The sequence below is a fragment of the Alexandromys fortis genome, unplaced genomic scaffold (genome assembly GCF_014885135.2).
Source record: "Alexandromys fortis isolate MF-2015 unplaced genomic scaffold, M_Fortis_MF-2015_v1.1 scaffold_0, whole genome shotgun sequence".
Taxonomy (NCBI): domain Eukaryota; kingdom Metazoa; phylum Chordata; class Mammalia; order Rodentia; family Cricetidae; genus Alexandromys; species Alexandromys fortis.
This window is the reverse complement of record NW_026067949.1, coordinates 21,166,531-21,238,104: the sequence shown is the minus strand read 5'-3', so window position 1 is coordinate 21,238,104 and position 71,574 is coordinate 21,166,531. Positions and strand designations below refer to the sequence as shown.

General features: G+C 44.5%; 2 protein-coding genes and 1 long non-coding RNA gene across 4 annotated transcripts in view; 1 reads left to right on the top strand and 2 right to left on the bottom strand.

Annotated features, from left to right (window-relative positions):
• Positions 1–7,361, bottom strand: part of Tbc1d1 (TBC1 domain family member 1) — a 176,598-nt gene extending 169,237 nt beyond the window's left edge. The window contains exon 1 of one of the 2 annotated variants that reach the window (XM_050149798.1): positions 6,558–7,361. The gene's annotated coding sequence lies outside the window, so the exon portion shown is untranslated. The remainder of the gene's footprint in view (positions 1–6,557) is intronic. The other variant, XM_050149799.1, reaches the window with a different exon arrangement.
• Positions 7,362–31,404: 24,043 nt separating this feature from the next.
• Pgm2 (phosphoglucomutase 2) lies at positions 31,405–56,111 on the bottom strand. Its single transcript, XM_050149910.1, has 14 exons — positions 55,945–56,111; positions 52,108–52,275; positions 50,136–50,242; positions 48,201–48,285; positions 45,820–45,903; positions 45,498–45,691; positions 44,224–44,413; positions 42,946–43,043; positions 41,954–42,134; positions 41,561–41,654; positions 40,984–41,113; positions 39,332–39,521; positions 34,622–34,755; positions 31,405–31,956 (listed from the first exon to the last, which is right to left on the bottom strand). The coding sequence occupies exons 1-14, from the start codon at positions 56,050–56,052 to the stop codon at positions 31,854–31,856; spliced, it is 1,866 nt and encodes a 621-aa protein (XP_050005867.1). The 5' UTR covers positions 56,053–56,111; the 3' UTR covers positions 31,405–31,853.
• Positions 56,112–56,151: 40 nt separating this feature from the next.
• On the top strand, positions 56,152–60,097 carry LOC126506386 (uncharacterized). The gene is made up of 3 exons (XR_007593213.1): positions 56,152–56,275; positions 58,560–58,640; positions 58,766–60,097. It is a non-coding gene; the product is annotated as an uncharacterized lncRNA (long non-coding RNA).
• Positions 60,098–71,574: the final 11,477 nt, after the last annotated feature.

Below are 71,574 nucleotides of genomic sequence, written 5' to 3'. Positions count from 1 at the left end.
TCTTTTTCCTTTATCTACCTGTTGGTTTATTTATTAGTTTTTAATTAAGTTTATTCATTTATTTTACATCCTGACCAGTTACCCCTCTCTCCTGTCTTACCATTCCCTTCCCCCAATCCACTCTTCTGTTTCTGTTCAGAAAATGGCAGGTTCCTATGGGTGTCAACACAAAGCATGGCGTATCAAGCTGAGGTAGGACTGAGCTCCTTCCCTTGTGTTAAGGCTGGGCAAGGTAAGCCCTTCTGTGGAATAGGTTCCTGGAAGCCAGCCAAAGCATTAGGGACAGTCCCTACCTAGGAGTCCCACAAGCAGATCAAGCTACACATCTGTCACACTTACATAGAGGGCCTAGGTGGGTCCCCTGTAGAGTCCCTAGTTGTTGGTTCAGAGTCTGTGAGCTCCTATGAGTCCAGGCTAGCTGTTTCTGTGGTTCCCTTGCGATGACCCTGATCCCCTGCTCGTATAATCTTTCCTCCCTCTCTTCAACAAGGTCCCCAAAGCTCAGCTCAGTGCTTAGCTATGGGACTCTATTCCTGTTCCCATCACTCACTGGATGAAGCCTCTCTAATAACACCTGGCGTCGTTACAATCTGAGTACAAGAGATGGCCAATTCGGCTACCTAGCCAATATTGCATTTATTGGCTTTTGGACACAGGGTTTCTCTGTGCTGCCCTGGATCTCCTGTAACTCACTTTGTAGATCACGCTGGCCTTGAACTCATAGACCTCTGCCATATATCACCATGCCTGGTCTTTCTTTTCATTTTAAATATTGAAACCTACCAACAATAAAGCAGCACAGTATTTTTTTAAGATTTACTTATTTATTATGTATACAGTGTTCTACCTGCATGTGTGCATGCATGTACAGAAGAGAGCACCAGATCTCATTATAGATAGTTGTGAGCCACCATGTGGTTACTGGGAATTAAACTCAGGACCTTTGAAAGAGGAGTCACTGCTCTTAACCCCTGAGCCATTTCTCCAGCCCCGTAAGCAATACATTACTTTGTTCCTGAATAAATTTTATGAAAGTGGGGGTCTCCTTCTTCCTCCAGTGTACAGCCACGACCCCTAGTATACAGGCACTCATGGTAACAGAAGGCCTTAAAGTTCATATAATCCAATAAATAATATTCCCTCCCCCTTTAGAGGTGAAAGTGGCATTAAAAGCCGGGCTTGACATCCAGTCCTGTAACTGAACCTGCTTTAAGTTCTAGCCGTTGACAGCTGCTAATCCCAAGACATGTTTAACGAAACCCTAGAATGAGCACAAAGGACAAACCTGAGGTCTATCAATTATTTTAGGTAGCGCACTTATAAATCAGGTGGCAACGAGCGTGACAAAATGGTTCTCTGCTTCCTTGTCATTCCAATCATTAGGTGAACAGTCATGGAATTAGTCATATCCCTTTTTGATCAAAAATATCATGGAATAAACAAACCATTGCGTAATGTAAGCAAACCACCGCACTGTTTCAGAGCTATCCCAAATCACATCATCTTCAGCGGAGAACCCTCTGCATTTTAAACGCCAAGGAGAACCACCTATTTAGAGGTCCCTTCTGTCTTGTACCCAAGCAGTGAAAATCATGCCCTGCTATTCCAGTGGGGGTTCTGCTTAGGTTCTTTTTAGTAATGTCACACACATACAAGCCTGACCCTTTAGAATGGCCTTTAAACATAGCGGCTACCCAACCAAACACAAGAGCGTCCTTTTTCAGTAATCTTGTTAATGAGACCTGCTGACCCTGGAAGCATGAGCTTGGGATCATGAAACTTTAAAAGGAGCCAGGTCCTTTCAAGCCACTTACAAATTTCCCTCATGTATGAAATGAAGTGACTGGGTTCTGGAGAAGTGGCTTGTCTAAATTTAGTGACAGATTTAGGGACAGTCCAAGTCCCAGACTCCCATCCCCAAGCTGGAAAGAACCTCAATTTCCCCGTAAGAACACTTTCAAGTGTGAAATTGAAAAAGCAAGTGACTTAACTTCTCCAAAATCTGAAGTTTATTCTTATAGGAGAATAAAACAAAATCCTCTCCGAGGTTCTTCTGTTTCTGAAATCTGCTGAATGCAATTTCCATAATGCAGAATACCAAATGTCCCTCACATTGTGTGAGGACACAAAGCTGCTTCCGCCTTTGATTTAAGAACAAAATTGTGTGTGGAGTGGGAGGAGGAGTCTATGAGTCTAAGCACAGGAGAAGCCAGGGTAGAGTTCACAAGCTATGTAGGGGGAACCCTCTCCTTTCCTAGTTCCATATCACCCCATCCCAGGACACAGAGAGTGGAATAAAATTCTCCAATAGCTAGCCTAGGCAGTTTCAGCTCTCACCTGATCAGAAGGGCACTAGGGCTCCATATAGTTTTAGTGAGTGCCCTAGGGCTGTGTCCTGGAAGCCTGGCACACAATGTGACTGTATTAAAAAGTGGTGGACTTTAAGAAGTAAGGCCTAGCAGCAGGTGACTGAATCACTGCCACCTTCATGAAGAGAGCAATACTACTCTGCAGGAATATATTAGTTCTCGCAAAAGGGCGTTACTACAACGGAGCCGGCCCCTTCCTTCTTCCCCTCTTTATCTATGACCTCTGATTCTCACATCTGCCTGGTGATGCTAACCACCATGTTGTATTGTGTACAACTACCGCTTAAAAACATGGCCTGTCACTTCCTTCTACTCCAGCCAGGGCAGTGATCGGATAAGGGCGATCCTTTGCAGCTGTATATATGGTGTTCTGGAAGCCGGTGGTCTCACTTTCTCACCCTCTGGGGTGCTCAGTGCTGGGGTGTGCCTCTTGAACTTGACATGTAAAGTGACAACCTTTTGGAATGGCTTCTTATAGAAGTCTGAGCTAATTCAAGCCAGTGTGTGTGTGTGTGTGTGTGTGTGTGTGTGTGTGTGTGTGTGTGTAATCTTCCCTCCTGCATGGCTGCTTTGAGTAGTAACAACAGTCAACACAAACAGCGCTGTGTATCTGTTAACTAACTTAACTCACAGCAACCATAGACAACTGAGAGAAAGAAACCGTGGTCCTCTCCAGGGAGAAGACTTGCCTAAGGTCAAATGGCTAAGCACAGCTGAGGATCTGAACCTGTATCTTTTGGCTCTTGGGTTCTCCTCTTCTTGGACTTGCTGCAGATGCCCTTCTGGACTCCCACAGTTGAAAAGGGTCTACTTTATCCTCCCATTTCACAGACGGGTTCTCTCACTAATAAATGGTGAAGACAGATTTGAATCTGAACCTGTCTCATGCACAGACTCCGGTTCTTCTCACTCTGACGGTCTCATTACTCCTCAGACATCTTTCTCACTGGCATAGGTTGAGTGCTGTACCTAAATTTTCCATAGCTTTTGAAATTCAAACTTAATGTTGGAAATAAAATATAAAATAAATGAACATAAAAATAGTAGTAATTTTTTAATTAGAATACAGGTATGTTTTAAGCACTCTACCTGTATAAGTCCATAAATTCTGACAAGCCTATAAGTATTCTCTTAGTTTGGAAATATAAATTCATTTATTATATATGATATTTGTTTTATTATATCTGTTTTTGTACTAAGAATTGAACCCAGGGCCTCATCCAAACTAGGCAAACATTCCAATGCTGAATTATATCCCAAGCCCCCTCTTCTTTTCATTTTAAGACAGAATATTGTTTAATTAATTAGGCTGGCTTCCAACTCTCCATTCTCCTGCCTCAGCTTTTATAGTAGTAGGAATTGGGAATGTACCGCCCTGTTAAGCAATAAATAAAGATGTGCTAAATTTAAATGAGTTTGTTATCTTTTAGTGGGGGTTGTTTGTTTGGTGTTTGGGTTTGGAGACAGAGTAGCCTGTAACCCAGGAAGGTCACAAACTAATTATGTAGCCAAAGCTGACCTGGAACATCATGTCTTTTGTGAGGAATCTTCTTTTAAAATATTTTCATTAAACTATTTCAATGGGGTTGAAAAGGAAGCAAGGGTGGAGGGAGAGGGCAAAGACAGCAAAGCAGCTTGCATGGGAGCAGCTCTGACTGGAGACAGAGTCCATTTGCTTGCTCCCAGGATGCGAACCCTGCACACCCTCATTGCTGGGCCATTCAGTTATTTTAATGAACAGTTTCTGCTTCTCCAAGTTTAATGTCCAAGAACAGAACGGGACTGGGAGGTAGATCAAGCCCCGGGATTACCGGGGTCGTTAAACTTGAGAAGGGCAGGAAGGCAGACACAGAAAGGGCAAGGCAAAGTATCTGTGCCAGCCCAGCCACACACGCCGGTCCTCACAGGGGCATATGTTTTATGTTTCCTTGTGACTATAAAAACTTTGGGGCCTGGGACCTACAGAGAAAGCCTGGGGTGGGGTGCTTCAGGGAGATATCTTTGGTGAGAAAAAAAGAGAAGCATGTTTAAAACAGTAGCTTCTCAAGCAGCTGTGGTCCTTGTTGCCCCTTATCCTATCAAATAGCTGGCGGGGAAGGGGGCCCAGGCAGCCCTTCCCTAGGAGCACAGCCTAGAAAACAACGGGCCACAACATAGCTGCTACCAGCACCACGCTACAACATGGGCCACAACATAGCTCCTACCAGCACCACGCTACAACATAGCTCCTACCAACACCTCGGCTACAACATGGGCCACGACATAGCTCCTACGAGCACAACAGCTACAGCCTTCTTGGTCCAGGCTGTCTTCTGGAGCAGTTGGTCAGGTATTGACAAAGGATAGGTAGTCAGGGGAAAGGCAACACTCAGGGTTCTTCCAGCCACCCAGCTCCAAATGCCCTCAGATAACGTGACAAAGTAGGTGTTATAAGTTAGAAGGCAAACAGGCAAACACTGACATGATGTCACCCAATCAGGAATGTCCCCAAGGTGATCAGGGAGCCCTTGAGCTCTCCATGGGACAGACCAGGGTAGACTGTGGCAGGGAGTTCCATTGCAAAGCTCTCCTTTGGTATTAATAATTCATAACGACACCAATGCTCCCCCTTTATTCTACTGGTTTGTAAATGACTGAACAAATCCACAAAAAGCATCTTTTTTTAAGGACCCCTTACTGATTTTTAAGCCAACCATCCAAGCCACAATGGATCCCTTTATTGTCTCTTGGTCATCAGTTAATCCATTCAGCATGTTATGGGATACCCTCTAACTCACTGGCGCGTCTTACCATTCAGTAGCTCATGCTCCATCAATGGTGACTTACAGATAAATTTAGAGAGTTAGTGTCTTTAATTTGATAGGAACCAACCCCTAAAAACAGACATGCTGGAGGCCCAACAGCCCATTTCTAACAGTTGGAAAGCACCCCTTACATAGTCTTTCATGTACCTTCCTGATTCCCCAAGAGAGTCAGGAAGACGCTGATTCTGCGCGAGAGGAAGCAACCCTCTGAATGCTAAGGAAAGATAAAAGAACTTCTATCTTTCAGAGAGCTACAGAGCTCTCAGCAAGGCGCAGGACAGAACACCCGGTGGGGAGCCAGGTAAGTGGTTGCTAGGTGCATTCCTACCTCTTGGTACAGCTGCCCTTTCCTCCTCCCTCAGACCCCGCCCACTCTGAGCAGGCCCTACAAACAACAAAGGCCAAGCGTGGCCATCCTCCAACTCACAGCAATCCCACTTCACATCTGCGAGACTTAAAGCAGGCTCTTTTATCAGTGTAGGTGCAATGCAAAAAGTTTAGAAGTTTAGGCTTGTAGAGATAGCCGAGTTTCTTGGGTGTGACCCATTTAAATTAGGTCATCAAAAACTCCCTTCCAACGCCCGATTCTACTAATAAAAGAACTCTCCCAGTCACCTAAGAGGAGAGTGAGAGATGGATGAGGTGAACGCCTGACCATCCATCAATACCGGGGCGCGGAAGGCTCAACTGTCTACTGAGAGGAACAATAATCACTTTCAATTTCTTCTCCTTTTTAAGCAACTTCCGCAGAACCAGCCATTTAAATTAAAAAAAAAAATCACAACCGGGAACGCCACACCTAGGCGGATTTCAAACAAAACGACCCATCTTTCAGAAAAGAAGAAAACAGCAACTGTGAAATTTGAAAGTCTTACGCACGTAGCAATCCGGAAGCTGCTAGAAAACAATTAAGCCGGGTTTCAAAATGACCAGGACAGGATGTGCCCATAGAAAGAAATGTTGAGTGCGCCGAGAAGCTGCCAAAGTTGGCGCTGCAAAGTACCCTGAACTTTGAAAAGGTATCCTAGGGTCACTCTGACCCCTTCCTCCCAAGCTGGTAGTCTTACAAGCACTTTCGCCCTGGTGATAGTGTTGGTGATATTTGGCGGGAGGAAGGGGGAGGCGGGAGATGCGAGAAGAGCTCGGGTGAAGCCTGCCTGAGCGCTCTGGTCACAGAAAGCATCAAGGTTTCGGTTCCCTCCAAGCAGGGGACAAAAAAGGTGGCACTGAAATCCTTTCTCTTCCCCCTCCCCCAACGGCACTAGAGACCCGGCAGCAACGCCCTTGGGTGGCGGGACCGCCGCTTCTCCACAGCGAGGGAGCGCAGGGGCTTGCAGGAGGTGGAGGGCTGCGCGAAACCCTAGGGACCCAAGGTGGAACCTACCAGCGAGGTGGCGCGCTCAGAGCTCCGGGCTGGGCTGGGGCTCGTAGGTGCTCCCCAGCACCCTGAAGATGGCCTGGGCGGGCCAGGCGTCCATAGTCTTCAGCTGACTGCGCTCTTGCCGCCCTACGCAGCTGGAGTGGGGACCGTTCCACAGTCTGGCGCTGGTTCTCTTGCGGGCTGAAGATACGGCGGGTCCCGCGGCGGCTTGCAGCAACAGGCACCGCGGTGTGGCCGGCGGCGGCGGCGACAGCAGCCGAGGAGGAGGTGTCTGCGCGCTGCTCGCGTTTCCTCCTCCCCGGCTGGGCGAGCGCGGGGGAGGCGGGGGCGGGGGCGAGGGGGCAACAGCGGGGATCTCCTTAGTGGGTTCAGCGGGAGCCAAGAACAAGACGCAATGCCCTGCCTTCTCCTCCGCTCCGTGCGACTCTGGCGGGGCGACACGGCCCAGATTGGCGAGTCACAGGCGAGCAACAGCTGCTGCAGTGCGGGTCCTCCACGGCCTCCCTCCCCTCACTCCCCAGCGGTCCATCCTCAGCCCGCCCTGGGGCCACCAGGCTCCACCCCACGAGAGCTTGGATAAGGTGCACGGATCGCTGCCCCATCCAGCCTCAGCGTGAAGTCCTGGCCCGGGATATTCTCCGCGTGCTGGGGACGCGGGCCCACGAGTGATAATGGCCTTCGCGGCGGGATGTGCGTTTGCACATCGTGTTCTTGATGGCCTATTTATAGCAGGTGGCTCTGACCGTGGCTACTTTGGCCCCGGAGGCTCTCAGCAGGTGGTAACGTAGCCTGGGCTCTGGCCAGAACCCAGCTCCTCCACACGCACTCCTCCGAAACTGACCGGGATCACTGCGCAGCTTACCCGCAGGCCACCCAGCCACCAGCCCTCCCCCGCATCACCCTTCTTCCTGCACTGGGGTCGAATGGCAAGAGGGAGGAAACCGGGCACCAAAGGAGGCTGGGACGCTGGTACTCCGGGCAGGAAAATCAGGGACTCAGGAAAACACCCGGTTTGGAGTGCCCTCCGTGGATTAAACACCACTAAGCCCATCTCTGACCAGGTGCGGGAGTGACGCAGAGCCCAGACTGCGCGCTTTTTCCCTCCCTGCGCGCCGAGCACACACGCACGCAAGCGCGCTTGTGTACACGCCAGAGAGCCACGAAAAGCTCCCAAAGCATCCCAGAGCATCTTAAAGCGGGTTAAAGAGGCAGTTTCACTCAGAAGAGCAGAAGAGGTGGAAGAAAAGTGAGCACTGCAAGTGGGAGCTGCCAGCTTGGGTTGTATCTAGAACACTCTGTAGCTATAGTGTGGGGATAGCTTACTCTTTATTACGGCATAGTTTGTCTGCGTAGTTTCAGATCTTTAAAAAAAAAAAAGAATTAAATCATACATACAGCCACGAATAATCTAATGAGGAGAATACTGACGAGTTTATGGAAATTATTCTGCAAAACAGGTCAGATTTTCCAGTTAAACTAAAATTATCTTCGGGATCAGATCATTATTGTTTCGTTCAGAACCCCATTGTTCAGTTATCCTTCCCTCTTTGTGACCTTCAGACCACGGTTACCTCCAGAGGGTCACCTGTCGAGGCGGGTGACCTGTCAGCCATTTCAGGAGCACCAGGGCCACCTTTCAAAGAGTCTGAGAGATGGTGTTTGGACCTATTGCTTAATCACCTTGCCTGGCAGTCCCCCCTGTGGGAGAAGGGACAGAGGATTTGCTGGACTATACTTACAGAACAGGCCAGAGCCACCTCAGTATTACTGCTTCCTTCCCTTTTCTTGTCCTCACCCCTTCACCTCCCCCCTCCAAAAATTCTGGACCTAGAGTGCAGGAGGCTTAGCAGCCAGGTGGAGGCCAGGTGGTATAGGAAGGCGGGGCTTGGGTACAGAAGTGGAATAGTAGAGGAGCCTCGGCCCAGTCTTGATATTGTGAGGTGGGATAAATAGTTCATTCCCCATAAGCTCCAGAAATTTATTCCCCATAAATTCCAGCAAAGAGGTGTATAACGGAGAGGCAAGCAACCGCTATAACCCTGATCTGGGTTGGTGAAGGCGTGGTGGCCTTGAGGCAAGCAGTTATTTCTGCCTCACCTCTCTAGTTTCCAGGGGCATTTAGTGTCCCGAAATGATAGTGAGAAACTGTATAGGACTTTATAAAACAGAATCCATCTATAACACAACACATAATAGAGAACTGTGAACGTTTTGTCTTTTTAAGCCCTTAGCTGACTTATTCCAGATATCAGGAAACAGCCTGCCTACCCTAGCCCTTTGGTTGATAACAGCTCTGGAAGAAGTAGTGATGCCTCTAGAGCAAGGTGGAGATGTGGGGCTTGCAGGGGAGTGGGGATCTTCCCTACAGGGGCTCCTGGATGCTAGCATTGACCGTCTTGGTGACTTGACGGATAAAACTTCCACCTAGGAACCTATCAGCCATGGATGCTGCTTGCTTGTCTTTGGACAATCTATGCACTCGCCTCCCTGCCCCCAGAGCCTCCCACAATCCTGAGTACAGCATTCTTTCAGGGCTCCCTCTCGAAAGTCGTTCCTATCCTCCAAATTTAGTCACTTGCAGTATAATTAATTATTTATTGCCAAATACTAGCAGTATTAATACCAGCTCTAAGATAGCTGCAAGCTCCAAAAAAGACGGCCATTCTAGTAGGAAGCCCAGAGAGAAAGACAACAGAGGCCACTTTGCTTCTAAAATATTTTTTTTAAAAAGCCACATGTGAATCTAGTATTGAAGTCTTTGGCTAATGTAGAAAAGAGATCTTTAAATGACTAGGGGCATAGGATGTAACTCACTTAGAAGATTGCTTGCCTAGGCTGCACAAAGATCTCGGTTTGACACCCACATAAACCAAATGTGGCTGTGCATGCCTGTAATCTAGCACTTCAGAGGTAAAGGCAGGAAGACTATGAGTCTGAGGGAAGCCTCTGGGAGAGGCTGTCTCCAAAACAGTAATGTTTAAAACAAAATAACAGAAGATTTTTCTTTATGAGACAGGGTTTCACTGTGGAGTATAAACTGTCCTCAGACTTGAAATCCTCTTTCCTCCGCCTCTGGCATGCTGGGATTACAGGTGTACACCATACCTGGCTATTACAAAATCTATTATGTAGGTATTTGAATGTTCATTTTTCCAAGGAAATTGAACTCTAATTATTGCCATAATACATTTTTACTTAATTTCAGAATATGCTTATTGGGGAAGAGTTCTCAATCAGAGTTCCCTTTTCAAAACTGGTACCAATAAAGACAGAAGTTAAGATAACAATGGATAGAATCCTAGGGTGTGTCGAAGTGACTCACCAGGTCTCACTGCCTGCTGGTGGCTTTCTGGAAACATAGATGGACCGGCTTCCGACCAAGTCCATGGTCAGTGGGAAAACATCCATGACCAGGAGGAGGTGCCCTCCCAGCACCTGCTTCCTGACTTGCCACCCTGTCAATCCCAGCATAAGATTCACTTCTGAAGAGGAAGCCAGGTCACATCAAAGCATCTCATTATCTACAGAAGTAATGGTTCATGACAGGAAAACAGATTAAAGTTGAGAGAGAGCTAACTACACACACTGACTCGTCTCCGTACGAGGTCCTTGGAGTCACTTTCTGAAAGGCACAGAAATGACAAAATAAAATGTTGTAAAAAGTTAACATGAGCAGCTACCCAAGGCGGATCTTGAATTTCAGCAGCCCGAGTACCCAGAAGTTTGCGTGAAGAACTCGTGTTTGCTGTGGATGGGACAACATAAATCTTTGTGGAGTGAAAACAGAATGTACACTCTGGCCCCAGTGCAGGCCTTGGTGAAGTGTCTTATCTCCTTTTATGGACAAAGCCGATAAAACTCTGAGCGCTGGCCCCACTTCCCTTTTCAGCAGCCTCTCCTGTCTGTCATGGCTCTACCCAAGCTCCAGGCACTCTCTGTGAGATCCAGTTTTTTAGGTAGGGGTCCCACTTCCCATCTGAGCAGGCTGTGTGTGTGGGCAGGGAGCACACAGCCCTTCATCGTGAAGTCTGAGTGAGCGAAGCGCTAGCGGAATCTCTGTAGAGTCTCACAACTGATTGAGTGATTTCACCCAAAGTGGGTAAGCTGAGTGAGCTTCCCACACTGCAGGACCCCCCTTGTCTTACCCTGTGTGCCAGCCTGCTCCACGCTGAGAAATCTCAGCTGGAATGTAGTAGCTGGCTTGCAGCTCCCTGCTTCTGCCCCCACTGTCCGCAGTCTATTCTCAACGTAGCTGTTAAAGTATCTGTTAAAGTAGCAGTTGGTTCATTCAGACCTGCGCATGGCTCCTCAGGCTTCCCAGAGTAGAAGTCACATAATCATTTAATAATACCATTATAATTATTGACTATTTCTGATAAGATAATTATAATTATAATAATGTTATAAATATTATATAATGTTGTCTCTTCCTTTTCTATGCCCCACTACCTCTCCAGTATTTCATCACCTACTCCAGGCCTTACTGACTCTGCGCCTGCAACACTGACCTTGTCCCTCAAAGCTATAGTCACACCCCTGCGCCGACCAGGGCCTTTTCCCTCTGCCTCCCGTGCCCTGCCCTCAGATGCCTCGTGGTCTTTCGCTTATTCCAGTTCGTCAGGGTTTCACCACATTTCCCTCTCCAGAGTGTCAACTTTATGAAAGTAGAGCTATTGCTGCACACCCTCATGCACACACACACAAATGCACGCACGCACTCACATACACACACTTTCCACCCTCGTTGGTTCCCATTTCTCCACAGCACTTGCCCACTGCTGTGTTGTGCTGGTGAAACGTCTGTCTTATTTGTCACCTGTCCTTCCCCAGGAGCAGAGGGGTTTGATGCAGTTACCGCTCTGTTTGCAATGCATAGATGAGATGCCAGAGCGGACATTCGGTAGCTCTGCACCAGGTGAGAGAATGAGTAAGTCAGTCATGGAGGGGCTGGAGAGATGGCAGGGCAGTTAGCAGCTCACTGTGCTCTTCCGGACCTTAACTCTAACTCCAGCAGGTCCAGGCGCCTGCATGCACGTGGAGACATCCACAACTACACATAGGTCAAAATAATCAAAAAGTAATTATTTAGAGACTTCTCTGCCCCAGGTGAACTGAATGTTTAACTATCAACACATGACCTGATTTCCAGAGGTACTGAAAAATCACTGAGGCAAGGTTTGCCAAAGGTTTGTTTGACAAAAATATGATCTCACAGACCCACATAAATAAAACACACAGTCTACAGTCCTGTTGGCTTCCTAAGTTAGAAACAAACAACAAATAATCTTAGTATCACACAAAGGAAGACGCAGACAAAGCAAAAGTTGTTTGGCAAGGCAGCTCTGTTGTCAAAAGAAAGTGACAGACACAAACAGGGCTCCTGAACACAGAGGGGCCAAAAAGGCTCCCCATCTTTTACCTCTGACTTAGGTGGTATCTCGTCCCATTGGTGGGAGGCTGACATCACAATCTGACACAACTGGTCAGTCAGCGCAGGGGAGGGGGAGGTTCAGAAAGTGCGAGTCCTTACAGGGACTTTTTCTACTTTTTTTTTTTTTTGATAGAAAAAAAATTCTCACACCAAAAATATGAATCCCCTACAGTCCTTATTACATTAGTTCAAGTGAAGAATATTTACCCAACTCTGTCTTTTGCTGAAGACTGTTCTGTCGGGAGATTATGATTTGTACAAACTCCCCAGTCCATCTTGGGACATTATTGTTGTCTTTGAATACTTTGCACAATGCCCAGTGAGAAGAACCCAGGGAAAGTTTCTCAGAGCGTTCTTCCAAGAAAAGTCTAAGCAACTGGAGCATCTCCATGTTCTCATTGCCAGGTGAGCCCAAGGCAGATGGGCTCATTGGTTATTATGAGTCCAGGTTGTCTTAGTTAGAGTTTTTATTGCTATCATGAATATCATGAAACACCATAGCTTGGCTAGAGAGATGGCTCAGTGGTTGAGAACACTGGCTGCTCTTCCAGAGGACCCAGGTTCAATTCCTAGCACCCATACGGAGGTTCACAACTGAACCAACACCCTAACACAGATGCACGGACATACAGGCAAAACACCAAGGCACATAAAATAAATTCCAAATTTTTATTTAAAAAATAAAATAAAAACAAAACACCGTGGCCAAAACGTAAACTGGGGAGGAAAGGGTTTATTCGGCTTACTCAGCCACATGACTTTTTTCATCTTCAAAGGAAGTCAGGACAGGAACTCAAGCAGGGCAGGATCCTGGAGGCAAGAGTTGATGCAGAGCCCATGGGGGTGGATGGGCTTGTGTTTATCATGGCTTGTTCAGCTTGCTTTCTTATAGAACCCAGAACCATCTGCCACAATGGCCTGAGCCCTCAATCAATTACCCACCAATCATTGATCAAGAAAACGCTCTACAGACTTGCCTACAGTCTATCTTATGGAGGGAGGCATTTTCTCAATTGAGGTCCCCCCCCCTTCAGATGACTATAGCTTGTGTCAAGTTGACATAAAATTAGCCAGGACAGGAGTCATTTTGTAAACAGAGACAATGATCCAAAGTGGCTCTTTCTAAGCCATTGCCAGCTCATGTTTAGTTTCCACCCACCCAAGACAAATCACATAAGCAACCATGAATTTCACAAGGCAGAACTAGACTGCTAGACTGTACTCTGAGTTGATGGTCTTCCTACTTTATAGATATTAATGATGTACTTATTTTATAAAAGTTGTGGTGGCAATCAATAGTGCCGTCTTTGGTTTTCTTCTATTTTATTTGTCTTTGTCTTTACTTGATTTAAAAGAGGAAAATAACTTGGTAATTGTTAATTTTCTTAATTCCAGCCATTGGAGAAACTTTATTGGCTCAAAAAATTTAAAGAAGTCTGATTTCTACTGTACTGTCTCATTCTATAGCGACTAATAGGTTTCTCTGCAGTCTGATTTGTTATTTGTTTGTGTGTATACATATGTACACATATATTTCTGTTGTTGTCTTGAATGCATTAAGTACACATCTTTGGTCATTTTGAGAGGTGGCTGACATAGATGATGGAATGAATGAATGAATGGATGGATGAGCAGTAGATGCACACACAGGAGGCAAAGGACACCCCCCTTGTCATGTGACCTCTTACTCCACTCGGGCCAAATGCTCATCTTGCCAGAACCCTGCATGTTGTCTGCTCTGTGCCTCATTTGTAATGTATGTCTCATTTCCTTTAATCCCTTCAGTAGACTTCAGAGGTATGGATGCGGTGCCCCTCACCCTCATTCTAAGCTTAGAGAATTTAAATGATTTGTCTAAGGCAGAACACTTACAGGGGAGAAGCTTCAATTTGAACACAGCTACAAGACTACCTTTGCCTTTGAGTCTCGTTCTTTTCCTCTACCCCATCACTGACTTCTAAATTTCTGGGGTTTGTACACGTTATTTCACAGAGATGCTTTGTCTGTTTTGCTAATAAATATGGAGGGTCTGGCTATTACATTGGCTTTCATAAGTCTTCCATATCGCCAGTAGTTTTGGCTTGCTGTTAGCATCCATAGAAGCGGGGTTTCCGTGACCGGTACATGGTGAAGAGATGTGTCAAGGATAACCAGCCTCCTTTTGACCACTTTTTCTATTGCATGATAATTCTTATTGTGCAACAGCCTTATGGTGGGAGCTTGTTTCATGACTCAGTAATTTCCTCTAACTTTAAGCTGAGCTGCAGATCCTCAGCCCTCTTCTCATTTATCTGTTACTAAATATACCCTGTGGGATGAAGTTCTGTGTTCAGGGAATGTGGGTCGGCTTAGAGAAAAAGTAAAGAAGGAGTGAGCACTTACTGAGAGCCACAGATTCACAGACTGATTCCACCAAGGTGCCGGGGACCAGTCTCGACAAAAACACCTCTTGCCAGGGTAGGGGCATGGAGATTTAGAAATATTAGTAAATAATATGAAGATGCATGTGAAAACAATAAAACAGAAAACATAGAATAGTACCCGGAGGGAGTTCCAGTGAATACTGAAATCCCTGTGTTTAATTTCCCATACACTTTTATACCCCAATACCACAGGGGAAGAAGACAACAGACCACTTCAACACGAAACAAAGAGCAACGGGAACAGTTGTTTCCATGCTTTGAGACATTAAGTCACTAACATTCTGTTGTTTAGGCAGTGTGAACTACACTGTGGACTCTCCTTTAAACTTCTCAACAACTCCATGAAAATGATACTTAAAAATCATCCTAAATCCCATGTGTGGCTGTTGTGAAAAACAGTGAAACCTGAGGTTCCTTGAGAAGCTGACACCAGCCATACTTGGTTGGTCTTATTCTTTCCCGAGCCCCTATTGTTATACCCTTTAATATATTAAACTCCAATTCTGCATCATACTCTGTTATCCCAAAACTACTTTCTGCAGCAAAACCTAGATTTCAGCTTTAACTGGATGGAGGACTCTAACAAAGACTGTCTCATGTTGCTAGAGGCCCGTCTAATTTCCATGGTTATTGAAACTATAAATTCCCGCATGCAGAAGGCTTGGCTACTTCTATCCCCCCTTTTATTTATGGCAACATGGTTTTCATATTGCAGAGTGGGTACTAAATCAAATCATGTGTTTGCTGGCTTCTCCCAAAAGCTTTGTGCCTCTGTTACACTAGTGTATCTCGCAAGCAGTTAGTTTAGTAGACTAAAGGGTTGTGGCTGCTTTGATGTTTATGTTTCTCTCTTGGTAGCATGCAAAGTAACTTCCTGTACCAAAGACACTACCATGTAAGGTTAAAGACTCCATGTAGGCACCAGCCCAACTTCTCTAATTTCAATGAATTATAAAGGTGTTAGGGAGAGCAACCTACAGTCTTGGCAACAGCCTGGGTTGTTTAGGGGTTCAAATGGGACCCCTTTGGCCAACAACTCAATTAGGTGTAACCCAATGAGTGGGCTGGAAGCTTCATTTAGCAGCAAGAGATGTTCAGTTAGGGCTCTGTCTCCCCGATTATTTGACAATTTCATTTAGACTTCCTTCATATGTGTGTATATTTTATGAGACTTGTCCTGCATTAAGATTCCCTCCCTCATTCCCCTTCTCCCACTTATGCCCACTTGGCCCCCTGTTTCAGTTCCCTACTGCCCTCCATCCATCACCATCTATCCATTCTATTCCCCTTTCTTAGAGAGATCTAGCTGTCCCTCCCTAGTCCCTTACTCTCTATCTACCTCTGTGGTTCTATGGATTATAGCTTGGTTATCATTGACTTAACAGCTAATATCCACATATAAGCCAATACATGCCATATTTTTCTTTCTGAGTCTGAGTTACCTCACTCTGTGATTTTTCCTAGTTCCATCCATTTACCTGCAAATTTGATTTTTTTAATGACTAAGTAATAGTTCATTGGGTAAATGTACCACATTTTTTTTTTATCCATTCATCTTCTGAGGGCCATCTAGGTTGGCTTCCAATTTCTGGCTACTATGAATAGAGCAGCAATGAACATGGTTGCCATGGACTAATCCTTTTTGTACACCATGAATATGTATTATACTCATTAGTTTAATAAAGAGCTGACTGGCCAGTAGATAGTTAGGAAGAGGTTAGGTGGGAGAGCCAGAATGAGAGAATGCTGGGAAGAAGGAGGGCATAGATGCCAACCAGACATAGAGGGAGGCAGGAGATGAATATACCATGTTTTAAAAAGATACCACCAAATGGTATAGTGTAGATATGAAATATGATCCGCTTAAGTTGTAAGAGCTAGTTAGTAACAAGCCTGAGCTATTGCCCAAGCATTTATAATTAACAATAAGACTTTGTGTGGTTATTTGGGAGCTGGCTGACACAACAGAAAACCTCATTAACACATGGTTGAGCAAGTGTCTCTGTGGTAGGATGAAGTGTCCTTTGGGTATATGCCCAAGACTGGTATAGCTGGGTCTTGAGGTAGATGGGTTCCCATCTTCCTGAGGATCCACATCCCTGACAGCATGATCTGTCATTTATTTTATTGGTCTTAACCATTCTGATAGGTGTAAGATGAAATTTCACAGTAGTTTTGGTTTGCTGTGCAAACACTTTTCAGTTTCAAGAGGTCCCATTTGTCAATTGTTGATCCTAGTGCCTGTGCTATTGGTGTTCTGTTCAGAAAGTCTTTTCCTGTGCAAATGATCTCAGGTTTAGTGTATCTGGTTTTATGTTGAGAACTTTGGTCCATTTAGATTGGAGTTTTATGCAGGATAATAAGTACAGGCCTATTTAGAGTCTTCTACATGCAGCTTGACTACTTAAGTTTGAGGTTACCATGAACTACATGAAACTCTGTCTCAAAACCTTCCATTAAAACTATTATTTAAATTTAGACCTTTTGGGTCTAGGGGCCATAATTTGAGTCAGCAATTTAATTTCAGGTTTGTTTTTGTTTGTTTGTTTGTTTTTTGTGGATTTTTTGCATGGACTATGTTTGAAATTTTTAGATTCTTTACTTACAAATTTGCAATGGCCATGATTTTCATATAAAATTTCCTCTATTTATATATTTATAATTTCTACTTATAATTTTCTCTTTTGTTGCTCTATTTGTTTGTTTGTGCACCAATCTATCCCTTAAACTTTCTCTATATTTGTAATAAATATTGCTATTGAGTGGTACAATTCATTTAGTTAAGAGCTGTGAGAGTCAGATTTCTGTCTACTTATAAGCTAACAAGACAGCCTGTACTGTTTCATGGCAAAGACAAGAGGCCAAGGGGTCAGACACAAAGGACTTTATTGGTCACAGCACAACAGGTAGAATGCTTTACGTTCAGGTTGGCCACTCTTGTTCTCAAGTCTCCTGTGTGCCTTGGAATGGCTGAGGTTAAGGTGAACGCTGCACTTTTCTCAGGGAACTCAAGCTTAGGAGACCCCAAGAGACCCGGCAAGCCTGCTTATCCTTCACCACAGAGGGAGACAGTTTTTTATTACCTTAGACATGGAAGCAGTCTGTTCAGTTCCTGAGGGGTGGTGTTACCTCTTGTTTTCTGTGCAGATATCCTTGAGAAGATAATCTGCAGGAGAGAGCCCTCAGTGCCTCTGCTCGGCAGAAGGGCAGAAGGCTAAAGCCCAGGTTTTTCTCCAAGTACTTACCTGTTCTGCTCTTATCCATGTGCCTCTCATTGTTTTACCCACTCTGTCTCTTTTTCTTCCTTCTGAATTTTAAGATTACTTTGTATAATTAATGGGGGTACTGTTATGTTACTACTTATCAATTGTAATTTATGTTTCTGTGTGCTTGAACATACATTTTTATTTTGAAAATGTAAATAGTGTCATATATGATTGATAATTAGATGAAGGCTTGAGAGATGGCTCAGCAGTTAAGAGCACTTACCCAGATCTGTTTTCCAGCGCCCACATGATGGTTCACATCCATCCATAATTCCAGCTCCAAGGAATCTAACATCCTATTCTGACCTCGTTCTGACCTCACGTGGCCACTGCATACTTATGGAACACTTACATACATGCAGGCAAAGTATAAAAGTTTTAAGTTAATTAGTTACAAATTAATAACTAGAATTGTATTTGTGCAAAGCAATTATCTTGAAAACTAAACAAACCGATACGTTAGCAAGGAAATCCTCGGGACCTGACAGGAGCGCACACAGAGCCACTTGGCAGTGTGTTTGTTTCTGCAACGCAAGGCACAAGAGATGTCCACAGTGAGAGAAAACTTACACACACCAGAAAACAGCTCACACCACACAACTAAGTGGAGGAACAGTACATGAGAAGACACCAGTGTGTAAGAAGGACTCGAAAAAGAGCACAGGGGAGGGCACACAGCACCCACGGGAACCCTAAGGAAAGAAAGGGAAGATTTAGAAAAAGAGGAAACGGAACTTTCAGAAAAAGACTTTTAAAATTGTCCCAGAGAGCAGAGCACGTCTGTCAAGGATCGTCTTGATTGCCAATAAAAACAGAGTGGCCCCACCTACTGAATGTGGGCGGCAGCCTTCTCTGGAGATAGTCTGAGCTGCTTGAGGGAGCAAGTTAAGCCCACGCCTGAGAGTCAACCAGCAAGAGCCTTCCCTTGTGTTTTTTTGTTTTCCTTTGCTTTTTCTCTTTTTCTTTTTTTTTAAATTGGTATTTCGTTTTGAGACAGAGTCTCTCTCTCTCTCTCTCTCTCTCTCTCTCTCTCTCTCTCTCTCTCTCTCTCTTTGACTCTCTCTCCATCTCCATCTCTGTCTCTCTCCCCCATCTCTGTCTCTGTGTCACTCACATTCCATAGCTCTCTGTCTGGCCTGGAACTCACTAGGAACTCACCAGGCAGGCCTTGAACTCACAGAGATTCATCTGCCTCTGCCTCCTGAGTGCTGGGATTAAAGACATGTACTCCCATGTCCAGGCTCCTCCATGGTTTCTGCTCCATAGATCCTGTTGAACTCCTGCCCTGACTTTCCTCAGTGATGGACCATGAACTATAAGCTGAAATAAGCCCTTTGCTGCCCTAAGTGATATTTGGTTAGAGTGGTAATCATAACAGCAGAGATGAAACTAGGACATCATGGAACCTGAAACTCCAAAGAAAGGTTAAAACAAGAAAAAAAAAAATAGATATACATAGAGAGAGATATAGAGAGAGAGAGAGAGAGAGAGAGAGAGAGAGAGAGAGAGAGAACTGAGAATTAGGAAAATGAAGCTAATGCTGAGGAAATGTGAGAAAGCCGCCTGAGATGAAGAAATGGAGACCAGCATCAGACATGGCTGCAGGGAAACTGCACAGGACCAAAGGTAGAGCAGGCTAGAAACCGTCAGGCTTGAGCGCACGACCCATCCTCGCTTCTACGAATTCAGAAACAGACAAAACGACTTTGCCAGAACGGTTGCTGCCTCTAGCAAACAAGGGAGGTTCCAAGTGGGAGGAGGCAGAAGGTATGCCAGGAATGTTCCCTATCACAGAGGGGCATAAGAAAGCTGTCCTGAGAGTTTACGCTCCTTCAGTAACATATCCCAAGGTACTTTTAAGAAAGTAAGTGTGTGTGTGTGTATATATATATACTTGTATATATATATACACTTGTATATATATGTGTATGTGTATATATATATATATATGAAAGAAGTAGTCATTGGGAAGGATGGGATTAGCAACTTGTTTTTTGGTCAGAAACAAACAGCTCTGAGTAAAATCAAATAGCAACGTCACAGTACCAGGGAAAATAAGCATCAAGTCAGCAGGCTTTCCCATCAGTTTAGGATGAATGAACGCAGGTGGCTGAAGACATTTTCAGACCACGATGAAAACAACCTCCGAAGTAAGTGCTCCAGCAAGTGTGTGCTGGAGACTCCGGGGCAGCAGCTAGACTGACGGGCTGCACAGCATTCACTTCCGAAAACAGTGATTTTGGGGCACTTTAAAAATGAAATAGGTTATCATGCAGGCACACACAGAGACGTGCGAAGATACAGGGCAATGTTATTGTCTGTGCGGCTGCTACTTGAAATAGCACCAGTGAGAAAGAACCTCAGCACTCTCCGGTAAGGGAATTTATTTGAGCTATGACACAAAGTGGCCATGTTTCTGTAGGAGGCAGAGCTTTTCACCATTACTGACTGCAGAAGCTCAGTGCGTTGTAGCAATGAACATGGATTGCTCCATCAGTTCATCTCAGGGAAGGAGCCAGTGAATAAGCAGGGGCAAGAAACAGGATTTCACAACTGCATAGTAAAACAAGGCGCAGTGGAGAGCAATGGGGAATGACTTCTACCGTTTATGCAAAGCCAAATCTAGACCAAAGAATTCATCACCTAATTGCTGCATATCCTTGAAGCTGATGAAGATGGCCCCACTAATGAATGGGCTGTGGATAAGGGTAAAGACATTTTGCTGTATGCCTTCTGTATCCTTTGAGTTGTAGGCCATTTGAATATATTACAAAAGATAAACATTAAAACAACACAAGTGTTTAGGTGGAGGCTGGAGATACTAGCTTTGCAATGATTATGCAAGAATAGATATTAAGATTAAAAGAGGTTTTGGACTGATAACCCAATCTGTAGTGTTTGCCTTGCGAACATAAAGACCTGAGTTTGATGGTCCAAAACCCATGTAAAAAATGGTCTATGCCTGTGACTCCAGCAGAGAATGTGTGGGCAGAAACAGACAGACCCTTAAGGCTCAATAGCTAGTCAGCCTAGCCCACTTGACAAACTCTGTGGAGGCCCAAAGAGGCCAAAGGTCAGAGAGTGGGACCTTGTTTTTAGTTCAAGATTATTGTGTTTCTAACTCAAACAAAAGTCTCACCTAGTTGTAAATCAGAGCTCTGCTCTCAAGGTTGTCGTCAACAGGTGTGGCTAGTTGGGAAGTAGTAGGTTCCAACCTAAAACAAAAGTCTAAGGAGCCAACTAGGTTCTACTTCCTTTTATGGAAATAACTTGGGATTTCACCCAGGGAGTGGTTTGGTTTACAAAGTGTTTGGTCTAGGGCCTGAGTCAAGGGCTGGAGAGGACTTTCAATTTGTATGTTAATTCACGTCCTTTTGCTCTACTCCTATCTTTTGAAGTCAGAGGTATATTAAGCTATTGGAAAATTAAACACGGGTGAATTTTCAGTACCCACTGAAATTCCCTCCCGGTACTATCCTATGTGTTTCCGTGTTTTATTATTTTTGTTTACGTCTTTGTATTCTTTACTATATTTCTAAATTCCCACGCCTCCACTCTGGAAGAAAGGTAATCTTGTCAAGGCTGGCCTCCCAAAAAACTCCAAAAAACAAGCTAAATGACACCTGAAGATTGACAGCTGAGATTGTACTCTGGTCTCCACAAACATGCTCACACATGTGTGCAAAGGCATGTACACACATAATCCTGCACAAACACTCACAGAGACAAAAGACTTAACATGGAACTACTAAAAGAATTGAACTTCCGGGCTGGAGAGATGGCTCAGTGGTGAAGAGCATTGCGTGCTCTTCCGAAGGTCCTGAGTTCAATTCCTGGCAACCACATGGTGGCTCACAACCATCTGTAAAGAGGTCTGGCGCCCTCTTCTGGCCTTCAGGCACACACACAGACAGAATATTGTATACATAATAAATAAATATTAAAAAAAAAAGAATTGAACTTCCATGTGTGATTAAAATGGTGCAGGAAATTAAGATGGGTAAAAAATTTCTCTTGAGCATCTATCTGGATATCTATCTCTGTGTGTGTATACATATGTATGTATATGTACATATATGATTACGCTTTGAATGTGGTGTGTCCCCTGCAGGTTCAAGTGTTTGAATACCTGGGTCCAAGCTGGTAGCACTGTTTTTGGAAGTCTGTGGAACCTTTGGACACATGGCCTGAGGGGGTTTCTAGAAGCAGGCCTTGAAGGTGACAGGCCAGCCCTGAATCTGGCCCAGTTTTCTTTGTTTGCTGATCTGATGCCCTGTGAATAAGCTACAACCACAAGTTCCTGTCACCAAGCAAGTGTCCCTCCCGCTGCCAGGTCCTCCCCATCATGATGGACCATGGCCTCTTTGAGCCACAATAACCCTCTCTCTCTTAAGTGGCTTAACTAATTTATAGACATATTAAAAGCATGTCTATTTTGTGAACTATATTTCCATATAATTTGCTTCCTTTCCTACTACATTGTTAATTTAATTTTTATGTATTATTTATTTTTTGTATATGGATGCATTTCCTGCATGCATGTCTGAGCACCATGTGCATGCCTGGTGTCCATAGAGCCTAGAAGAGGGCATCATAGACCTGGAATTAGTTGTAAACTGTTTTGCGGTGCTAGGAGCAAATGCAGGACTCTGGGAAGGGTTACCACCGCTCTTAACTACCGAGTCATCTCTTTATCCTCATAGTGTTATTTTTTAATCATTATACATAGAGATCATTTTTATATTAGGGTGATTAGTCTTTGCCCATGACACGAGTTCCGAAAACTTTTCTCTAGTTTGCTGCAGAACATTTCATATAAAATAGGCAAAATTTCCAATTATTTTTAAAGTGAGACCTTTTCAACACCAAGACTACATGATAATTACAACATACTTTCTTCTAGTGCTTTCTGGAGGACCTATAAGAATATAATTTTCTCAGGCAAACTTTTATGTGTTCAGGAATAATAATAATGGGAATATCCATATGTCAGCCAGCAAGCCTAATGTGAGTTCTACAAGAGGTATTGTATTTCCACAGAAAATCCAATTTCTCTTAAATCATTGATTAGTATCCTGTCTAGTTAAAGCAATTTGAAAATGTACTTAAGGGCTGGAGAGATGGCTCAGTGGTTTAGAGCACCGTCTTCTCTTCCAGAGGTCCTGAGTTCAATTCCCAGCAACCACATGGTGGCTTACAACCATCTGTAATGAGATCTGGCGCCCTCCTCTGGCGTGTGGGCATACATGGAGTCAGAATGTTGTATACATAATAAATCTTTAAAAAAAAAAAAAAGAAAATGTACTTAATGATGATTTTGAAAACACAATTTTATCCCACATCCCATTACAGAGGAGGACACTGGTGTTTTGAGATGTCTGGAAATGTGTCTGGTATCACACATTTTAGTAGTGGAATCACAACCAAAATCCAGACAGTCTGGATGTAGCACCTGCAACTGTGGCTTCTACAGGTATGGTTAGTACAACCTACAGTTAGTGTCTATTTTTTTTCCAGCTTTATTAACTGTATTAGTCAGGGTTCTCTAAAGTAACAGAACTTATAGGATCTCTATATATGGAAAGGAGGTTTATTAGAAAGTCTTACAGACTGAGTCCAGCTAATCCAACAATGGCTGCCTGTGAATTGAAGATTCAAGAATCCAGTAGCTGTTCAGTCATGAGACTGGAAGTCTCAGCTGCTCTTAGTATATGCTGGAATCCCAAAGAAGTAAACTCTAAAGCCAATGAAGGAATACACTTGCTAGCAAGACAAGAGCAAGCAGGCAAAGAGCAACAGCTTCCTTCTCCCAAGTCCTTTTACTGGCTGCCAGCGAAAGGCGTGGCCCAGATTAGAGGCAGGTCTTCCCACCTCAAAAGACTGGGATTAAAGGTGTGTCTTCCTACCCCAAAGATCCCTTTTAGAAGTGGATCTTCCCACTTCAAATTAAGCAAAAGTTGCTCACAGGCGTGCCCCCATTTGGGGTTTAGTTAATTCCAGATGTAGTCAAGTTGACAACCAAGAATAGCCATCATATTTAAGATAATTGGCAAATATAATTTCATAAGTTTAAATGTTGTAAATTTAAAAGTTGTGCATGGCATACCTTTAATCCTATGCTAGGAAGGCAGAGACAGCTGGCTCTCTGAATTTGAGGCTGGCCTGGTCTACACAGTGAGTTCCAGGACAGCCAGAGCTACATAAAGAGACCGTGTCTTAAACTGTATCTGCACCACTCAAAGAAGTTGCATAATTTTCAGTGGAATGATTTGGTTTAAGTAAGTATCATGAAGTGATCACCACAACCAAGTTAGTTTGACATCGCTCAGGTTACATCATTACCGTTCTTGAAATGAGGTAATAAAAAAAAAAATACAAGGTCTATTTTTCTTAGTAATGTTCAATTTTATAAAAATCCAAGGTTGTTAACTGTAGCCTCCATGAAAGTTTATACCCTTAACCATCTTCATAATTTCCCCACAACTAACTTTTTATATAAGTTTGATATTTTTCCACACAGGTGCTGTCATGTAGTATATATTTTTTGTCAGCATCTGGTTGGTATCACTTAGGATAATGGCCTCTCTAGGCTCATCTGTGCTCTCACAAATGGTGTGATTTCCTTCATTTTAAAGCTGAATAGAGCTTCACAGTATTTACCAGTCTGTCTCAGTTTCTTTGTCCACTCACCCGTCTTTGGGTGCTTCGGCTGCCTCTGTATCTTGACTTTAATTTCTTTACTCTTAAGTCCTTAAGCACATGAGACAATGCTCTTTGACTGGGTTCCATCCTGCCTTGGCTGTCATGAACGTGTTGCAATAAACGTGGGTACAAGCATGGGCAGTGGTGGTGCACGCCTTTAATCTCAGCATTTGGGAGGCAGAGGCAAGTGGCAGAGTTTGAGGCTCGCCTGATCTACAGAGCGAGTTCCAGGACAGCAAGGACTACACAGAGAAACCCTGTTCTGAAAAACCTAAAGCAAACAAACATTGGGGTGCAGATACCTGTTCCAGATACTGATTTCCCTTCTTTCAGCTATGCACCTAGAAGCAGCATTGATGGGTCACAAGGTTATTCTCTGTTTGGAGAGACATTCATACAGTATAGTTTTCTCTCATGGCTTGCTAACATCCCCACTCACAAATGAGTCAGATTCCCTTCTGTCCTTGACCATCTTCATCCTTTCTGTGGTCCTTTTATCATCATCATCATCATCGTCATCATCATTGGATTTGTTTTAATTTTATCATGGGTTTGTGTTTGTCAGGTATGTGGGTAACCTCTGAGGCCTGAGGTGACAGAGCCCCTGCAGCTGTAGTTACAGGCAGTTGTGAGCCACCTGACATGTGTGCTGAGATTTGAACTTAGGCCTTCTGTGCTGTGGGACAATGGTCTGTACCCTGTCACTTATATTTTAAATAAATACTGGTCAGCCAGTAGCCAGGCAGGAAGTATAGGCGGGGCAACCAGGCAGGAAGTAGAGATGGGGCAATGAGAATTCTGGGAAGGCAGAAATTTCAGTCTGCAGTCGTCACCCAGACACAGAGCAAGGAAGATGTGACTGCCTCGCTGAAAAAGGTACCAAGCCATGTGGCTAACACAGGCAAGGATTATGGGCTAATATAAGTTTTAAGAGTTTATAAGAAGCTTGAGATACCTGGCCAATCAGTTTATAATTAATGTAGACTTCTGTGTGATTTCTTTGGGACTTAACGACTGTGGGAACTGGGCAGGACAAAAACCCCAGTCAACACTTCTAGAAGAGAAATACGCTTTTCTTAACTGCTGTGCTATTTTTTACAACCCCTTAATGTTGTTTTTATTTTAAATGTATGTATGTTTTGTCTGCATATGTGTCTGGGTACCACATTCATGCTTGATGCCTGAGCAGGCCAGAAGAGGGTTTGAGTAGTAACTGTCTGTAACTGGAAGTAGAGTTACAGACAGTTGTGAGATGCTGTATAGATGCTGACGATCAAACCTGGGTCCTCAGGAGGAGCAGTCAGTGCTCTTGACCACTGACCCATCTCTCTAGTTCCTCTCTTGTCTGATAATCACTATTCTAACAGGTGCCAGGGATATCTGTAGTTTTGTTTTGCATTTCCCTGATGATGTATGAGTCTGAACACAAACACACTCTCTCTCTCTCCATGTTTATGTCTTTGAAAATATATCTACTCACAGTCAGAATCAAAACCTGATTTCTTTGATTTTTCCCTCTTTATTGAGTTATATAAGACCCTTATATTTTGGGAATTAATCCCTTTATAAATACAAATTTACTAGAATTAGAAATGTTATTAACTTTTTTGAAGATTACAATACTGAGAACTGGAGCAGCAACCCCTCATCCCATCCCCTCCCCGAAATGCTGTACCCACCAAGTGAGTATGCTGTGAAACGGTTTATGGATGGGGTTTGTCCATTTGTCTAATTACAGTGATACTTAATGCTAGACAGCCTACCACGTGTTTCCACCAGATCTCTCTCGCCAGCTGTCTTTGTTTCTCTTCCTGTTTCTGTGATAAAATCCTCCAACAAAAGCAACTTCGAGAAGAAAGGACTCACTCTGACTCACAGCTAAGGGTACAGTCCATCATGGTGGGGAGGTCAAGGCAGCAGGAGCTGGAAGCAGCTGGTTATGTTTCACCCACAGTCTGGAGCAGAGGGAGAGGGATGCATGCTGTGGCTCAGCTCCCCCTCTCCATTTTACAGGGGTTCCAGGATCCCAGCCAGGGGGATGGTACCACCTACAGTGGACCTGTCTTCCTACCTCAGTGCAACAAAGACGATACTCCACAAGCATGCCTACAGGCCCACCTCCCAGGTAGCTTAAATTTAATTTATTTATTATTTTTATGTATATGGGTGTTTAACCAGTATTTATGTCTGTACACCATGTGGCTGAAGAGGCCAGAAGAGAGCATTGGATCCCTGAACTGGAGTTATAGACAGGTGTGAGCTGCCACATGGGTGCTGGGAATTGAACCCAGGTCCTCTGGAAGAGCAGCTAGTGCTCCAGCCTTTCCAGATGATTCTAGAGCTCACCAGGTTGACAATGGAGATGAATCATCATATCATCTTTATACCCATGAGATATAGACAAAAATAAAAAGGGAAAGTTTACTTACATACATTATTCACTGTGATATTATTATATTAGTAGAAGATGGGAAGCAACTGGAATGGGTCTTTTGACTATGGAAAGCTGCTGCAGAACAGGTTTACTGTAGTTTTACTGTGTGCTGCCCTTTGTGAGCCAATGCAGAATATTTCAGCGCCCTCATCCCTTTGCATATTTTACATTCAGGTAGTGTCATATTTTATAGTTTTCATTACTGGGACAACAAAGATTTGTCCCAAATAAAATGTAAATATTGTCCATGAGTTCAGCAAAGCCAATCAGATTCATCTACGAGATCAGTACACTCAATACATGTGCACACACACACACACACAAGTGCAAGAGTGAGACAAACCCATCTTTACTTAAATCTCTTGGTGCCCTAATAACAAAAACTGAGGTTACAGCTGTGGGTTTCACAACAAAGAGAAAACCCTCTGAAGGAAGAGTTCACCTTTCCTGACTCTGACTCCACCACTCAAGACAAGCCTTTGCCAAATCTTTCTGTTGGATTTTCGTATCTTGTTAATACGTTTCTTTTGCTGGTCCTTAAGACAGCAAACACATTTAATTTTGTTCTGGAACATTTATGTCATCAACCAGTTAAAAGAAATCACTAAGAACCTAAGAGGATGTCGGGCCTGGAGAGACAGCTTAGAGCAACTGGGTTGGATTTCCAGTTGACAACATCTGTGTCTCCAGTTCCAGGGAGAACCCATTGCCCCCTTCTGGCCTCCACAGGCAATGCACAGATAATATGTGCAGGTAAAAACCCCATACACAAAAAATAAAAGTGGATAAAGCTTAAAACAAACAAACAAACAAAACAAGAGAAAGAAACAGTATGGGGATGGCAAATCAACCCAGGGGAGATTTTGAATGCATGCCATCAAGGTAGATGTAGATTACTAAGCCTGTATGAGACAGTCCACTGGCTCCTTCGGCTCCTTCTGTAGCAAGTCTCCTTCCATCAACTTACATGCAATAGAAGTCTGTCTGCTATATCCATGTTGTGGCTAGAGCACTGGACATGTTGATTCATTCATGTGTGTGGTATTTGTATGCATGCATGCGTGTGTATAGGTACATATGTACATGTGTGTCCTTAGGAACCAGAGGTTGATTATCAGTCTTCTTCCTCAATCACTCTCTACCTTATTTTGGAGAGCAGGTCTCGCCAATTGGATGAACTAGCTGGCCCCTGAGCTCCCAGAGTCTCCTATTTCTACCCACCAACACTGGGATTACAGAAACAGGGCCGTGCCTGACTTTTATTTGGGTGCCGGGATTTGAACTTAGGTCCTCGCACTTAGACAGCAAATATTTTACCCAACTGAGCTGCCCTGCCTCTCATTCTTTCTTTCTTTTTTTTTTTTTTTTCTTTTTTTATTTGTTATGTATACAGAATTCTGTCTGGATGTTTTTGCCTACGGGCCAGAAGAGGGAGCCAGATCTCATTATAGATGGTTGTAAGCCATCATGTGGTTGCTGGGAATTGAACTGAGGACCTCTCGAAGAGCAGCCTGTACTCTTAACCGCTGAGCCATCTCTCCAGCCCTCATTCTTTCTTTTTAACAGAATTCTGTTGGCACTTACCTACTCACCTTTTAAAAATGTTTATCATTACCATTGCGTGTTTGCATGAGTTATATGGACACACAAGCCATGGCCTGTGTGTAAGAGGTCAGAGGACAACTTTGGACAGTCAGTTTTCTCCTTCCACCTTATATGGGTTTAGGCGGACCAAATTTAGGTTTCCAGGCTTGGGTGGTAAGTACTTTTACACACCGAGCTATTACACTGGCCCAAGCTTGTAAGTATAAAAAAAAAAACTATAAATGGTATGAGCCTCTCTTACCCTCTAGCCCTGCATCCCCATCGAGCATTTGTTGTGGAATAACCCTTCTGTACTCAGTGAATACATATTACTCTCATTGGTTAATAAAGAAGCTGATGGGCTGGTAGCCAGGCAGGAAGTATAGACAGGACAGTCAGAAACAGAGGACTCTGGGAAGAAGAAGGCAGAGGGAGAGCTGCCAGCCAGCCGCCATGGAAGCAGGGCTTATAGAAAATGAGGTAACAAGCCATGAGCCACATGGCAAAGCATAAAGAGAAATGTGGGTTAATTTAAATGTAAGAGTTAGTTAGTAACAAGCCTGAGCTATTGGACGAGCATTTATAATTTATATTCAGCCTCGAGTTGGTTATTTGGGACTGGATGGTCAGGATAGGAAACATCCATTTCCAAGCATTCTTGCCAGAATGTCAAATCGTCTGCCGGTGCTGGCTCCCAGGAAACACAGCACACGAGAAACAAGCTAAGCACACCATGAGCAAGCAGCGAATGAAATCCAAACAGTAGGTTCGAAACAACAAATTACAAGAAAACAATATAAGAAGGATGAAGAATTTCTTTGCTGAATGAGCTTCAGGAGGACGAGCAATCAGCTGCCATGAGTGGACAGTGCCCGCACCCTGACTCAGCAGGAAGACAAACAGGGAAGTCCCACACCGACTGGGTCATTTCGCTGATATTAAATGTCTTAGTTTGGGTTCCTATTGCTGTGAAGAGACACCGTGAGCACGGCAACTCTTATAAAGGAAAACATTTCACTGGGACTGGCTTACAGTTCAGAGGTTTAGTTCATTATTGTCTTGGCAAGAGACATGGTGTTGTGTGGGCAGACATGGTGCTGAAGAAGGAGCTGAGAGTTCTACATCTTGGTTCTCAGGCAAAAGAAGACTGTGGGGGGGGGGGGACATAGGTTGAACTTGTGAGACCTCAAAGCCCACCCCCACAGTAACACACTTCCTCCAACAAGGCCACACCTACTCCACAAGGTCATACCTCCTAATAGTGCCACTTCCTGTGGTCAAACATTCAAATGCATGAGTCTATAGGGGGCACACCTATTTGCCACAAGAAGACCACAAGGTGTGGCAATGGTTTTGTGAGCTCACGTGCACATATGTGTGTGTGTGTGTGTGTGTGTGTGTAGTGTGTGCGTGTACACACACACACAAGTCCTTGTCTCTCCAGGCCCACATTAAAGTATTTGGAGGAACAAAGACAGGTCTGGGATTTGCTTCTGAAATGGTCTGTGGTAAAATAGGGAACAAGGTAACAGCAGAGGTTACAAGACCATGGCCATGAACTGAGATATGCCTATTGCCAGGGGACGGATGCTTATTATTTTAGTTTTGAATTCTCCATAGTATAAATATATCACGCACATTCTTAGAGGAAGAAAAAGACAGGTGGGGCTGAGACACTCAAGTCACTGGTGGTTCTGGTCAGGGTCTGTGCATAGAGTAAGTGGGAGGGGAAGGGCAGTGGGGGGAGCTGCATGAAAAAAACGAATTCATGGCCAGGACACGCTCGGTTCAGTTTGACGTCTGGTGGAAAGTCCACGTAAGAAGGTGCTGACCAATATCAGGACTTGGTAGAGGAGTTTGGAACCTTTGAGCAACTATAGCCAGGAGCATCCAGAGGCTTTCAGAGGACAGAGAGCAGTGAAGAGTCAGAAAGGGAAACAGAGGAAGCCACTGGAGCCCTGAGCCCACAGACTAACCTCAACTTGTGGTCACGGTTGACTGTTGTTACATTAAAACCCAGGAATCCATATCAGAAGCGGCTCTATGCCTCCCTCGTGCCAACTAGGAATTTCTTTGGTGGTTGTTCTTTTTCTAGGGAAGGTGGCCACTGCACCGAACAGTGCACTAAAGGACAATCAGGCTTGTCCATCTCTGTAACTTTCAACCCTAACTTCCCTTTAGAAATTGCACAATGCTATGTTGAAATGGGCTCAACTGCTAGTTAGGACCTACACAAGCTGGCTCTTGGGTTGGGTGCCCAACTCCATTCTGCAGCGACATTTGGCCCGATGCTAAAAAGGCTTCACTGGTCCCACATGAGAGATTGCTGGCAGCTTTGCACCTCAGATTTTATCAAGGAACAAAGGAGCAGGTGGAAAGCCCCACATTCCCTGGTTCTATGCTTCCCCCCTCTTGACCATGCCTGGATCATGTTGGGATATCTCATGCCTCTAGTTTGTTTGTTTTTATCTATGGATTGATGTGGGCAGTCATCATGCCTTGTTTCCATAGAGACGTCTGCAGCCATGATGTTTTTTTTCCAACATTGATTCTCACCTGCTGTGGGTATGTGGTTGTCAGCTTGACTAATCTGGGAATTAACTAAAAAACCCATGCATCTAGGCGCACACTTGTGAGGAACGTTGAGTTAATTGGATCATTCACGGTGGGTAGACCCACCTTCAATCCAGACCACTTGAGGTCAGAAGACCCACCCTAAATCTGGGCCACGCCTTCTCATGGCAACCTGTATAAAGGATGAAGAAGAAAGTTGGGTTTGCTCTTTGCTTGCTTGCCTTCATTCTCACTGGCAAATACACACATCCTGCTGTGAGGCATTTTTTCACTGGAATTATAGTTTACTTCTATGAGATCCTGACGTATACTGAGTATCAGCAGAGCCTGGAATTTAGGATCTATATTGGTTTTCTGTCTATTTCAACAACACATACAAAGAATTACACAGAAGACATATGTGTATGCAAACTAAGGCATATTATTTACAATCTACTTTTTGAATTTTGAAAAAAAATCTTTATTTAAAAAATTCAGATAATGCCCAGACTTAACATTTTCATAAAGATATTAGTTTGATTGGTTTGGTCATGTTTTCTTTATTCAGTTTATGGAGCAAAAGTATAAAACCCCAGGAAGGCAGTGCTGTTGAAAGATGTAACTACTTGTAATTGTCCAGATGGCTTGGCCCTCATGAATATTGCTTTGAAAATCAAGTTCAGCCTGGCGAGGTGGTACACACCTTTAATTCCAGCTCTCTGGAGGCAGAGGCAGGAGGATCTCTGTTTTCAAGGCCGGCTTGACTCACTACACAAAGTGAGTTCCAGGACAGCCAGGGCTGTTAACACAGAGAAACCCTATCTCAAAAAAACAAAAACAAAAAGAAAAGTTCAGCTTAATCACTTAATTGGAGGTAAATGCGATCGTGTCCAATGCTGGGATAATTTATTCTGCCCTTGGCTGCAGGTTATACTTTTGTGGCTGGAAGAAATGCTCTTCGAGGGCACTGACTAGCTCATCTAGTTCCCTTTTCAGCTGCTCCAGGTCACTGAAAAATAAAAGGTGGGGGGAGAATTCAGATTAATGGATTATTCCAATGTCAAACAAGCACACAGATTTGCTCTTTTTTGAGACAGTCTCACTAAGTAACTATGCATACCAGGCTGGCCTCACACTCACAGAGACTCATCTGCTTCTGCCTTCCAAAGGCTTAGAGGCCTGTATTAGCATCTTGGTTTTGAGACGGGATCCTATTATGTATCCCAGGCTCTGTTTGAAATCCCAATAATCCTCCTACCCCAGCCTCCTGAGTGCTGGGATTAAAGATTATAAGTATGAGCCACAGCTTCCAAGTAAAATTAGACATTTAAAACATATAGAAGTGTATTTTACAGATTAATTTTTAATATGCACAAGTGTATATGTAAGCTGGAGTGACCTGGAGTGAGTCACCAAGGAAAGAATTAGGGCCCTCTGCAAGAGCGGCTCACATATCAGTCACTGAGCTGTCTCTCTAGGTCCCTGCAAACTGTATTTTAAAATGCTCCCTTCGTGGACCTAGTGAGACTGAAACTAAACTTCAAGACAGTGGAATTCAGAAAAGAACGGGACTCCACGAACTTTAGTGTGGGAACGCATTTGTTGACTTTGGGCGGAAAATCCCAGGAGGCCATATGATATGTATTCTTTTCCCTAAAGGTTTTTCAATTCAAGGTTTTCACAATAAATAAAATTACTCTTCGCTCTTCTTCTAGAAACGTTAAAGAACCACAATTTTAGCCCTAGCATCCCCAGGGATCTATACTGTCTGTATCTAACAACACAGAGGAAACATTCCTGATTTTCCTCGTGCTTTGTGGGCCCCTGGTCTCCCTTACTCCTGGGGTGCATGGGGTGCATTGGCGGGGACAGTTTGTTATTTGTTAACTAAGCTTCCTGTGTGTTTCCGTGCTATCCCTGCCCCACCTGGTGATTTAGCTGCAGGCAATCTTCTCCATTGTTAACTAAGCTTCCTGTGTGTTTATTTCCCACCTCCCTGTGTGGTGAGATCTTTGTGCTGCAGTTAGGTAGAAAAGGGCTTCCCCAAGTCTGAATAAATATCGAATGACCCTGGTCTCTGTGTCTTGTGTTCAATCTCCAGGCCCTTGCCCGGACTCGCATTCGGTACAGCTGCGCGCGAACTGTACCGAGGGTGTAACACCAAAACCAGGTGTTACAGTACTTCAATCCTGCTCAACTTGGACCACAGCTCTGTGAAGTCCTTAGTCTTCCTGGAAGACTGTTCATGATACTGTTTGTCCTCGGGTCACAGACATCAAGTTGCCTTCAGAGAAAGGGCGCAGACAGAAGCCTCTTCATGGTACAAGAAACAGTAACTACAAATCTTTCTATCAAATACTATAAAACTTGTGTTTAACAAGGAATTCAAATCTGTTCACTCCCCCTCCATCACTTTATAAAACCTTTCTGCAAATTTTTTGTTGTTGTTGTTTTTTTTTTTTTTTTTTTTGTTTTTCAAGACAGGGTTTCTCTGTGGCTTTGGAGCCTGTCCTGGAACTAGCTCTGTAGACCAGGCTGGTCTCGAACTCACAGAGATCCGCCTGCCTCTGCCTCCCGAGTGCTGGGATTAAAGGTGTGGGCCACCATCGCCCCGGCTTTTCTGCAAATATTTTAATGCCCCACCCCACGCAGTAGAACTCTTGTTTATACGAAGACCTACTGCATTCCCTACTTAGCGAATTAAGCAGCAGGCCCTTTCCTCTTTCCTTCATCTCCTTTGTGTCCATTCCTTTAAAACTAGCGGACTCCAGCCGAGGGGAAGAAGACAGTCACACTTCCCGTCTCCCTGTGCTTGCTCTTCTGAATGCGCCCTCATGATCAGGGTTAAATTTGCCCTGGCATTCTCTTTAGTTGGGGTAGTGGTCTTTTTCTTTGTTCAAATCTAACAGGGTTTCTCTGTGTAGCTCTGTGGCCTGTCCTGGAAGTCGCTCTGTAGACCAGGCTGGCCTCAAACTCACAGAGATCCGCCTGCCTCTGCCTCCCGAGTGCTGGACTTAAAAGTCTTGCGCCACCACTGCCCTGCACAAAATTATCTCTTAAGTAGCAGGACCTAGATTTGAAAATCTTTTTTGATTGTAACCAATTCATAGGTTAGATAATTCTATTAATAAATAAAATGCATGGCACAAAGTCTATTAATATTTAAGCTTATCTTAGTTATGTTTTTATTGCTGTTGCATGTCAGTAGGCTGATGTTTCCTTGAGCTGTGATATTATGCCCAACCTAGAGCCCAATGTCCCCATTTATAAAGGTCTGAAATGAAGTCAACTCTGAAAAGGGGCATGGAAGCCCAAATAGCACGGAGCTTTACATGTTAAACAGCATTATTACTATATTGCCTGCCTCTTTCTAAAATTTTTTAAATTGATTTTATTTTTTCAAGTTTTGATTTTTTTAAGACAGACTTTCTCTGTGTATCCCTGGCTATCCTGGAATTTCCTCTGTAGATCAGGATAGCCTTAAACTCAATCAGATCCACCTACCTACCTCTGCCTTCTGAGTGCTGGGATTATTAAGAGTGTGCGCCACCACGACAGCTAATTTTTATTTTTTAATTCTTAAAGTAGTCTTTAGTAACATAGTATCGCCACAGTTTCTGACTAAGCTGCACATCTCAGGACTCAGAGGCACGGCGCCACCACCCACATCATACCTGTTGCCAGGGGGAGCACACAGCTCTGCATAGTACTTGATTTTGGGCTCCGTCCCGCTGGTACGCATGGTCGCCACGCCTCCATTGGCGAAGGTAAAGGTGATCATTTGGCTGCTCTTACTGGTAGGAAGAACCTAGAGATTAATTCGTACACGTCACACAGTTAGACAGTAACCAGCTGCTCTGACCCGGTGAATCCGTCCCAAATAAGCAAGAAAATTAATACCAGATGCATACATTCGCTACAAGGACATTCCTTAGAAAGTCAGAGAATACAATCCTAGTGGTGTGTGAACATTCAGTAACTTCACAAACTGGCTTTCTACTTCCATAAATTTAGTAGCAGTTATGAAGGTTTTGTTCAAATTGAAACACATTATTTCAGCTTAATAATGTACTACACAAAATTGGATCATAACTCAATGCTGTAAATTGGAATTTTGTCAAAATAAAAGATTCATAAGGAGCTTTTTTTTGCTTTGTTTTTTATACAAAACTCTGACAGATGTATTTACAGTTGTTAACTTCAGAACATTACTAAAGTGAACAGTTTTTGTGTTTTCACAGGCATAAACACAAGGGCAAAGAGGAACAAAGACGGTGACACTTGATGCGGAGGTCACTCAACCATGGAAGACAGGAAGCAGACAATGACTTAGAAATGGTGTGATGAAACATGTGACTGTGGGGTCCCAGTACCTGAGGGTGGAGACAGAAGCAGGAAAGGAGACTGTGCTCTGCACAGTCCAGCTGGGCTGATATCTGAGAGGTACCAGATATGCCAAGGGTTGGTGTGAGGCAGGAATAAAACATAGAAACAGGGTTGAAGAGAAGCTACCAGATGCTTAAAGATATTCCCTGCTAGCTCTTCTCTGCCTGCAAGGAATGAGTTCTCTGGCATTTGAATCAAAAAGGTTCAGAAACTAGGACCACCAGGTACCATGGAGTGTACGGTCTGAAGGGACACACTGAGTGACACATCCCAGACCTGCCCCTAGCCACACCTCTAGGGCCTTGACAAGTCAATCCCTTAGGAAACCAGTTAGGGTTAGGCTCTGGACCAGCACAATAGCTCCATGTCTTGCTACTTAAGATCCCTAAAGCCCATTAGGTCATTTGTCATGCACACACAAAACTTACAACCAATTAATTATGTAAAGGATACTGAGAGACCCTTAGGGAAAGACAGTGGGTAAGTAAGTCCAAAACTAATAGGAAAAACAAAAACTAAACAAAAGCCATTTTAAAAAAATGTTTAAAAAAAAAAACAAAAAAATGGAAAAATTCAAGGCTATATTGATGAAAAATACTTAATTTTTTAAAAGAATCTTTAGAAAGGTACAGTAAACAAAAACAATAATAGGATACCATTATGGGAAAAACTTAGAATAAGAATTGAAATTAACAGTTAACAGGAACACTAAAAGTTAAAAGCTGAGAAAATCCCTCAAAAAAGGAGTAGAGTGGGACAAGAAGAAACAAAGAAGGAAAGGTAACAGTCCCGGAGAGCCAGCATCTACCTAGGAACTCTTTAAGAAACCAGTCAACCACCACCCTTCCTTGATATATCACCAAGAAAACTGAGACCTAAAAAAATGATGCCCATAGACCAAAGGACCCACTGTGACAGCTGACTTGATTAGATTGAGAGGAGACTAGGAAAGCTATAGAGCACACTCTGGGTGTGTCTGTGAGGGCATTTCCAGATAAGGTTGGATCAAAAGGACTCTGACCTAATCAATGGTTTAATGCACTGATAATGCAGCATTTTAGTAGTGTCCTGAGAAGGCCTGGAACTGCGGAAGATGGGGACTGTAATGGTCTGTCCTGTCCCTTTAAGAGACAAGTCCTGCCCACTCCCTCCCTGGTCTGCCTAAGCAAGTGGATCTTCCTTCCTGAGACCTCTCTCTTTTCTGCCTCTCTCACAAGATGTAGCTTTTCCTTTCCTCTCCCCAACCTGCTCTCTGTTTCTCTTCCACTCTCTCTCTGCCTCTCTCTCTCTCCTTGTCCCCTTTCTTCCTCCCTCTTCCCTTTCCCCTTCCCTTCCATAACTCACTAAATAAATATCCAACCTCACTCTGCATAGTGCACCTATCTGTCTCTGTTTCTCAGCTGCTGAAGTTCTGTGTGGCTCCCTGCCTGGGACCTGTTGCCCCTAGTGGCCCATAGGCCCCTTGGGGAATGGCACCATTTTATTTTTACCATTACAGGGACCAAGGAAGTGGGTCTTGGGAGCCCACCTTTGAAGGTTTAACTTGGCCCTGACTCCTTGCTTTAGCTTTCCTGCATCTTGTCTGTAACAAGCAAAGTGACCAGCTTCCTTCTACCGTGCCCCTCTCTGTCAGATTTCTACACTGCCACGAGCCTCAGAACAGTGGAGCCACACGACCACTGACAGAAACAGTGAGTCCCCAAACCTTTCAGCATTGAAATTGATTCTCCTGGGTATTTTGCTGCAGTACCAAAAAGTCTGACAGATCTAAAAGTGACCACAACTCTCCCTGAACAGAGAGAAATGCTAGCCAACACACAAAGTTTACAACATTGAGTTCAGAGGACATGTTCTCATTGAGGGAAGAAGTTGTAAAGAAATGATGAGTATGGCGCTAATGTCCTTTAGGGCATCACACATTGACTCCGTTCTTCACTAAATAGATGAGCAGATGCTGAACGCAGTGCCTGGACACCCAGCAATAATGGAGCAAGGCTTTCGAACTCTGAGTCTGCGGAAGTGTGAGAGCAAAAAGCAAAATATGTTCAGACCTAACAGTCTCTCTAAAATTACTACTGCCACCCCAGGAAGCAATTAGATGTGGTGTAGGACAATGAATACAGGAAGATGCCAGAAGGTCAGCAGTGAGGGTCTCAACCTTGGCAAACAGCACTCTGAGAATGACAGCTGTGCATACAATCCAGAGGACAGCGGGCATGGGCGACATGGAAGGCTGGGGGGCATGGCCAATGGACTCAGACTGAAGCCCACACAACAGCTGAGACCTAAGAGCCGTGGAAAATGCCATGGGGAGACTTTTGGGAGGACTAGTGACAGGGGCATAGAAATCTAGACAAAGAAAACAATTACCAGTTATAGGAAATGCAGCATTTTATGGACAGTAGGAAGCCCTGTGAAGAATATACTGAACAGGTTTGGTAATGACTAGCCACTGTAGTCGAGGCTCAGATGTAACTCATGAGGACAGGCAGGGGCTACCGAATGTCGGAAGTGTAGGCATGGATTCTTTATCTCCGTGAGAGAGAAAAAGTTCTGTGGCAAACGTCAGGAGAAACAACCGAGAGGAAGGTTGGTTAGTTGTCTCGGTGTGGCAATACACTGTCCTGCTTCACCATAATCCTTCTAACGTAATCTATCTCTTATAAATATACTGTGTTCCTAGGAAAATTTCAAAGCAAAACAGAAAAAGGTAAAAGTCAGGGAAGACGTCTAATAGCTCAGCAAGCTATTCCTGCTCTTCTCCTAACCTGGGTACAGCCAGCCCCTGCGCTTCTGCTACCTCTGGCTCTAGAGAGATCCCAAGGCAAGCATGGGCTTTACAGTGAGTAGGCCACCTGCAGTCAGAGAAGGCCAGATTCTCAGAAAACAAGTGGCTCTCCCAGAGTGGACCAGTATCTAGAATATTTTTCTTTTTTATTTTTATTGAGCTCTACATTTTTCTCTGCTCCCCTACCTGCCTCTCCTCTCCCCTTCATCCTTCTCCCAAGGTCCCCATGCTCCCAATTTACTCAGGAGATCTTGTCTTTTTCTACTTCCCATGTAGATTAGATCTATGTATGTTTCTCTTAGGATCCTCATTGTTGTCTAGGTTCTCTGGGATTGTGATTTGTAGGCTGGTTTTCTTTGTTTTATGTTTAAAAACTACCTATGAGTGAGTACATGTGTTAATTGTCTTTCTGTATCTGGGTTACCTTACTTAAAATTATTTTTTCTAGCTCCATCTATTTTCTTGCAAAATTCAAGCTGTTGTTATTTTTTTCTTCTGTGTAATACTGCATTGTGTAAATGTACCACATTTTCCTTATCCATTCTTTGGTCGAAGGGCATTGAACCTTATTAGGTGTGCAAATTCTTTGTCCTCATCTCAGGCCTACTCAATGAGAAACTCCAGAGTGGCCTTCAACACCGTTCATGACCTAGCCCAGGCTGGCCTCAGACTCAGACTTCTGATGTTCCTGTCTTGATCCGCCACGTGTAGGGGTTTAAAGATGTACCGGTATGTGCCATCATACCAGCTAGTAGTCACACACCCTCCACGTGACTCAGACACTCTCTGGAGTGGCGTGTGCTGAGTGAGTTAGAGGGAAAGCTAGCTGATCCAGAGTCCAAAGTCTCATGTCACCTGGACCTTCCCCAGTTATCTCTGCCCTTCTGGGTTACAATTTCCTTGAAAGAATGACTTTGGATGCCATTTATCACCAGATTACTTGTGAGGTTACTTGCAATTTTAGCCCATAATTCCTAGTTTTCCCACATAGCTTATTTTATTTTATTTATTCTTTTTTCTAGGCTAGGAGTCTAACCTGGGCCTTGTGCATGCTAAGCGAGCAGTCTACCCCTGAGCTGCACAGCACCGGCTCTAATTTCCTAGTGCCTCAAGTCAGCTTCAGCCTGCCACGTGAATAAATGAATCTGTTCCAACAGTAGAAATGGTAAACAAAACAAATTAGTTGATCAAAGTAAACAACATGACTTACAGCTTTTTTATCAGGCTGACTGTCATCATAGCCCGTTGTAAGGTCCCTGATAGCAGAGATTTCAAACCTGCCACATGTTTTGGGATAATTATTCTTCCCATCATAGTTTCTCAGGTTTCCGAATAATTTTTGAATGGTGCCTTGATCGTGGCAAATAAAATAGGAAGCTTTGGTAATGTGATAGCCATACCTGTAAGAGGAAAAAAAAAAATCTCACAAACTTAAGCAAAATGAGCCACAAAAATTTCTGTAGACTGTTTGCAAGATATGTACCAGCTAGCACATTCTAAAATAAGTGAAACAGGTAGCCCTAGATAACTTCAAAAGAATAATCTAACATTAAAAAAAAAAAGGCTCAAAATGGCAAAATGGTTCAGTGGGTAAAGGCACTTGCTGCCAAGCCTGATGACCTGAGCTGACCCTCAGACATACGTGGTAGCAGGAGAGAAACTGCTGCTCTCAGTTGTCCTCTGACCTCCATGTGTGTTTGGTAGCATGTGTGCACCCACCCACATACATATACACAAAAGAGATAATTGTTAAAAAAAAAAGTAAAAGGAAAGGAGCTGGAGACATCTCAGTGATTAAGAACATCAGCTGCTCCCCCAGAGGACTCGGGTTCAGTTCTCAGCACCCTCATGGTAGTTCCTACCCACCCACAACACCAATCTCAGGGGATCCGATGACCTTTTTCTGGCCTCTGTGGGCACCAGGCACTTACATGGTGCATAGACTCAGGCAGTCAAAACACCCACATACATAAAACAGAAGTGAATAAATTTAAAAGGAAAATGACAGAGGTCCAGGGTAGGAGAGATAGCTCAGTTCATGACGCTGACTCAGTCCCAAGCATGAGGACCTGAGTAATCCCCAGAATCCTAATAAAATAAAGGTGGGCATGGAGGTGCATGCTTGTGGTCCCGGCACTCGGGAGACAGAGACAGGCAGAGACAGATCCCGGGGACCTGATGGCCAGCCAGCCACGCCTTCTTGTCAAACTCCAGGCTAAGGCAGAACAGTTATCAATCAGATGGTCACGGCCGAGGAACGAAAGGCGAGATTGTTCCCTGAATGACAGGCACACACAGTGAGACTATGAATCAGTACTCTACTGTAGACCAGTCTGCTTAGGAAAGTTACGACTTTATTATGGAAGCATTGTGCTGCACGGGTTACTGTTTGTGCCACCCGAGCAGCTTCTGTGCCACACTGGCACATTCCATCCTGGCTACAATATCAATGCCTTTAATCTTTGTATGACGCTGACTACTTAAAGTCACACTTTTCAATCAAGCCATTCGTGCAATGTTCTCACGAGTTAGAACTCGCGCAACCACAAGCGGCCATTACTAGTTAGTGGTGACCCATTAAACGGAAGAGGTGACCTTGATTTTCGTAAGAGACAGAACACGTCACCAGAATTAGTGTACTTGAAATACAACCATCATTCCTTCAACAGTCCACAGACCGGTGGATCTCACCTGTGGGTCATGACTCCTTTGGGGGTTGCCTACGAGATATCCTGCATATCAGATATTTATATTATGATCCAAAACAGTAGCAAAATTATAGTTATGAAGTAGCAATGAAATGATTTTATGATGGGGGTGACAGCGTTGGGAAGGTTGGGAACCACCGCCATAGACACTTACTCTATATAGATGGCCTTGAGCTGCTGAGACAAAGACAAATTCTTGGTTGCTAGAAAGCTTGCCAGCTCTGCACTTAGGACAGCTGCACTGACACCATCCTTGTCCAGAACAAAGGGACAGCACATATATCCTGCAGACAAAGCGGTAGACACACAGCTCTGGAGTGGATTCTCTGACAGCACCTGAACAGGCTGCGTTGAGGGCAAGCCTGCTGGCTATTCCATGTTAGGGGCTAGTCTGGCACACACATGTGTTCTTCATTTAGGTGTTGGAGAATCTAGATACAAATGCTATCGTGTCTGCTTCATACACAGAAGGTCCTGGGTTTGAGCCCCCAGCGCACCAGAGCGTGATCAGCTTACACTGGACTAAGAGTGGTGATGTACGCTAGCTCTTCAGAGACAGAGGCAGTAGGTCAGGAGTTCAAGGGTATCCTCGGCTACAGAGTTTGAGGCCAGTCTGGGTTACATAAGATCCTGTCTCAAAAACCAAACAAACAGAAGCAAAACAATGTAGCTCAGTGTCTTGAACTCAGCGGTCTTGAGCAATCTGTGTGAACCTCATTATTACTTCTTACCGATAGCTTCTTCGAAGGCAAACAGGACCGTCTTCCCCTGGTCTATTAGCTGTTTGGCTCTGTTTCCCATCCACTTGAAGCCAGTCAATGTTTCCTAAAGGGATAACCCAAAAGAAAAGAAAAAAAAATGTTTGGTGCTGGGGATGCAGCTCAATTGGCAGAGTGCTTGCCCCAGTTCCACAGACACTGGGAGTCACGGTGCGGTGCGTGCCTATAATCCTAGCAATGGGCAGGTGGAGGCAGGGGGATCAGAGGTTCAAGGTCATCCTTGGTTATATATGAAGTTTAAGGCCAGTCTGGGCTATATGAAACCTTGTCTCAAAATATAAAAGAAAAAATGAAAAGAAAGGAAAAACATTGTTTTAGGAAACATGGAAGTCAAAGTCACCTTACCTCGAAATGAAAGCCCTCCTTCAAGGCAATGGCCCTCAAGATCTTGGAAGAGACAGTGCTGGACAACATGTATGTGTCTTTAAGGGTGCTTCGATCTGGGTTCTTTTCTCTCCAAGACGTGAAGAGCCACCATCCCAGCAGGGCCCCCAACTCATTGCCAGAGAACACTCTCCACTCACCACTGCAAGGAAACAGGGCCTATGTCTTAGCAACCTCCAGGGAGGCCCAGAAGTCCCTGGAGCTAGGCAAACGAAGCTCGGAATACTTTCTGTACACCTGTTCCGGTCTTTAAATTACTGGGCTGAAATGGACCTGCCACATCACAAACACCTAGCAGCTTCCATGGTATTAGCCAAGGATGGTTGGATTTCCATCTTTGACAAAGTCTATAGTTTGAACATCTGTCTGTTCCCCCTAAACTCAAAACTGCCTTGAAGGTCCCGTGCCTTATCAGATTCACTGGCAGAAAGTGAACTGCAAAACTAGCACCCTAAAAAGGACCTTGCCTTATCAGGCATGGAGACCTTCACATACTAAATTCAATTCCAACATGAGGGGGGCACAAAGAGTCATTTCAGTTCCCAGCGTGCACGGGACTGCTTTGCCCTATGTCGTGATCCCCTGCCCGCAGGCTCAGCAAACCGTCCTGCTAGAGGAATCCACCAGAGGTTCTGCAGTAGAAACAAATATAATCACCTGCAAAACTCAACCTTCCCAGAAACATATTATTATTGGCTCTCTGTGTATTTTTCTGGTTTATTTTTGTTGTTATTGTTGTTTTGTTTTGTTTTTTTTTCCGAGACAAGGTTTCACTGGAGCTTTGGAGCCTGTCCTGGAACTAGCTCTTGTAGACCAGGCTGGCCTGGAACTTACAGAGATTCACCTGCCTCCCCCCCCCCCCACACACACCAGTACTGGGATTAAAGTCGTGCGCCACCACCGCCAGGCCTCTATGCATTTTTCATGACACACATAAACAAAGGTAATTTCACCTGTCTTGCTTTTCTGCCACAGCAAGTCTGTCGGCATCTGGGTCATTGGCTAAGATAATTTTGGCCTTGATTTTGTCAGCCAAGGCTAAAGATAAAGTCTGAAAACAAGTGCAGAAAATAAAAATTACTTAAGGAACACAGAACACACCTTAGTCTTTATGTGCATGGTCTCATGAGCTATAAAGGGCTTGCCCCAAAATTAGGGCTGCAGGATTTTGTTGTTGTTGTTTTTTTTCTTTTCTGCCTTTTTGTTTTCTGCTTTTTTTTTTTCTTTCCTGGAGCTGGTTTTGCTTAGTCAGATTTTATTTTATCTTCCTAAGTTGGAGATCCGATGATGAGAGTTCCAATGTACAGCCCATCCCTGCCCTGTGACCGCACAGAACTGTGGCAGCCTTGTGATTGGACTGGAATTTGTAGGCACTGTGTGTGTCTGGTCACACAAGGCAGACCAAACCAACTCTCTCAGTATCATCTAACCTTTCAGAATGGTGTGTGAACCATACTGTAAATAATGTTCTCTAACAATAAATACTAAAATTAAAAATTAAAAACCCCATCTCTGTTCTATTAGTATGCATTCTTGGCAATAAAGAAACTATCAATTAAAATTTAATTTAATTTGAGCTGGAAAGATGGCTCTGCAATTAAGAGCACTGGCTGCTCTCCCAGAGGTCCCAGGTTCAATTCCCAGCATCCACACGGCAGCTGACAACTGTCTGTAACTCCAGCTCCTCAGGGATCCAACACCCTCATACAGACATACAAGTAGTAAAACACCAATTTACATAAAATACAAATAAATATTTCTTTAAAATTTAAAGAATACTTTAGATTTTAGCTCTGTGTCCTCTTGTAAGATGTCAAGTTTGAAAATTCCTTTAAGAAATTAATGTCGGGGAGGAGGTAGAAATTTTTAATTAAAAAAAAAAGAAATTAATGTCCATCTGATAAACATATTTCCAGAGATATAACTCATTTTTCAGCACATTAAAAACTCACAAAAACATAATGGATTTGATAACTGTTTTAGAACGATGGTTCTCAACCTTCCTTACCCGTGGCGCTTGAATACAGTATTCATGCTATCGTGACCCCCAATTATAAGATTATTTCCATTGCTACTTCATAACTGTAATTTTGCTACTGATATGAATCATAATGCAAATATCTGTGTTCTAAAGTTCTTAGGCCCCTGTGAAAGGGGTCTCGACCCACAGGTTGAGAACCACTGGCTTAGGGTATAAAAGGTAGAGCCATTATTTAATAAAAGTAGGTTACCAAGACACCTTTACCCTCCTCAGGATTTGGGTATTTGACAGTTGGAAACTCAGGATCTGGATCTTTCTGCTGGGGGACAGCTTCAGGAGGAGTGAGGTCAAAGGCCTTGAACGCCAGCTGCACAAACTCATGACCCACGCCATGGACAGAGGTGTGCACAAACTTCACTTTGCTCTCCTTGTTCACACTCCTGGAGTAGGACAAAATGGAAAACGACAAGGGATATAAGCAAGGCTCTCAAGGGGAGGGCTGGGCGCCTTAGTAAGATGGAATCTCTCATATATGCTTATGGCACAGCTGTAACCTTTCAGAGCTACCTAAGCTATGTACTCTGTACAGAATGAAAAAGGACCAATAACTTGAAAGATTCAGTATCACAAAATGCAAATGCAATAGTTCAAATGGCAGAATTTTTCCCTTATAAAATCTGGGTATAGAGTCTTAAAGCGTAAATAAAACCCAGAAACCAAAAATTAACAGACAACCAAATATTAATAAAATTGTTAAGGTTTCAATAAAAAGTTTCAAAAGTAACAAGAGGAAAGTAGATACTAGAAATAAACAAGACCTTTTTTCTAAATAAATAAAGAAGACAACAGACAAACAAATAGAAAAGACAAATATACATCAAGTAAACATGAAAAAGGTTTTCATATTTAAGGGATGTAAGTGAAAAGGAGATACTGCTCTCATCTAACAAATGGGGGGATATGATAAATTGATAAGACTGAGCACTGGGTCAAACATGGGTCTTATGTTATTACCACAGGCTGTAGGTGTGGGTGCCAACTGCTCTATTGTTCTTGGAGGGCAATTTGCTGATCACCTTCAACTTTGAAAATGCATATGCATCTATTAAACATACACACACACACACACACACACACACACACACACACACACGTACGCACGCTTGTATCCATACAAGCATATATAGACACTGGCACAAATATGTAAGTTTACAGCATTTCAAATTGTGGCCCATGGGCTCGCCACTCGCTTTTGTAAATAAAGCCACCTTAGAGCGGCTTCTTTGACTGGTCACCTAGGCTGTTAGCATACTAGAATAGCAATTCTGAGGGGCAAAGACAGGCTGCATGCATCTGGCAAGGTCATGAGGATTGTTATCAGTTCTTTTAAGAAAAGGGGGCCCCTCCTGCTGGCCCTTGCATATATAGCTACAGCGTATGCACCAAGAAAGGGGAACAAAACTAAAACCAAACATAGAATCCGGCTGAAACACATTAGCTCAGGTGAACTCGCGGTCCAGTTACCTGTGAAAACAGTATTTTTTAAGGTCTTTAAAGTAGTCATTACTGATGGAAGTGCTGGGGTTGTGAAGCAGGGGGCTGCTGTCAATCAAAGAGTCGTCCCAAGCCTGTGGCCAGGGCTCTAGGTTTTCTTCAATAGCTTGAGAAATGCCTCGATCGTGTGGAGAGATGATCTGGGCTCCATTGTCCCAGTAGACCTAGAGGAGCCAGGAATGCATTTAGCAGGCGCAGGGTGCAGAGTACCCACTTCCAAACAGCAAAAGGGGTGGGGGTGCCTTATAAGAGCACCGTGTGAAGAGAGAGCAGAGCCGCGGGCGGGGGGTACCTTATAGCCGTTGTCCTGCTTCGGATTGTGGGAGGCAGTGATCATGATCCCGGCACAGAGCTTCAGATGTGACACTGTGTAGGGCTGGACAGGGCAGGAGACAGTGCTCAGCAAAGATTAGAGAAGGGAAATGCCTAGTATACATGGTTTGGGCCCACTCATCCCCCTTTATTACCCTGATATCATTACACACCACTCAGCATCCTGTGTGCCATCAAGTAACACGTGGTATCCCCCTCATCTGTGGCTTTGCTCTGTTCTGTCTCAGTCACTCGAGGTCCAGGAAGAGCCTTAACTCTTTTAGCAGGGCCCACACCCACATAACCTCATGCCAGGATACTGCTACAACCGTTCTATTTTATTATTAGTTACTGCTGTTAGTCCTTTATACCCTTAATTAAACATTCATTGGAATGAACTGTAGACTTCAAGCTGCGTAAACCTTTATATTATCTGCAGCTTCCGCTACCATGGACTACTCTGCCTGAGGCTAAGGGGAGATTACTAAAGTCTCATAACTATAACTGGCTGCCCAAAGTTCCAGAATGTTCATAATATTCATTCTCACAAAACAGGGAACTATTTCCCAGGTCCCCTCCTGTCTTCTTCTTAGAGTTAGAAAACTCTCTGAAGACAAAGATGGGCCACACCTCCAGTCTGCATTCAATCAAAGCTTTTGCTCAGGAAGGAAGCTGAAGCACTGTCTACTCTCTGTACCCATTCCCCTTCCCTCCTTTTTCTTACTCACTAAGGAAAAAGCTGAGACCAGGAGTGTGTACTCAGCTTCTTCATCTCTCACTCCAGGGTTAACATCTAGCCCTGACATTTCAACTCAGTTCCCACCCTTACAAGACAACGTGCCAAAATGGCGGAAGGGTCTTGGCTCATTCTATGCTTGGCTATCAATGAGATTTCTACATAGGAAACCTCAGATTTGAACCATCCGATCCTCTCTATCTTCTACCATAACTTTCTCCTTGGAGTTATGTTACACTCCTTGGGGGTTTGACCTGGTACAGAAAAATGGCAGAACGAGCCAGGAGGTGTGGTGACTTATGTCTGAAATTCCAGCACCTAGAAGAATCACTGTACATTCAAAGTCAGCCTAGCCTACATTCAGGGTTAATCAGAGTTACATAGCATGACCCTGTATCAAAGAAAGTGCTAGAATCTCTCTACGATTCGCAAGACAGTCATTCAGTTCTCATATAGTATGCTAGCTTCTGACACTTAGATTGCATAGAATACAATATTCCTCTCTCCGCCCAGCCATATTGCTCCTGTTTCAACCTCCATGGTGCTGGAATTAAAGGCATGTTATCCCAAGTGCTGGGATCACCTCTGTGTGAGCTCTGTTCTCTTTTAGACAGATTCAATTTTGTGTAGCCCAGGGTCACCTTGAACTAACAGAGATCTGTCTACTTCTGTCTCCCACGTCCTGGGCTTTAAAGATGTGTGCCATCACTGCCTGATCTGTATGGCTGACTAGTATCTTCTGGTCTTCAGACAAGCTTTATTTATTAAAACACAAATAATATACCACTGTACACCAACTTGCTCAAAGACACAGTAATATAATGTTTGAGAGAAGCAGACTCAGATTTAGACCCAAGAGATTCCCTAATTGTGATAATTGCAGTGAAGAACTACCTCTAGTTAAAAAAAAAAAAATGAGCACTTTGCTAATTTGCCAAAAGATCCATTGAATTTGTGGTGGTTTGAAAGAAAACGGCCATTGAATGGATTGGAACTTTTAGGAGGTGTTGCCTTATTGGATCTTGTTAGAGTAAGTGTGAAGGTTTTTTAAGGTCTCATATATGCTCAAGCCACGCCCAGTATCTCAGTTCACTTCCTGTTGCTCATCAGTCAAGATGCAAGAACAGCTCTTTTTCTAGCATTATGTCTGCCTGAATGCTGCCTTGCTTCGCGCCATGACAATAAACTAAACCTCTGAACTGGAAGTGAGCCACCACAGTTAAATGTTTCCCTAACCCTAACATTTAACTAACCCTGAGTTGCCGTGGTCATAGTGTCTCTTCACAGCAATAGAAATCAGAACTAAGACAGAAGTTTAACAAAATAAAATGGTATCTTGCCTTTCCTTTGGTGCCGGAGCTCGAACCCAGGCCCCTGCCTGGGCTACCACTGAGCTCTAGCCGCAACCCTTATTAGACTTTGAGAAAACCAATTCGGAAGGAAAAGCTACACACAGACGCAGATTATGAGGATGTGGGTGAAACTGCCCTAGAGAGAGAGGAGTTGGCCCAGCATGCATCAGGTAATTGTCACCAAAACAGCCGAGCCCAGCAGCACCAAGGCCCATAAAACTTAGCAGAGTCTCACTCTGGGTCCCGTGACAAGAAGCTGGAAAGGTTACTTACCACAAATGGGGTGGGGGTTATATCAGAGAAGAGATGCACAGGGACCCCCTGGCTGATAAATGCAGTCGCAGCCAGTCGGGCAAACCTAGGAATGAAGAAACAGGAGAGTCGGGGTCAGGACTGCGGGCGGTAGGGAGGAACAAGAAACAAGCGTGCTGGGCTGGAAGCCCGGGCTTCACTTGCGCATGCGTGCTAGGCAAGCACTCTAAGCGCACTGCAGCCTTTGCCCCTGCCACTGCGCCCTAAGATTGCACACGGTAGGGAAGAGAAGGAAGATGTTTTTCTAATGTGTACATTGGTACCCAAAGCTGAGGACTGCTGGGGTCCTCTTATGCCACCCTCTGTTAAGGATGACGGCCTCACAGGTCACCTTGTCACATGTCCAAGGCCACGGAGCACGTACCCAGGCCTGCATTAAAGTCTGCCAACACTATCTCAGCCTAGCTCAGTGGTTCTCGCTCGGGCTCATCTGTTCCTCACAAGGTTTCTGATGTAGAGGCACGGCCAGTAGTTGTGCTGGAGAGAGGGCATGTGCTATCAACAGTTAATGGAAATTAATGGGTAGTGGCCAGAGGTGCCACCAAACACCTTGCAATGCACGAGACAGGCCCCACAACAAAGAACGGTCCAGGCGCTGTCACACCAAGCCTGGGGGTGGGGGATGGGGTGACTGTAATCCTGCAGCTCTAGGAGATGGAGACAGGGGAATCACAAATTCAGTACCAGTAAGCTGTACGGTGAGATCTAGTCTCCAAATTGAAAAGATTTTTAAAAAAAAAAGTGCATGAGAAATTGTACACAGGTTTTTACCAAACCATATGCCGTGTTGTGTAGGTGATTTGTGCACCTTTGGGTTTTGGAATTGAGCTTGTCTTAGAACCAGCCTTAGTGGATATTGAGGGCCAATTTTAAATGCTTTCTATGGCATTTGGGGGATTCAAATCCTAAATACCCAATCAACATTCAAAAACCTGCCGCCATTACTGTCTCACTATCTTGGCCATCATCTGCCCACAGCAAACAGGACTCCCTCTGGGCTGGGACCGTCACAAAGCTTCAGCCTGAGCAGGATGTGTGCTCAAGAAAGGAAGAGGCCTTGAAGCTTCGAACAGCAGGGAAGAATTACATGGGAGCAAATTAGAGTCAATTTAGACAGTTTCTTTCCTTTGGGTAAATATTACCCTTTAAACACCCAAATAACTTCATTTTCTTAACTTAAATAGAAAAGCAAAAATTTTAAAGCTACTAGCAGATCTGACCCCATCATTTTTGGTTTTTGAGACAAGGTTCTCTCTCTCTGTAGCCCTGGCTGTCTTAGAACTTGCTATGCAGACCAAGCTGGCCTTGAACTCACTGAAATCCTCTCACCTCTGCCTCCTGAGTGCTGGGTTAAAGGCCCAGCCTAAACCATCTTTTTTTAATAGTTAAGCAATTATTATGGATTTAAAGTCAAGTTATTTAAAAAGAAAAATCAAAGGGTTGGAGAGATGGTTCAGTGGTTAAGAATCTATACTTTTTTGTGTGTTGTTGTTTTGTTTTGTTTTTGAGACAGGGTTTCTCTGTGTAACAGCCCTAGCTAGCCTTGGATCTAGCTCTACAGACCAGGGTAGCTTTAAACTCAGAAATCCATCTGTCTTCGCCTCTGAGTGCTGGGATTAAAGGCGTGCACCACCATGTCCAGCTATCCCTACTGTCTTACAGAGGTTTGTAAATGCCTGTAACTCCAGCTCCAGGGATCTAATGTCCTTGCCTCTGTGAGCACCTGCACCCACATGCACACACATATCCACATCATTAAAAAAAGTTTTTAAAAAGTCAAATTACTAAAATGGTGATTAAAAATAAAAGTACAAAAGAAAATATTTAAAAAAAAAAAGTCCTTTTCCGAAAAATGTCTCTGGCCCCATCCCCAAAGGGCTGCAAAAACCTAAATACCTTTTGCTGCTGCCTCCACTGGCTGGGTGAGCTCTGGCATCGAAGCTGATCACCACGCCCCTCTGCTTCAGGTCACTGAACTGCTTTTCCAGGTACCTGCAAAAGCCCTGAAAATAGCCCAGGGATTAAAAGCACATATTTCATAGATATGCTAAAAAAAATCATTCCAAAATTGTATTTTTACCACATCATTCATATGTTGTGGGGAGCAGTGCTTACACAGACTGATCAGTAAGATGAAAAGGTTCTTTTTTTCTTCTGTCTAAGTCGGATGCTGTGGCGAGCAGCTAGAATCAACTATCCCCAGGTTCAGACCGGCTTTACTCAGAATCTCCATCGTCTCGATGGAGACACGGAGATGACCAAGAGCAAGGCTAGTGTCAGACCCACAGAGCCCCACAACATGACTTATGCCCAGGTCCGGTGAGAGGTGGCTCAGCGTCAGGTATTATTAAGTCTATGCTCTGGGGGCCAGAAAATGGACTTGCACCCCACTGTGTCCCCGCTGAGTAAGAGATACGTTCCTCAGTCTTTCGACGCCTCAGTTCCCACCTCTATAAGTAGTAACAGCAATAATATGCACCATATAGGACCTTTGTATGACTTAAATAAACTAAAAACACGCGAAGTGGGGCTCATTAGTTACGCGCTTGCCTTGTAAACCTGAGGACCTGAGTTCAATTCCCAGAGGCCAAGTTTAACAAGACAGTAGACACGGTGGGACATGCCTGCAAATCCAGGACTGACTGGGGAGGCAAAGGTAGCTCCTAGATCTCGGGGCTCCCTGGCCAGCCACTCTAGCCTCCTTGGAGAGTTCTAGCCCAGTTAGAGATTATCTCAAAAGAAAAGGTGGATAGTGCCTGAGAAATGACACCCAAGGTTATCTTTTTGTCCCCACACACACACAGTCTAGCATACATTGCATGCTATGGATAATACTATAAGCATTTTGCTTAGCGCGTTACTTGAATCATCATTTCCTCCAAAGAGCTTACTCCTTGCTTCCTCTACAGCACCAGCCTAGAGTTAGCAGGCATTTCAGACATTCGTCTTTGCTCTGTGCTTCTTCTTTTTTTTTTTTTTTTTTTTTTTTTTTTTTTGGTTTTTCGAGACAGGGTTTCGCTGTGGCTTTGGAGCCTGTCCTGGAACTAGCTCTGTAGACCAGGCTGGTCTCGAACTCACAGAGATCCGCCTGCCTCTGCCTCCCGAGTGCTGGGATTAAAGGCGTGCGCCACCATCGCCCGGCTTCTTCTTTGCTCTGAGATGTTAAGTTTGAGCAGTGGTTCTCAACGCATGGCGTGAGGCCGTGGGAAAACACATATTTTGAATGGTCCTAGGAACTCCCAACCATATGTTTATTTTCATTGCTACTTCATAACTGTAACTTTGCTACTGAGGAGTGTTGCAGTTCCTAAGACCATTAGAAATATGTGTTTTCTGATGGTCAGGACCCACGGATTGAGAACCCATTGAGTTGGACAAACCCAATATGTTTTATATGATTTTGCCAATTAACTGATGAAAATCTGTTGATCTGCTTGTTTCTAATACTGAATATTCCAGCTCTAAAGGAGGCCCTGGAATCAGTCTGGCCACACAAATCAAACCCACCCAGTCTGGGGCTATCACTACCTGCCCCAAGCTGATGGAATACCTCACTCCTGTGACGCTGACCTTCACTGCTGACAATGTGGCAGGAATAAGCCACAAGGGAGTCTGTGTTAGTCATATCAATTGACCCTGCCTGACAATCAGCAGGTGTTCAATAAATGTGTTACACGGCTGGCTGGGTGGATAAAAGGTGGATAGAAAGCTGCTGAATTTTTAAACAAGGACTGCACAAGCCTCATTTCAGAGATTAAATAGTGGGAACGTTCTCAACTTTGTCAGATCCAAAAACATATCCATAATCAAAACAAATCAAACCTATCAGGTACATCAGGAGATACCAGCAACGACAAAATCATGGTACCTGTGTGGTCTGGATGATGGTCAAGTCATTCATTCGAGAAATCCCCGCTCCCATAGGAGCCCGAAGGCCAGCTGTCCCAAACTCCATCCGCGCTCCAAAGCATTTCTGTAGCTCCTCTTTATTACCCTCAGCGATGAGCTGTTTCACTGACTCCAAAGTCAAGGGATTCTGAAAGACAAACATGGATGTATTAGGCACAGCTTGGTTAAAAGAAGGACAGAAAACCTGCAAAGTTGGCCACCCTCCTCAACACACACGCGCGCGCACACACACACACACACACACAGGTAATTCTAACCTCTAGGCAAAACCTGAATATATACAGGCTTTTGCGTTTTTTGATGTTTTGAGAGTATGATTTATTATTTTCTTTCCTACTTTGGTAAGCAGTTTTAGAGAACACGAACAAGGTGCTGTTTTAGAATAGACATTTAGAGCCAGATGGTGGCGGTGCCTGTCTTTAATCCCAGCACTCGGGAGGCAGAGACAGGCAGAGCTCTGTGAGTTTGAGGCCAGGCTGGTCAATAAAAGCTAGTTCCAGTACAGGTTCCAAAGCTACAGAAAAACCCTGTCTCAAAAAACAAACAAAAACAAAAACAAAAAATTAGTAGGGAGACCCCAGACCCATCACTTACAAACCCGTGCTTGTGAAGGCTATGGAGTTTCTTGAGTACTTAGTGTTTCCATCTGTAAAAGGGGAACCAGCTAGACCCTCTCTTGCACAATTTGCAATGTCAGTCAATTTAACTAAACCCTTACTTTTGTGGGGTTTTGTAGTTGTGTTTTTTTTTTTTTATAAAGTATTTCCTTTGTATTTAGTCAAGTTTCAATGACTCTTAAGTCAGGCCAATAACAGTCAATGACTTTTAGTAGTATTTTATACTACAGAGATTGAGTGGCTTGCTTAACTGCACGATAAACATCAGCCCAGTGCCTATTCTATTACATTAATTGCACATAGACAGGAATCTGAAACATTTAAATCCACCATACATGGCCTTGCTTTCTTTGGGTAAGAACTGCAGGAGATGTTAAGATTTGAGAGCTAGAGTGATTACCCAACTCCACATGAACTTCTAAATTGAAAGCTAAGGACTACTGGAGTAAGCAGTCCTGGCTTCCAGGTGTCAGCTACTCAATGAACACTGGACAAGATAAGGCCCCATAATTAAACTTTGAGATTGGTTGCAATAAAACCTTGCCTTCCTGGTGTCAAGCCTATGCTTCCAAATTGTTCCGGATTCAACAGGAACCTGGGCCAACCTTTTGATTAAAGACAGTAGATCCCAATCACAGAGAACAATCTTACCCATTAAACTGCCTGGTGCCCCCAAGGAAAAGCTCAGAGCTGGTACACAAAAGGAGCTCAACAAACACAGGCTGAGTGGGTGAGAAAACACAGGCTTCCTGGCCACACCCAGTATCCAGGGCTTCCAAGGTGGATTTCAAAAGTCCTAATTGACCTGGGCTATCTAGAAAAGACTCAGCAGCCCGAGAGAACAAATCAGGGAGATAATGCAAAGTGGAGAGGGCAGCAGAGATAAGGTCAGACCTGGGAGTGATGGAAACTGGCAAGGGAGGGAAGCACACGGCAGGGGACACGGTGTCGGGTGCCTTGGCACCTTGGCACTGTGGGTGGGTCAGCAGCTTCAGCACTCTCGGCTGGTGGGCGTGTCTCTGAAAAAAATGAATGGGACCTTCCCAGAGAGGCACAGGTCTCCAGTTATAGAAACAGAGAGGGACTAAAGTCAGCTGTCAGTGAAGTACGTGCAAGACAAGCTCTAAGACCCAAGCTTGCACCAACAAGCCTAGCCAAGCAGAGTTCATCTATCTGTAAGACTAATGGCTACAGGCAATGGATGCGCAGAGTGGGCTGCTCAGTCAGTTAAGCCAAGGTGGGGAGTGGCTGAGGAATCTACCTGATGCCGACCTCTGACCTCTGCATGAATATGCGCACATACACACAGACACATTTATACACCACACACACGCGCACATGCACACACACGCACATGCACACACACCGCCTGACTGGGAAAGGAACATTGAAACACCTCCAAAGGAGAAAAGGACAGTTTCCCTCCAGTTCTACCCATGGAGGTACCAATCCTAGACAGATCCCATATTCTGGAGTAACTACATTTTCTGGTTTTCTTTTATGGAGGTTGATGACTAAGTCTGAGTCTCAACTTGTTGAGATTGAGAAGGGCCGAGGAAAGCAATGCCGCTCGCTTCTGGGGTGTCTGTGAAGTAGCTTCCAAAGGTAATTAGACCATGGGCTCTGACAGAATCAGAAGGTCACTCCTTTGTTGGGTTCAAAACATGGTGGAATTATGGGGAGGTGACAGAAGGTAAAAACTGGGGGCCAGCTGGAGGATAGAGGTTACTGGGGCTTGTTGCTAGGCAATATATTTTGCTGGGGCCTCCTCCTGCATCCTCTCTACTTCCCAGGCACCATGACATGAGGTGCTCTGTTCCACCTCTCCACGTGTGAGCAAAGTGGTCCTTTCCCCTCTGCTTTGGTCAGGTGGCACAATAGCCCAGAACAGAACAGTACTTCCTTAACCCGGGCGCCAGGAGAATCTATACCAATCAAGCTACTAAGTTATCACACCAGTCAAGTTACTAAGTTATCAGATATGGAAACAGTTTCCTTCCCTTAAGCATCCCGGGGTTAACTTTCCAGGAAAAGAGAAAAAGAAAAACCTCCCTCAAGGAGTTGGCACTGGCACCCAGGAAAAAAAGGGTGGGCGGACACAGGTGTGTGTGTGGGGGGGGGATGGCCTCTCTGAGACTCTCACCCTCTGCCAGTCAACAAATGCTTCAGGGACCTACTATGTACAGGCACGGTAGACACGGGAGGTAGCAGGAACACACAGCACAGGCTACATATTTTCAGGGGCCCGTGGAAAATTAAAAGGAAGGGCTCCATGTTTAATAACAGAGAATCTGAAAGCAGTGCTTTTAACTACGACTTAGGCCCTACCCCCCAGGCATTGGTTCTGTCTACCTGTGCGGGTCTCACTTCCTGAAGTCAACCCTGGATGGACACCAACAGACATGAAACGAACAAACCTGTAAGGGGTTGCTGGTTTTGTTTCTTCCAATCCCAGTAAGAGCCAGGAAGGAAAAGACCGGGCTGTTTAGAGAAAGTGTACGAGAGAAATAAGTTGCACTTCAGAGACGAGGAAGACCTCGTTTAAGTTCACACAGGAATAACAACAAAAGAAACAAGGTCCATTGAACACAGGAAAGAGGAATATTATGGGGAAATACGAAAGCACAGGTCGGAAAGAACTTGTAGAGGGCAGAGGAAGTGATGTCCAGAGCTGGCCACCTAACTGTTTCAGCCATAAGACAGTTTACAGCAGAAAGGTGCAGCTGGGACAAAGTGTAACCTGTGTCACCTTCCCAGGGAAGGAAGTGAATGTCCTCTAGGAAACTCATATCACCCCGGGCCACCAGAGACCCGTTAGCAAGCATGCGGTCGGGGAGGGTGCTCTAGACGGTGGAGGGATCCGGGTCCCGGGAAAGGCTAGACAGAGCGGATTCTGGACGGATGAGGATGCGCAGCCCGTCACAGAACCCCAGAAACCCTTTCATGCCCGGACTACCCCGGCTCCAGTCCCGCTATGTTCACCCCGCCCCAGTTCGCTCCTCTATCCGGTTTAGCAGCCAAGCGGGCCACACAACTGCCCCCGTCCCGCAACAGCCTTTTCCGAAAAGACTCGGTGCCGCGGAGCAGGGGGGGGGGGGGGGAGGAAGGAAGCTGGGCCCGGCGCCCCTCGGGTCAAACCGCCGCGTCCGGGAACCCAGGAGCCCGCGATCGGCCCTCACCCGGTCCCAGCGCAGCCACTGCGCGGTCTCCTGGTCCATTCGCGCGTCCATGCCCGAGTCACTGACTCCCGGAGTTGGTGTCTGTGTCGCCGCTGCCGCCGCCGCCATCCCGCCGCAGCCACAACCGGGTGTAGGAGGCTGGGTCACCCTTCCGGCAGGGCGGGGAGAGGGCGGAGACAGCGGCGTAGACAGAGGGCTTGCTGGAAGAGGACGTGCAGCTCTACTCGGCTCCCGGAGGCTTGTCCTTACGGGTGCACCTCCAGGAGGGCCAGGCTGCGGAGGAAGTCTCGTAGCAAGCATAGCAGGAGGCCGCCTTACGCTATTCTCCTAGGTATACCAAGGACCCTCCACCATGCATCACGTGTGCATCGGTGCCCATCGTTTCTGGGATGCTGGGCTGCTTGCCTTCGAAAACAGCTCTTAGGCGCGGGCCAGTAGCGGTAAAGTAGAAACAGGGAAATCTCCGTGAGTTCGAGGTTAATCTGGTCTACACAGTAAATTTCAGACCAGCTAGTAAAACCCTGTCTCAAAATTTCGATTAAATTAAAAAAGAACATAGCAGATGGGGGAAATTTTTTGAAAAAGAAGAGCCAAATGGGGAATAAGTCAAATAGGCCAGCGAAGCAAAAGGAAATTCAGAAAGGAGTTCACTTGTAGAGACAGTTTATGTCAGGAGTGGCGCTGAAGAGCACCCGGAAGGACTGGTTATTTCAGAATGCTGGGGCAACGGGTTTTTCACACCAGATCATGTAAAAAGAAAGTCGATTCACCCTCCTGATGTCATCACGCAAAATGTGTATTCGGGGTCAGCTGAGTGATGCACACACCTGGGCATGACGGAGCACAAGCAAGAATGTTTCTGATCTGCCTCCCTCCTGCAATCCTGACCAGTGGGCGGCTGAGGAGGGTTGTTGTGAGTTCAAAGCTTGACCTAGGCAGTGAGTGCCAGGTCACCGAGGGTTTAAAAAGACAGTTAAGAACACCGACTTCTCTATCAGAGGACCTGGGTTTGGTTATCAGCATTAACACAGAAAGTGCTTGCAACCATCTGAGATTCCATTTCCAGGGGATCGCGAGAAACAGGTTGATTTAAGTTAAAAGAGCTAGCCAGAAATGAGCCTAAGCTCGGCCAAGCATCCAGAACTAATAAGTCTCCGTGCTATGATTTGAGAGCTAGTTGGTGGTCCAAAAGAAGAAAGCCTGGTCCAGTTGTATAAGTTGATCTTAAACTGCCTATAGTTATAGCTAAGGATGGCTTGGAGCTTGTGATCCTCCTGCCTCAGTCTCTCAGAGCAGCTGATATTTGCCGTCATCCCTTACTTAGACCTATTCTATCACCCGAATGGAGATGATATAGATGCATTCACATAAGTTATTAATAATTCACAGAGCTAGAGTATTTTTGTTGGTGGCTTGGTTTGCTTTTGGGTCTCCTGTAATCCAGAATGGCATTCAACTGTATATATAGCCAAGCATGGCCTTGAATGCCTGCTACCCAGTCTCTAACTTCCAAGTGCTGGGATTACAGGCACACGCCACCATATCCAGCTACAGTTTTGAGATTCCTTTGCGTTTCCTTTGCGTTCTTCTGCAAGCACAGACAAAAGCCCACATATTAGAGTGTATGGTACCCGTACAAAGGAACTAACACAAAGTTACTGTCTGATAAAAAGCTGACTGGGAAGTGAGGAAGTCCTGAGAGTGGAGATTAAAAGGTTGCTGGTGTGGGGAGGCTTCTCGGAGTTTATGCAGAGACAGGCAAGTGAGATGGCCCACCTTCGGGCTGGCAGCCCAGCAGATGCTCTTAAGACAGAATGTGTTCCTGTCCCTGAACCAAAAGACTGGGAGGTGGAAGCGGAGAGGAAGAGGAGAAGAGAGGATGCTGTCTTAGCCAGGCTTCTGCGGTCTTAGCCAAATACTACAAACTGGATAGTTTATAAATAAGAGGGGTGTCTTTCGCTCGTGGATCTGGAAACCAGGAAGTCTGTTATCTTTGGAGCTTTTCGGGAACATGTTGAAACCATAGCAAGAAGTCAGCCCTGCCTTCCCATCTGTGAATTCTGCCATCCCCTCTCTTGGCACCATCCACACTGACAGGAGTTGTAAGGTACAGGTTCAGAGACCAAGCAGATCTCACTCACCCTTGTTTGTCTTTCAAATGCCAAGGTGCGGTTCACACCGTGTTTGCGCTCTTTAGTGCCTTCTGCCAAGATGGGGTGAGGTGTTTCCATGAATGACATTCAGTGCATCAGAGCTCACATAGGTGTCTCCATGATGGACAGTGGCCCGGCTAAGGTGATGTCAACTTGACACAGGCTAGAGTTACCTGAGGGGAGGGAACCCCGATTGAGAAAATTCCTCCATAAGATTGCTCTTTAGGCAAGCCCGTAGAGCATTCTTAATTCGTGATTGATGGGGGCAGGCTCAGCCCATTATGATACTGCTGGATTCTGTAAGAAAGCAGGCTGAGCAGGCCAGCAAGCACCACCCCTCCACGGCCTCTGCAGCAGCTCCTGCCTGCAGGTTCTGGCTCTGTTTGCATTCCTGTGCTGACTCCTTCAGTGATGGACAACGGATAAAAACGAGTAGGTCAAAGAAGCTCTTTCCTCCCGCAGCTTGGTCATGGTATTTCATCACAGCCGCAGTGACCCCCAACTAAGATAGATGGCTACATTCCTGCTGAGCCCAAAGTACAGGTGTGTGTTGGGGAACAGGGGGCAAAGTGGGGAGAGGGGAGGCAAATTGGGTGCTTTCATACCTTTTATTGTATCAGGAATTGCGGACCTAGGGTGACATCTAATAACTATTTTAACTTCATCAGGTACACCAAGCTTCTCCATATTCCTCCACAGAACCAAGAAAAGACAACGCATAGTGTGCTCATGCAGAGAGGAGCTATGAACACTGGTATCACCAAATCATACCCAACTTTCTCTTGCTGAGGAAAGTGCCAAGTTCGTAAGGACTGTGCTGAAAATCAGCGCACATAACTAGGGTTCACCATGCCCACCCACTTATGTGTGAAGTAGAAAACAGGTTTTTGGGGCTATGTCGTCCCGGCTGTCCTGGAACTAGCTCTGTAGACCAGGCTGACCTCGAACTCACAGAGATCTGCCAGCCTCAACCTCCCAAGCGCTGGGATTAAAGGTGTGTACCACCACTGCCCAGCCTGAGTCTGGCTTGTTTATTTGTTTGTTTGTTTTTAACTAAAAAAGATCTGTCTTTAAGGCTCACAATTGGTAAATGACAGAACCCACATCCCCCTACCTATTCTCCCAATTTCCTGCACAGACACCCAATCCCCTGTTTCATTGAGTTCATTTTAACACATGTCAACAGAAGGAAGTTCCATGAGCTCTGGCAGCCTGTGTGCATGTGATAGTAGCTGGCACCTCCTGATAAACTAATACCACCCATCTCTGACCCTGACAGCATGAGGGCTCCTCTGAGGGATGTCATGCGTTTGTCGTGCTCTCTGGCTGCCTAGGAGCTGTTTCTCCTATGAATATCCTAGTCTTGGAAGTGTCCCAACATGCAGCAATATTTTGTCAGCAGTTTTCAGCCTCTTTGAGTCCACCCCAGGCACTGTTCTTCTAAAGCTCTTTAGTGTGGGAAATTTTAAATATTCGCTAACTTTGATCCCCAGGTAACTCTCATCCAGTCGTATAATGATCAATTGGTGGCCAGTCTTGCCTCCTTCATTTACTGTCTCTTCCTGAATTGCTCTGAAGAAACTTCTAGACATCGTATCATTTTGTCTACAGATATTTCTTCTTATATTTTTTTTCCTGAAATCTAAAGTCATGTTAACGGCAACCATAGCACCATGATCCATTGAAACATCTCCAAAGTTAAACTTATCCTCCTCTAATGCTACCAAATGTCCATTTTAGTGTTCAAACTTCTGTCCCATCTCACTTAAACTTTGTGTCCAGTTTGCTTGAAATAAGAGTGAAGAAAGCTTCCCCTGGGTCGATCCTGTCTCAAGTCTCATTCAGTCTAAGGCACAGGTTTAGTTTCCGGGAGTTCACCTGTGAAGAAACAGTCTCTTGGCCTGAAGTCTGGATTTTGCTGATTGACTCTGGGGTGTCCTTTGGTCAGTTTCTCTCTCACCTCCATTTCCTGAAAATTCACTTGTTACAATTTTCTCTTTATGGGAGAGACCTTTCCTCACTAAATGGTGGACTCTCCAAGAAATAGTGCCTTATTTGTGTCTGCTTAGAAGCTAACATTGTAAGTCTTCAATAAATAAATTAAAAATGAGGAAATCAAGTGGCTGTTGTTTTTTCCTCTGGTCAGAACATGGAAGCCTTTAGAGTGAGGTTGCTGGTGATGGTTCTTATTTCCCCCCTTTCTTTTCTGAGTTCCTCAGGCAAAAAATCATGTAATATGTTCTGGCTTCTAAAGTAGGAGCAATAATCTTGTATTGGTCATAGTTCTCTAGAGAGATAGAACTAGTAGTGTGTGTGTGTGTGTGTGTGTGTGTGCGCGTGCATGCTTTATAAGTGAACTTCCTACACTGACTTACACAACAGGAAGCTGGGTAGTCCACACTGGAGAGGCAGAGAATTCAGTAATTGGTCAGTCAAAGAAGCTGGACTAGCGAATAATGGAAGCCAGCAATGACTTCCTAGTCCAACGCTGTTGGTCTGCAGGCTCCCTGCAGAGCTGCTGTTGTGGGGCCACCTGAAAACACCGTGGAAACTGGCATTGCATGGCTGTGGGTGGTGACTCTAGACACACCAGAGCAGGAGTGCTCACATGCTCAAGTCTTCTCAAGATTTGTCTCTCTGTTTCTGTAGCCGCCTGCAGGGCACTGTCAGCATTCGAGGCAGATCCTTCACACACACACACACACACACACACACACACACACACACACACACACTCACCCCGTCTTCCTTTCATATGCCAGTCCTGTCCGGAAAAGTGTTCACAGACGTACTCAGAAGCATCTTGACCAATGGAGAGACTAGCATCTCTCTAGCCAGTCAGGTTGACAGTCAAGACTGTTAGAGTTCACTTGTTGTCAGTTTGGCACCAAACCTATTTCCTTATGTCCTGTGTTGACTTTCCAGGGAGCAATTTAAATAGACTTGGGGAGTGGTCAAGGTTCAAGGTTTGGTGGTCTACCTTGACCCTCCTCGGGGAGGTGTCAGAGTGCAAGGGGCATAGGGGCAGGGCCTCCAAAGATGGAGGCCAGAGACCAGGATTTACCCTTACCTGCTGAGTCATCTCTCCAGACCCCATAATTGATATTTATAACTATCTTTTTATACTACTCAGTCAGGATTCCCCCTACCTTCTATAAGCACCTCCGTTGACCTTAGTGCTTTACCTGGACAGGTGACCCACACCTTCATTCCTAATGGCTCTGGACCATTTGTCATTTGCCTGGATGGGGACTGTGTAGTTTCTTATTGATGGCCATAATAGGATACAATGCAGAACACCTGATAGCGGCAATGTTAATGTTTCATGTATTTATTTTACTCGTATTTCTGTCCTGGGACTCAAACCCAGGGCTTTATGAGGTCTAGAAAAGTACTCTACCTGCCCGGGGGTTGGGTAGGGGAGCACATGTTATAGACTTCGTGTGGAAGTTAGAGGACCATTTGTGGGAAATGGTTCTCTCCTTCCAACATGTGGGTTCTGAGAGCTGAACTCAGGTTTCCAGAAGTGGCAGCAAATGCCTGTGTCTCCCACACAATCTTGTCAGCCCCATGCTTAGCTTTTTATTTGGATGCTATAGATTCGAACTCAGGTCCTCATGCTTGTACAGCAGACTTTTCTCACCCACTGAGCCACCTCCTCAGCCCTTAATCATTATTTTTAGAATGTACTCATTTTATTTAAAACAACAGCAAAAAACTAGCTGGGCGTGGTGATGCACGCCTTTAATACCAGGCAGGCAGAGGCAGGTGGATCTTTTCTGAGTTTAAGGTTCTGGTCTACAAAGTGAGACCATGATGGTGACATGGTCACACAGAGAAACCCTGTCATGGGGGAAAAAAAAACGAAGCAAACCAAAAACAAACAAACAAAAAACCCTGCTGGGAAGCACGAACCATGTTCCACGGGCAGCAAGCCGTGTCACCAAGCTCATGCTGCCCGAGTCACGAGTTCGCTTCTCCCTGCACATGGCTTCATCTCGTGTGGTTTTACTCCTCACGGCCCAAGAGCGTGTGTGCTCAAGCACCTTTGTTCACACTGCCTGTTGAGAGACACACATGCATGTACTCACACAGCTGAGGTGTGTAGTCAGCTTTACTATGTAGGTTGTGTAAGAAAAAATGTTTACCCAGTGATGAAGTGCCTTCAGAACATGTTTTCGGCCCACAGCCCGTCATTAAATGAGGTGATCGTGCTCAGAGAGTGTAATGAATCATGACGGGTGGTAAATCATGAAGCGGTGTCTTCAATCTTCGTTACGTCTTAAATAGAATTCATTTGCATGTAGGTTAATGTAATTTAACTTCTAAAAACAATTAAAATGCTTTTAGTGTTTTGGGTTTTTGTTGAGCTAGAGCCTCGCGTAGCCTAGCCCAGGCTAGCCTCAAATTCACTTATAGACTAAGTGTCTATTACCTTAAGTGACTGATTTTCTGCCTCTACCTCCCAAATGCCCAGATTACTGAGTTCTGAGATTCAGACACAAGTCCTCTTGCATGCTAGGCAAGCAATTCTACCAACTGAGCTCCACCTAACGCTGTTGAGAGACAGTATCTCCCTGTGTAGCTCAGGATGGCCGTTGAACTCACTGCAATTATCCCACCCCCACCTTCTGAGTGCTGCAGATTACTATCAGAGGCTGCCACACCTGGCTGCATTTACCCCTTAGTAATGACTGGCTTGCAAAATGCCAAAATGTGCTAGCGCACGCCCGGGAACCAGGAGCCCCCAGTAGCACAGCCCTAACCCTACTTTAACAAAAGAGGCCTTCGACAGCTTCTTTTCTATTTTATTTCTTCTTCAAAGCAGTTTTCATTGTGTGCTGTGGTGTTAAAATTTTCATTAGTAGCGTTATATCTGTTGGGTTAGAAATATGGTCCAGGAGCTTGCACTTGCTGTTCTCCAAGACATACACTGGGAGCCTATAACTATGTGTAATTCCATCTAGAGAATATCTAACCCTCTCTTTAGGCCTCTATGACTCATACACTCATGTGTACACACACACATACACACACAAAATGAAATATAAAAAACATCCTTAACAAATTTAATAAATAAAATAAAATATTATTTATCTTTCCTTCTTTTATCTGTGTCTCAAGTGTATAGAACATACTGAGTTGATTATAGGTAACTGATAAGTGTTTGCTAAAGAATAAAGCAGCAGGGTTCATGAAGAAGATACTAAAATAGAGTAATATACAGGTTTAAAAATTACATAATTTTTCTATGCGAACTAATAAACAAAACTCTTTGAATTTGACAAAGGAAAATGAAACTGTTAGCATCATGTTCTCCTGTTAGCATCATGTTCTCGTGACCTAGTTCCACCACTGACGAGAGGAAATAACCCAGCGACAGGTCGTTGTCAGTGTCCACCACTGGCCGGAGACCCCGACCCCTGCAGCAGTGGGAGCTTCCGCAGCTTGGCTCACACGCAGTGGCCTTGCCAGTGCAAATTAAACCATCTATTATTTATATTCATTTTCATGACCTTCTTAAAGCTGACTAATTTCGCTCATTGCTCATTTTAATAGTTTGCTTTTCAATTCCCACTAGCCTTTCTGGTTATTAAAATGTAGCAGCTTGACTGGGGATCTCGCTCAGGGTAGGGTGTGCCTAGCGTGCAGACACTGCTTGATCTCCAGAGCTTAAAAGAAAGAATAATTAACCCCTTGTCTGCTTCGTGTCTCTGCATAGGTATTTCCTCTTTCTTCTTTTTCCTCCTAAGGAACCCAACAACAGCAACCTTGCCCCACAGATGTCTGTCTGTCTGCCTGTCACAACCATCTCGAGAGGAGCCTGTCTCTCAGCAGAGAAAAGCCTGGGCCAGCATCACTTGGTCCTTTTGCCTGAGGGACCTGGATATTCTAGAAGCCCTAAGGATGTATGAACTCAGAAAGGCACTGCTGAGAAACTGCTAAGAGCTCAGGGTCTGTTTGGTCGGTCAGAGTGGTACCCAGCCCTGTAAGAATGGAAGAAATCCCGTGTGGATGCCTCAAGGCCCCCTTGGCTCATCTGGCCTGCAGCCCAGCCCATAGGCTGAACGGATCCCAGAACGGTGAGCATGCAGCTCAACATGCTTGTTCTGAACTCACTATTGTCACACTGCAATGTCAAAAGCCTGGACACTCCTGCACCGAAGAGGTTTTTTTTTAAATGCCCTGTAGAATCTTAGCAAGATAGTAGGTAATCTTAGCAAGGTAAGTCGTACTGCTCCATGTGGAGCAGCCTGGGCCAGAGCCGCTTTCCTCTACGCACAGAAATGACATTGATCCTTCCCACTGTTATTTTTAAGTCTGTCTGTGTTCATATTGAATTTATGCTTCACGAAACTAGCAGTGTTGAAAAGGGGACATGTCTAGACTATTAAAAAGAACTTTGGCCTCTAATAAAATTATGTGCCAAGGTTGGAGAAACGGCTCAGTGGGTGAGTACTTGCTGTTCTTCCAGAGTATTCAAGGCTGGAGAAAGGCTCAGTAGATGAGTACTTGCTGTTCTCTTAGAGTATTTAAGCTTCATTTTCCAGCATCCAGGTCAGGCAGTGCACACCCGCCTCTAACTCCATCCAGCTCTGGCACCCTCCTTGGGTACCAGTTTGCTCTCAAATTTGCTAAACTTGCTCTGTGACAGAGGACAACCTTGAATTCCTCCTGATCCTCTATCCTCCACTTCCCAAATGCTGGGGTTACAGGTAAATGCTGTCCAGATTTGGCCTTAAGGTCGTTTTTTTCTGGGGAAGGGGAGACAGGAGCACTCTTTGTAGCCCTGGCTGATCTTAACTCACTATGTGGTATATCTTTAAGTTGAATTCATGAGAGCCGCCCACTTCTCCCTCCTAAGTGTGAGATCCAAAGCATGCCTCACAGCGCTTAAAATGCTGCTGTGTTTAACTTAAGAAAGTATAAGTGCAAATTCATAGCTGCCATCTTGAAGGAAACAAGAAGGAAGTTTACTCTGGCGCTCCACTGAGTGACTGACCCTGATCCAGATTTAGGTGACTCCAAATTCCATATTTTCTGAGGTTTTGTAGCTTTGCAGAACATAGGAATTTATAGACTAAGGCAAGTTTAAAAGACATTGGTGGGTCCATCTGAGAGGTGGTGACAGCAAGATGGGGAAGCTGTTCTATTGGCCTCAGAGCCTCTCTGGTGGATTTCTTAGCTTTTGGATTGGTGGAAGCTAGTTGTCAGCTAAGTTAATAGATTCTAGGAGGTTTTTACCTATTGCTTATGAGACATTTAGTAGACAGAGGTGGGCAAGGGATGGCTGGATGTTCAGGGGGCTAGAACTAGGCCAAGGGAAGGTGATTAGCCTCTGGACCTGTGATGTTCCAATCTCTCCACAGCACTGACATTCTAGTCAGTTGTTCTCTGCAGACACAGCTTCTTTCCTGGAGTTGTTGTTCACCAAAGAAAAATTTCAAACCTGTTATCTTTCTCATTCTAGTTGCTACCTAGTTTTCTCCAGATCCTATTTTTCTCCTGTGGTTTAAATTCTTAACCCCTCTCCCATTTCCACCTGTGAGAGTCCCTTAGAAAACAGCATTCCTTCCCTTAAAGATGCATGGAGCCACCCTCCATCCATTGTGAACAAGAGTCCTGGTGTGGAAGGATGCTTACAACAAATCCCACACTCGCTCAGAATGGAGAAATACATGGTTATTTATTTAGGGGTAAACTCACAAATCAGAATCCTCTGCTTGAATGGAAAACAGAGACTGAATCCAGCAACTGGAAGAGAGCGGATGCAAGCAAGGTCTACATGGGCTTATATAGTTTAAGAGGCCACGCCCCAGTGGGCGGGTAACCACTGGCTGTAAGACTTCCTACAGCATCCTAGCTCCTTCTTAGCCATAAAAAAATCAAATTGGGGCTGGAGAGATGGCTCAGTGGTGAAGAGCATTGCCTGCTCTTCCAAAGGTCCTGAGTTCAATTCCCAGTAACCACATGGTGGCTCACAACCATCTGTAATGAGGTCTGGTGCCTCTTCTGGCCATCAGGCATGCATACAGACAGAATATTGTATACATAATAAATACATTAATTAATTTAAAAAAATCAAATTGTTTCTCCCCACACCATGAAAGGGTTGCTGGTAAAATGCTAATGGTTGGTACTGTAAGATGTCTTTGGACAGAGATTTAAAAAAAACTACTACAAAAAGCACCCAGGGAAAATGCCTCTGGTTCTTGGCTCCCGGTAATTGTCAGGTCTGAAAAATACTACATCGTAGTTTTGCTTGATGGGATCTTATCAAAACATGATTTGGTTAATATCATTTCCCTGACACAGGCTCCTTTTCAAATTAAAGGCTTAGGTAATTTTATGGTTGGACACCTAAATAATTAAAGGTTTTCAGCAAAGTTAATCTTATCGCTATATGACAGGGATAGCATTACATCTCAGTGTTCACTTATGTTTGGATAGAGGTATATGCTTTAGTCCAGTCAGATGACTCTAAGGAAATCCTGCAGAATGGGTAGTTTATCAACCAAAGAGATGGATTCCGTACAGTCTTCAAGGCCTGGAAACCAGAGATCAAGGTGGAAGCGGACTCGGTGTCTGCTGAGGGCCCATTTCTAATAGATGTTACCTCATTGCAATGTCCTCAAAGAGCAGAGGGAGCCAGGCTTTTCTGTGGTTTTTCATGCAGGAGGTTGGGAACTTGAGTCCAATCTGGGTTTTTTTTAACATGTTCCAAGCTGTAGGATTTTGCTTAGGGAGATCCTGTTTCAAAAACAAGCAAGCAAGAACTCTGTGCATTGGCTTTCGCTTCTAAAACTATGCTAAGAGGGGGAAAAATAGAGAGTTTAGTCAAAGAAAATGGTGAGATCTGGGTCATAGCACAAAATCCCGGAGGTGGAAGTGACCCCTACAGCAGTCTGAAGCCCTGAGTTCTAGACTTGCTGTTGAGAACAACCTCTCTAAGGCAGAACCCCCAAGGACCCAGGTGTTTCTGGAAGCAGAGGTGAAGATGGGTCTAAAGCCAGAAAGCCTGGTGGGTGTTGTGCTTGAAAAGGGAAAGGGGGTCATGATGTCATTATATTTTAACTTCAAAAAAGAAAAGAAAATGAAAAATTCATACTGTTTTTTTTAATCTCTCATTGAAGAATAAAACTTGGTAAAGATTGATAGTTATCCAGAAAGTTGATACAATCCTAGATTTCTTAATGATTTGTTTCCAAGAATCCTGCAGAGCCCAGTCTGGAGGCCTTGAGAACACGGAACCTTATACTTCCCAGATAGGGATGCAGAACAATGAAATTAGCAGTGTGTTTCCGGCAGCAGCGGTTCTGGTGGGAGTGGTTCGTCTACAGCAGGGTTCTGGAAGGCTTACTGTCAGAGGGCCAGACAGGAAGGGTCTTAGGTTGCACCAGTCGGGAGGTTGTGACTACAGCTGTGCTTGCTGAGTAGAGAACACACGTGAATGAGTGTGTTTGCGGTCCAATAAAAGTTGGTCTATATTTACATTTGTGTTTCATGTAATTTTTGGCATGAGAAAAAAACATTTTATCTTTTCAGACATTTAAGATGTAAACATTGGGCTGGCAAGATGCCTCCGTGCTATCAGTGCTTGATGCCCAAACTTGCTGACCTGAGTTTGATGGTTGGAGCTACGCAAAGCTGTTGAATTCTAAGTTGTCCTCTTGCTGTAGTTGTTTTGTTTCTAACTCTTGTTTTTGGGCCTTGCCACCCAGCTCCCAAATAAACACACAGATAGATACGTATTGTTACTTATGGATACTTGGCCATAGCTTTGCTTGTTTTTAGCCAGCTTTGCTTAACTTAATTATCCTGTCTATCTTTTTTTACCTTTCTCTTTTCTATATGCCTTTCTTATTTGATGGCTGGCTCTGAGGCTGGGTGGCTGGGTGGCTGGGTGGCTGGGTGGCTGGGTGGCTGGGTGGCTGGGTGGCTGGGTGGCTGGCCCTTGGTGTCCTCCTCTCCTCCTTTCTTTACTCCTCCCTCTTCTCTTCTTCTATTGAACCTAGGTTTCTCCTCCTGTTTATTCTCTCTGCCTAGCAGCCCCACCTATCCTTTCTCCTGCTTTGCTGTTGACCATTCAGCACTTCCTTAGACCAATCAGGTGTTTCAGGCAGGCAAAGTGAAACAGTATCACAGAGTTACACAAATGCAAAATAAAAGAATGCAGCACACCATTGCATCATTAACCAAAATATTCCACAGCATTAGCAAATGCAACACATCTTAAACTAATAATTCACTTATTAGTTTATTATTCAATTATTAAACTAATAATTCTACAATTCACCTCTACAAGCATGCTACGGTATGTATGTCGATGTACTTAAATATGTATTGTACAAATACACAATAACAAACAAAAATGGAAAATTACACAAATACATGTAAATATCACTCTCAGCTGTGGGCTAGATAGAAACAAGCGGGGAGGTGTTGTACCCTACTGACAGCGGTGAGCTGACCCCTGTCTTAGGATGGCCGTGCCGATGCACTGAGAGGGTCTGAAGGAAGGCTGCTGTTACTCTTAACAGTAACAACCAAAAACTTTCCCATAAGCACAGGCAATGAATGTAATGTGTGATGTGTCTGTATTATGGAATCCTACATGGCACTCCAAATGCAAGAACTTTAGACAGCTCCATGTGTCGGGACAGTTGAATCTCAAGCTCTTTACACTGATCAAGAAGCCAACCAAAGAAGAAAGCTTACTGTGCAATAGAGTTGTATTTAGGCTTGTCAAGGGAGGAGCTAAGCAATGTAAAAGTCCTAAAACTAATAGAAAGGAAGAAAATGGTAAAACGTGGCTCGCTGAGGAAACAGGAGAGACTGTGATGCTTTGTGAGACGCACAGAAGGGTTTCCAGGCTACCGGGGTCTTCTTCGCATTTTACCACATCTTGCTTTGTAGGGGTGACCAAAGTTCAGTCCTTGCGTGTGATAGACTCTACTTTCGGGCTACGTCACCAGTCACGTGTTTCCTGAATTTAATTCCGGCTTGTAGGAGTGCTTCTCCTTGTTTTAAAATGCAGGACTTAATAGAAATAATATGCTAATTAATATATTTTGTTAAAAATTTACTTTGATCTTTAAAAAAATTGCTATTAAAATTTTAAAGTTGATATACTCCCTCTTTCAGATTAGTTTAGGTTTAAAGGCTCAGTGGGTGGATTTGGTTTCACAGGAAAGGGTGCCCTCTTTAGGCACCATGTTTAATGTTGGTTAAAAAAAATCATGTAGACTTAAAAAAATTCTAGGAACTATGGGATGACGTAAGAGGTATCATGCAGCAATCTATGTCTTAGTCCATTCAAAGCATTTTAGAAAATTTGAGGAATAGACTTTTTCTATTTCTATTTAATAATATTACCTAATTCAAATTTGAAAATTCCCCATATTGTGGGGCTAGAGAGACGGCACTGTGGTTCAGAGAATGGCTGCTCTCCCAGAGCCTGTGAGTTAGGTTCCCAGCACCAAAGTTATTGCCTGTAACTTCAGCTCCCCGTGATCCAACACTGGCTCCTTGGGCACCTGCTCTTACACGTACATAACCACTTCTCCCCAATTAAAAATAATAAAATAGGTGCTGGAGAGATGGTTCAGCAGTTACGAGCCCTGACTATTCTTCCTAGTGGTCCTGGGTTCAATTCCCAGCTCCCATGTGGCAGCTCACAGTTGTTGGTAACTCCAGTTGCAGGGGATCCTGTGGTCTCTCCGGACCTCTTCAAGTGTCAGGTATGCACTTGGCAGACAGACATACACTCAGGCATAAATAAAAATAGTTTTTAAAATTTCCATTTCTGTTTATTTCGATATATGAAACCCTGTGGACTCTTCCCCTGAAAGGTAAAAGCTACAGCCCCAGACTTGCTCACGTGGGACACCCTTTGGCCCACCATGACCCCAGTGGAGAGGAAGGCAGAATCTCTTTCACACTGGCAACAGCTTATGTAATCTTACAGGAATTTCAGAATTCTGTTTCTATTCAGAGAGGAAACATCTGCTCAGCTCTAAGATCTTACCTAGCCTGACTCTGGTTATATATCAGCGTGAATATTTAGCACATACCTTCAAGTAAGAGTGCGGTATATAGAAATGACTTAAGCAGAAATTACTGGTTATTCAAGATCTGCAACCAATTTAGTTGAAGTCATGGCAACCGTAGTTTAAAATCAATCAATAGATCTTTCTTCCTCCCACCCCTGCATTTGCTTTTTTTTTGGTTTACTTGTTCAGGATAGTTATTGTAGCTTTAAATGAAACGAAAACATTTGTTTTGTTTCCCCGTACCACCCTAAAGCAAAATTGTATTTAAAATATTCTCTTATTTGCCACTTCCAGAGCTTGTGCCCTTGAGGTTTAGGAGAAAGCCCCAGAAGCCCGCTAACCATTGTGCTATGATCCTGCCGCTGACAGCTTAGGGGCCGTCCGCAGTACCTGCACAAAAGGACGCCCTCCCCCAGCCCCTGTTCATGGTCAGCATTCCAGTCCTGCCAAGGAGTGAAGAAATAGGAAGGAAATAAAAGCAGGAGCTGAGATATAAAGAAAAATGAATCTGAATAAAGAAAGTTGGTGTTACAGGAAGAAGGGCAAGAGCGTGTTCTAGACATCAAAATGCCGGGCGGCCGTGCTCAGCAGCAGTGTTTGGGTGGATGCCGTGTTACTCCTCCTCAGAGTCTGTTTTTATTCACGTCAGTTAGGGAGGGGAAAACAGATGAAAGAAAACTCTCCTCAAAGTCCACCTTCATGAATCAGAAGTTTATTGGAGTTACTTACAAGAATGCAGGTGAGGGGTTCCTTTCCTGAACACGGGTGACGAGGGTATCCGCATCACCGAAAAGCCCTACTAGTATGGTCAAATCCCAGAAGCAGCCTCGATGGAGTCCCCTGCACATGGGACAGGCAGCCACACCAGTGAAGTCTCCTTTCCCCAGCAGCTCTTCACTGTTTACATAAACTCAGGGGCAGGCTCTGGCGGCTGGTGAGTTTATTTTGACTTTCCTTTGCCCCTGCAGATCTCTTCCCACTCACCAGGGAAAGGCTTCAGTCTGCTGGGAAGACCAGGCAGCAGCAACAGTGGTCCAAGGAGCCTGTGCCACATTACAGGGAAAACGAGGAGGAAGTGGGGATCCGGGCCTCGGATGTTACACCCATGAACCTCTGAATGCCGACGTCAGTTTAAGCTATAAAAGGTGAAGCCGGAAGTCGGAAATCATATGGAAAACTTCCAGAATATGCTGAAATCCTAAAAACAATGAAACAAACACCTGGTTCTTTAGAAAAATGTAGAAATCTAGTCTGAAGGTATTGGAGACCATGATGGTGATATTGGAGACCAGACTGGTGATTATTAAACTGAACTCTGAGTCTCCCAACTCAGTTGGGACCTTGGCCTTTAACTGTTAATACAATTCTATTTAGCATGGCTATAACTCGTTGAAGCAGATAGATTTCTTTTCATTCCTAAGGCT

Coding starts and splice junctions, on each gene's coding strand:
- Pgm2 (XM_050149910.1), bottom strand. CDS start 56,052: ATGGCGGCGGCGGCAGCGGCGACACAGACACCAACTCCGGGAGTCAGT. Junction 39,522..40,983: donor CTCAAGGCCATCTATATAGA/GTAAGTGTCTAT, acceptor TTCCTCTTACAG/GTATGGCTATCACATTACCA. Junction 31,957..34,621: donor TGTGCTCCCCCTGGCAACAG/GTATGATGTGGG, acceptor TTTATTTTTCAG/TGACCTGGAGCAGCTGAAAA.